Raw genomic sequence first — 72,089 nt, forward strand, 5'->3', positions numbered from 1 at the left:
CAGATTATATTTCCCATTACAATTAGCGATCTGCTTACTAAAAATATGTGATAATCAAAGTTGGAGTAGAATTTTACGAATTCTACTCCAATTGTCCTTTAGTAAATTTATGTGAAATAAAAATAATGTAAAAAGGGTGTGAAAACACCCGTTCACTTTATTTCAGGCTTGGCGACAATCTGGCTGTCTTTTCCGGGAGGAGGCAGCCAGCTCGGCACTGCAAGGGGATGTGATCTGGTTTTGTATTCCCGCTATACAATGTCTAGATTATAGGCACTGTGTAGCCGTGGGCGGGGCCACAATGGCGCAATTCAGTGCGAATTTCGTCATCGGTTACCCCCCGGAACGGCCAACTATGCAAGGTGAGAGCGGACACCGGCGGGGGTGCGGGTGGGTGGTGCTGGCCAGTACACTTGCCCACTCTTCCGGGGGGCCAGGAGCGACACCCGATTTTCGGGAGCCTCCCAACCACTTCGGGAGATTAGGCAAGTTATGCTTTACTTTAGTAAAAATAATGTTAATAATGTTAATAAATAGAGCCCATAGGATGCCAATACATCTAGTTACGGCTCTGGACACTAATTAAAGTTTAAACATGAGGACGAAAGAGCAAGAGAAGATTTATTTACCTAGTCCTAGAACATTTGGATTTATGGACTACAGGAAAATGGCCGCCCTGCACTGGGGACAGGTCTTTATATAAAATGTATTCCTCCAGTGTCTAGTGGCAGCTAATGGCATGCCATACAGCAGATGGGAGCACTACCGTCAGTGTGAGGGGGCGTGGTCTTGGCTGAGCGTACAGCGGCGCCTGGGAGTCAGATGGAACGCACTAGTCGCCCGGAAGTGACGTATACAGAGAGGGGGGCCATTGCTGTTGCTGGCAGCAGCAGGTAATGCTATTTTATATTGAGCTCTCTTATTACACACCTCCTGCTGGGCGGACCTCTACAGTAGCCGGGTGTTGCCCAGTAGAGGGCGGGGCTTATTCCTTGCTTGTTACCAGGGTCACCCAGAATAGCCCCCCACTCCCTGTACAGTCAGTTTCCCCTGTGCCAGGCTGTGTGATGCCCCGGTCTCTGCTGCTGCCCAGGGCACCCCTCCTGTATATGAGTATATATGTTAATGCACAGGGGCACTGTATAGCCGGTATGTAGTCATTATTAGGGTTCGGTTGCAGTTAGGGTTTAGCCTAAAACACCATTGACTACAGACAGACTGCCAGCATAATATACCCAGGCTGCAATGGGAGAGGGAGTACGGAGCACCCCCATATATACTCTGTATTATATAGCAGTATTTCTCCTCCCATCTCGTTTGTGGGGGGTGGTCGGGCGAACGCAGGCGTGCCAGTGCGTCTCAGTGGCGTGCATAACTTATCCACCGCGATACCAATACGCAACCTGAGGCCTCATAGCGTGCTCTTAACTGTGCGTATGGGTCCGATGGTACTCGATTGTACCGATGTTTTCACAGTCTTGCTAACCATTACAGATGTGCGTGCAAGGTAAAGCGGGCGTCCTTATGTAGTGCTGCTGCGATCGCAATAGATTCGCTTACAATCGCACTGAACTGCGTGCGTACGCTATATTGCGTACCGTAATGAATCAGTCCCTGTGATTGCACATTACATGGCCCTTCACAGGTTTCGTTCAAGTGACCGGATTTGTTACACCTCACAACGTACATTGCATTTAGATTTATTTTTAAGGTTTCACGTACCTATAATATTTTAAGTGACACCGACACCGTTAGGCCACACTTACCTACCCTTCCGATTCGGCCGGGAGCCGCCCTAAAATTGGGTGGCGCTCCCGGCCCCCTGGAAAGGCAGGCAAGCCTCCCGACGGCCGCCGACCCCTCTGGCATCCCCCGCGGTACCCAGAGAATCCCCCGCAGCGGGGGGGGCCAGCGACGCGATTCATGCTAAATTGCGTCATTTTGGACCCACCCCCTGCTTCATAATGCCGGGAGGTGCCAAAATGACGTGATCGCGTGACCATGCCCCTGCTCCGCCCACAAATGCCTGTAAGCTGTCTGTCCCCACCCCCTTGTGCCACCACACTCCCTGCTTTGCCGATCTGATAATGATGGCAGGTATGAAGTGCTGATTGGTGCTTTTTATAGAAGTACATCGGGAACTAATGTCTGATTTTCCTTACTGAATACGTTTTCTATGTCTCCTATTTCTCTCTCTCCAAGTTCCTTTGTTAGAACATTCTCCTGCACATACAGGTAACTTTCACTTTAGATCGCTATCAGGCCAGTAATATATATTTACAGTGTTGTATATTATACAGTAATTATACATTTTTAAGTATACACTGTTATATTGTTTATTTTTAATTTTATAGCAGTACTGCTAATCCCTCAGGGCTGTCTCTTTCTAGTTATTCTTTTTAGTTTTTTTATTTTAGGAGGAGCCACTAGTATTAATATCTTTCTATTCCTCTGCTGATTTCCCATGGCCATTAGTGCTTATCTAAAATAAGTGGAATTAGTCTTTAGGTAGTAACTTCTTACTGTTATTACAAGAGTCAGTTCTTTATCTGTCCTAGAGCATCATCCTAGGTTAACGAGATTCAAAAAGTTGCAGTTGATTAGGTATAACATCATTACTAGTCAATCACAACCATTGTACACACAAATCTCAAGTTATAACAATTTGATCTCAAGTAGTTTATCTCACGAGTAACATTGCTCATATATTTTATACTTCTATTTGCATAGGTCACCTCGCCCTTAATTAGTCCCCCCAACACCAAACGTCTGCAAATCTTCATGATGGTCGAGGACAGGAGACACATGACAGAGAGGGTGTTACAGATCACCCTAGAGATCATCTACCTGCTTACTGGGGAGGTGAGGGAGTCTGGGAGTGTCACAGTGACATCACTATTATCTCTATTACTAACACAGGGACATGACTGGGGAGGTGAGGGAGTCTGGGAGTGTCACATTGACATCACTATTATCTCTATTACTAACACAGGGACATGACTGGGGAGGTGAGGGAGTCTGGGAGTGTTACAGTGACATCACTATTATCTCTATTACTAACACAGGGACATGACTGGGGAGGTGAGGGAGTCTGGGAGTGTTACAGTGACATCACTATTATCTCTATTACTAACACAGGGACATGACTGGGGAGGTGAGGGAGTCTGGGAGTGTTACAGTGACATCACTATTATCTCTATTACTAACACAGGGACATGACTGGGGAGGTGAGGGAGTCTGGGAGTGTTACAGTGACATCACTATTATCTCTATTACTAACAGGGACATGACTGGGGAGGTGAGGGAGTCTGGGAGTGTCATGGTGACATCACTATTATCTCTATTACTAACACAGGGTCCTGAATTAGGGAGGTGAGGGGAGTCTAGGAGTGTCACAGTGACATCACTCTTATCTCTATTACTAACACAGGAACCTGATTGGGGAGGTGAGGGAGTCTGGGAGTGTCACAGTGACATCACTATTATCTCTATTACTAACACAGGGACATGACTGGGGAGGTGAGGGAGTCTGGGAGTGTCACAGTGACATCACTATTATCTCTATTACTAACACAGGGACCTGACTAGGGAGGTGAGGGAGTCTGGGAGTGTCACAGTGACATCACTATTATCTCTATTATTAACACAGGGACCTGACTGGCGAGGTGATGGAGTCTGGTAGTGTTACAGTGACACCACTATTATCTCTATTACTAACACAGGGACCTGACTGGGGAGCTGAGGTGGTCTGGTAGTGTTACAGTGATATCACTATTATCTCTATTACTAACACAGGGACATGACTGGGGAGGTGAGGGAGTCTGGGAGTGTCACGGTGACATCACTATTATCTCTATTACTAACACAGGGACCTGACTTGGGAGGTGAGGGAGTCTGGGAGTGTCGCAGTGACATCACTATTATCTCTATTACTAACACAGGGACCTGACTTGGGAGGTGAGGGAGTCTGGGAGTGTCACAGTGACATCACTATTATCTCTATTACTAACACAGGGTCCTGAATTAGGGAGGTGAGGGAGTCTAGGAGTGTCACAGTGACATCACTCTTATCTCTATTACTAACACAGGAACCTGACTGGGGAGGTGAGGGAGTCTGGGAGTGTCACAGTGACATCACTATTATCTCTATTACTAACACAGGAACCTGACTGGGGAGGTGAGGGAGTCTGGGAGTGTCACAGTGACATCACTATTATCTCTATTACTAACACAGGGACATGACTGGGGAGGTGAGGGAGTCTGGGAGTGTCACAGTGACATCACTATTATCTCTATTACTAACACAGGGACCTGACTAGGGAGGTGAGGGAGTCTGGGAGTGTCACAGTGACATCACTATTATCTCTATTATTAACACAGGGACCTGACTGGGGAGGTGATGGAGTCTGGTAGTGTTACAGTGACACCACTATTATCTCTATTACTAACACAGGGACCTGACTGGGGAGCTGAGGTGGTCTGGTAGTGTTACAGTGATATCACTATTATCTCTATTACTAACACAGGGACCTGACTGGGGAGGTGAGGGAGTCTGTGAGTGTTACAGTGATATCACTATTATCTCTATTACTAACACAGGGACATGACTGGGGAGGTGAGGGAGTCTGGGAGTGTCACAGTGACATCACTATTATCTCTATTACTAACACAGGGACATGACTGGGGAGGTGAGGGAGTCTGGGAGTGTCACAGTGACATCACTATTATCTCTATTACTAACACAGGGACATGACTGGGGAGGTGAGGGAGTCTGGGAGTGTCACAGTGACATCACTATTATCTCTATTACTAACACAGGGACATGACTGGGGAGGTGAGGGAGTCTGGGAGTGTTACAGTGACATCACTATTATCTCTATTACTAGCACAGGGACATGACTGGGGAAGTGAGGGAGTCTGGGAGTGTCGCAGTGACATCACTATTATCTCTATTACTAACACAGGGACATGACTGGGGAGGTGAGGGAGTCTGGGAGTGTCATGGTGACATCACTATTATCTCTATTACTAACACAGGGACCTGACTTGGGAGGTGAGGGAGTCTGGGAGTGTCGCAGTGACATCACTATTATCTCTATTACTAGCACAGGGACCTGACTGGGGAGGTGAGGGAGTCTGGTAGTGTTACAGTGATATCACTATTATCTCTATTACTAACACAGGGACATGACTGGGGAGGTGAGGGAGTCTGGGAGTGTCACGGTGACATCACTATTATCTCTATTACTAACACAGGGACCTGACTTGGGAGGTGAGGGAGTCTGGGAGTGTCGCAGTGACATCAATATTATCTCTATTACTAACACAGGGTCCTGAATTAGGGAGGTGAGGGAGTCTAGGAGTGTCACAGTGACATCACTCTTATCTCTATTACTAACACAGGGAACTGACTGGGGGGGTGATGGAGTCTGGGAGTGTCACAGTGACATCACTATTATCTCTATTACTAACACAGGGACATGACTGGGGAGGTGAGGGAGTCTGGGAGTGTCACAGTGACATCACTATTATCTCTATTACTAACACAGGGACCTGACTAGGGAGGTGAGGGAGTCTGGGAGTGTCACAGTGACATCACTATTATCTCTATTATTAACACAGGGACCTGACTGGGGAGCTGAGGGAGTCTGGTAGTGTTACAGTGATATCACTATTATCTCTATTACTAACACAGGGACATGACTGGGGAGGTGAGGGAGTCTGGGAGTGTCACGGTGACATCACTATTATCTCTATTACTAACACAGGGACCTGACTTGGGAGGTGAGGGAGTCTGGGAGTGTCGCAGTGACATCACTATTATCTCTATTACTAACACAGGGACCTGACTTGGGAGGTGAGGGAGTCTGGGAGTGTCACAGTGACATCACTATTATCTCTATTACTAACACAGGGTCCTGAATTAGGGAGGTGAGGGAGTCTAGGAGTGTCACAGTGACATCACTCTTATCTCTATTACTAACACAGGAACCTGACTGGGGAGGTGAGGGAGTCTGGGAGTGTCACAGTGACATCACTATTATCTCTATTACTAACACAGGGACATGACTGGGGAGGTGAGGGAGTCTGGGAGTGTCACAGTGACATCACTATTATCTCTATTACTAACACAGGGACCTGACTAGGGAGGTGAGGGAGTCTGGGAGTGTCACAGTGACATCACTATTATTAACACAGGGACCTGACTGGGGAGGTGATGGAGTCTGGTAGTGTTACAGTGACACCACTATTATCTCTATTACTAACAGAGGGACCTGACTGGGGAGCTGAGGTGGTCTGGTAGTGTTACAGTGATATCACTATTATCTCTATTACTAACACAGGGACCTGACTGGGGAGGTGAGGGAGTCTGTGAGTGTTACAGTGATATCACTATTATCTCTATTACTAACACAGGGACATGACTGGGGAGGTGAGGGAGTCTGGGAGTGTCACAGTGACATCACTATTATCTCTATTACTAACACAGGGACATGACTGGGGAGGTGAGGGAGTCTGGGAGTGTCACAGTGACATCACTATTATCTCTATTACTAACACAGGGACATGACTGGGGAGGTGAGGGAGTCAGGGAGTGTCACAGTGACATCACTATTATCTCTATTACTAACACAGGGACATGACTGGGGAGGTGAGGGAGTCTGGGAGTGTTACAGTGACATCACTATTATCTCTATTACTAGCACAGGGACATGACTGCGGAGGTGAGGGAGTCTGGGTGTGTCATGGTGACATCACTATTATCTCTATTACTAACACAGGGACCTGACTTGGGAGGTGAGGGAGTCTGGGAGTGTCGCAGTGACATCACTATTATCTCTATTACTAGCACAGGGACCTGACTGGGGAGGTGAGGGAGTCTGGTAGTGTTACAGTGATATCACTATTATCTCTATTACTAACACAGGGACATGACTGGGGAGGTGAGGGAGTCTGGGAGTGTCACGGTGACATCACTATTATCTCTATTACTAACACAGGGACCTGACTTGGGAGGTGAGGGAGTCTGGGAGTGTCGCAGTGACATCACTATTATCTCTATTACTAACACAGGGACCTGACTGGGGAGGTGAGGGAGTCTGGGAGTGTCACAGTGACATCACTATTATCTCTATTACTAACACAGGGTCCTGAATTAGGGAGGTGAGGGAGTCTAGGAGTGTCACAGTGACATCACTCTTATCTCTATTACTAACACAGGAACCTTACTGGGGAGGTGAGGGAGTCTGGGAGTGTCACAGTGACATCACTATTATCTCTATTACTAACACAGGGACCTGACTAGGGAGGTGAGGGAGTCTGGGAGTGTCACAGTGACATCACTATTATCTCTATTATTAACACAGGGACCTGACTGGGGAGGTGATGGAGTCTGGTAGTGTTACAGTGACACCACTATTATCTCTATTACTAACACAGGGACCTGACTGGGGAGCTGAGGTGGTCTGGTAGTGTTACAGTGATATCACTATTATCTATATTACTAACACAGGGACCTGACTGGGGAGGTGAGGGAGTCTGGGAGTGTTACAGTGATATCACTATTATCTCTATTACTAACACAGGGACATGACTGGGGAGGTGAGGGAGTCTGGGAGTGTCACAGTGACATCACTATTATCTCTATTACTAACACAGGGACATGACTGGGGAGGTGAGGGAGTCTGGGAGTGTCACAGTGACATCACTATTATCTCTATTACTAACACAGGGACCTGACTGGGGTGGTGAGGGAGTCTGGTAGTGTTACAGTGATATCACTATTATCTCTATTACTAACACAGGGTCCTGAATTAGGGAGGTGAGGGAGTCTAGGAGTGTCACAGTGACATCACTCTTATCTCTATTACTAACACAGGAACTGACTGGGGGGGTGATGGAGTCTGGGAGTGTCACAGTGACATCACTATTATCTCTATTACTAACACAGGGACATGACTGGGGAGGTGAGGGAGTCTGGGAGTGTCACAGTGACATCACTATTATCTCTATTACTAACACAGGGACCTGACTAGGGAGGTGAGAGAGTCTGGGAGTGTCACAGTGACATCACTATTATCTCTATTATTAACACAGGGACCTGACTGGGGAGGTGATGGAGTCTGGTAGTGTTACAGTGACACCACTATTATCTCTATTACTAACACAGGGACCTGACTGGGGAGGTGAGGGAGTCTGGGAGTGTCACGGTGATATCACTATTATCTCTATTACTAACACAGGGACATGACTGGGGAGGTGAGGGAGTCTGGGAGTGTCGCAGTGACATCACTATTATCTCTATTACTAACACAGGGACCTGACTTGGGAGGTGAGGGAGTCTGGGAGTGTCACAGTGACATCACTATTATCTCTATTACTAACACAGGAACCTGACTGGGGAGGTGAGGGAGTCTGGGAGTGTCACAGTGACATCACTATTATCTCTATTACTAACACAGGGACATGACTGGGGAGGTGAGGGAGTCTGGGAGTGTCACAGTGACATCACTATTATCTCTATTACTAACACAGGGACCTGACTAGGGAGGTGAGGGAGTCTGGGAGTGTCACAGTGACATCACTATTATTAACACAGGGACCTGACTGGGGAGGTGATGGAGTCTGGTAGTGACACCACTATTATCTCTATTACTAACAGAGGGACCTGACTGGGGAGCTGAGGTGGTCTGGTAGTGTTACAGTGATATCACTATTATCTCTATTACTAACACAGGGACCTGACTGGGGAGGTGAGGGAGTCTGTGAGTGTTACAGTGATATCACTATTATCTCTATTACTAACACAGGGACATGACTGGGGAGGTGAGGGAGTCTGGGAGTGTCACAGTGACATCACTATTATCTCTATTACTAACACAGGGACATGACTGGGGAGGTGAGGGAGTCTGGGAGTGTCACAGTGACATCACTATTATCTCTATTACTAACACAGGGACATGACTGGGGAGGTGAGGGAGTCAGGGAGTGTCACAGTGACATCACTATTATCTCTATTACTAACACAGGGACATGACTGGGGAGGTGAGGGAGTCTGGGAGTGTTACAGTGACATCACTATTATCTCTATTACTAGCACAGGGACATGACTGGGGAGGTGAGGGAGTCTGGGTGTGTCATGGTGACATCACTATTATCTCTATTACTAACACAGGGACCTGACTTGGGAGGTGAGGGAGTCTGGGAGTGTCGCAGTGACATCACTATTATCTCTATTACTAGCACAGGGACCTGACTGGGGAGGTGAGGGAGTCTGGTAGTGTTACAATGATATCACTATTATCTCTATTACTAACAGGGACATGACTGGGGAGGTGAGGGAGTCTGGGAGTGTCACGGTGACATCACTATTATCTCTATTACTAACACAGGGACCTGACTTGGGAGGTGAGGGAGTCTGGGAGTGTCGCAGTGACATCACTATTATCTCTATTACTAACACAGGGACCTGACTGGGGAGGTGAGGGAGTCTGGGAGTGTCACAGTGACATCACTATTATCTCTATTACTAACACAGGGTCCTGAATTAGGGAGGTGAGGGAGTCTAGGAGTGTCACAGTGACATCACTCTTATCTCTATTACTAACACAGGAACCTTACTGGGGAGGTGAGGGAGTCTGGGAGTGTCACAGTGACATCACTATTATCTCTATTACTAACACAGGGACCTGACTTGGGAGGTGAGGGAGTCTGGGAGTGTCGCAGTGACATCACTATTATCTCTATTACTAACACAGGGACCTGACTGGGGAGGTGAGGGAGTCTGGGAGTGTCACAGTGACATCACTATTATCTCTATTACTAACACAGGGTCCTGAATTAGGGAGGTGAGGGAGTCTAGGAGTGTCACAGTGACATCACTCTTATCTCTATTACTAACACAGGAACCTTACTGGGGAGGTGAGGGAGTCTGGGAGTGTCACAGTGACATCACTATTATCTCTATTACTAACACAGGGACCTGACTAGGGAGGTGAGGGAGTCTGGGAGTGTCACAGTGACATCACTATTATCTCTATTATTAACACAGGGACCTGACTGGGGAGGTGATGGAGTCTGGTAGTGTTACAGTGACACCACTATTATCTCTATTACTAACACAGGGACCTGACTGGGGAGCTGAGGTGGTCTGGTAGTGTTACAGTGATATCACTATTATCTATATTACTAACACAGGGACCTGACTGGGGAGGTGAGGGAGTCTGGGAGTGTTACAGTGATATCACTATTATCTCTATTACTAACACAGGGACATGACTGGGGAGGTGAGGGAGTCTGGGAGTGTCACAGTGACATCACTATTATCTCTATTACTAACACAGGGACATGACTGGGGAGGTGAGGGAGTCTGGGAGTGTCACAGTGACATCACTATTATCTCTATTACTAACACAGGGACCTGACTGGGGAGGTGAGGGAGTCTGGTAGTGTTACAGTGATATCACTATTATCTCTATTACTAACACAGGGTCCTGAATTAGGGAGGTGAGGGAGTCTAGGAGTGTCACAGTGACATCACTCTTATCTCTATTACTAACACAGGGAACTGACTGGGGGGGTGATGGAGTCTGGGAGTGTCACAGTGACATCACTATTATCTCTATTACTAACACAGGGACATGACTGGGGAGGTGAGGGAGTCTGGGAGTGTCACAGTGACATCACTATTATCTCTATTACTAACACAGGGACCTGACTAGGGAGGTGAGGGAGTCTGGGAGTGTCACAGTGACATCACTATTATCTCTATTATTAACACAGGGACCTGACTGGGGAGGTGATGGAGTCTGGTAGTGTTACAGTGACACCACTATTATCTCTATTACTAACACAGGGACCTGACTGGGGAGGTGAGGGAGTCTGGGAGTGTCACGGTGATATCACTATTATCTCTATTACTAACACAGGGACATGACTGGGGAGGTGAGGGAGTCTGGGAGTGTCGCAGTGACATCACTATTATCTCTATTACTAACACAGGGACCTGACTTGGGAGGTGAGGGAGTCTGGGAGTGTCACAGTGACATCACTATTATCTCTATTACTAACACAGGAACCTGACTGGGGAGGTGAGGGAGTCTGGGAGTGTCACAGTGACATCACTATTATCTCTATTACTAACACAGGGACATGACTGGGGAGGTGAGGGAGTCTGGGAGTGTCACAGTGACATCACTATTATCTCTATTACTAACACAGGGACCTGACTAGGGAGGTGAGGGAGTCTGGGAGTGTCACAGTGACATCACTATTATTAACACAGGGACCTGACTGGGGAGGTGATGGAGTCTGGTAGTGACACCACTATTATCTCTATTACTAACAGAGGGACCTGACTGGGGAGCTGAGGTGGTCTGCTAGTGTTACAGTGATATCACTATTATCTCTATTACTAACACAGGGACATGACTGGGGAGGTGAGGGAGTCTGGGAGTGTCACAGTGACATCACTATTATCTCTATTACTAACACAGGGACATGACTGGGGAGGTGAGGGAGTCTGGGAGTGTCACAGTGACATCACTATTATCTCTATTACTAACACAGGGACATGACTGGGGAGGTGAGGGAGTCAGGGAGTGTCACAGTGACATCACTATTATCTCTATTACTAACACAGGGACATGACTGGGGAGGTGAGGGAGTCTGGGAGTGTTACAGTGACATCACTATTATCTCTATTACTAGCACAGGGACATGACTGGGGAGGTGAGGGAGTCTGGGTGTGTCATGGTGACATCACTATTATCTCTATTACTAACACAGGGACCTGACTTGGGAGGTGAGGGAGTCTGGGAGTGTCGCAGTGACATCACTATTATCTCTATTACTAGCACAGGGACCTGACTGGGGAGGTGAGGGAGTCTGGTAGTGTTACAGTGATATCACTATTATCTCTATTACTAACACAGGGACATGACTGGGGAGGTGAGGGAGTCTGGGAGTGTCACGGTGACATCACTATTATCTCTATTACTAACACAGGGACCTGACTTGGGAGGTGAGGGAGTCTGGGAGTGTCGCAGTGACATCACTATTATCTCTATTACTAACACAGGGACCTGACTGGGGAGGTGAGGGAGTCTGGGAGTGTCACAGTGACATCACTATTATCTCTATTACTAACACAGGGTCCTGAATTAGGGAGGTGAGGGAGTCTAGGAGTGTCACAGTGACATCACTCTTATCTCTATTACTAACACAGGAACCTTACTGGGGAGGTGAGGGAGTCTGGGAGTGTCACAGTGACATCACTATTATCTCTATTACTAACACAGGGACCTGACTAGGGAGGTGAGGGAGTCTGGGAGTGTCACAGTGACATCACTATTATCTCTATTATTAACACAGGGACCTGACTGGGGAGGTGATGGAGTCTGGTAGTGTTACAGTGACACCACTATTATCTCTATTACTAACACAGGGACCTGACTGGGGAGGTGAGGGAGTCTGGTAGTGTTACAGTGATATCACTATTATCTCTATTACTAACACAGGGACATGACTGGGGAGGTGAGGGAGTCTGGGTGTGTCATGGTGACATCACTATTATCTCTATTACTAACACAGGGACCTGACTTGGGAGGTGTGGGAGTCTGGGAGTGTCGCAGTGACATCACTATTATCTCTATTACTAGCACAGGGACCTGACTGGGGAGGTGAGGGAGTCTGGTAGTGTTACAGTGATATCACTATTATCTCTATTACTAACACAGGGACATGACTGGGGAGGTGAGGGAGTCTGGGAGTGTCGCAGTGACATCACTATTATCTCTATTACTAACACAGGGACCTGACTGGGGAGGTGAGGGAGTCTGGGAGTGTCACAGTGACATCACTATTATCTCTATTACTAACACAGGGTCCTGAATTAGGGAGGTGAGGGAGTCTAGGAGTGTCACAGTGACATCACTCTTATCTCTATTACTAACACAGGAACCTTACTGGGGAGGTGAGGGAGTCTGGGAGTGTCACAGTGACATCACTATTATCTCTATTACTAACACAGGGACCTGACTAGGGAGGTGAGGGAGTCTGGGAGTGTCACAGTGACATCACTATTATCTCTATTATTAACACAGGGACCTGACTGGGGAGGTGATGGAGTCTGGTAGTGTTACAGTGACACCACTATTATCTCTATTACTAACACAGGGACCTGACTGGGGAGCTGAGGTGGTCTGGTAGTGTTACAGTGATATCACTATTATCTATATTACTAACACAGGGACCTGACTGGGGAGGTGAGGGAGTCTGGGAGTGTTACAGTGATATCACTATTATCTCTATTACTAACACAGGGACATGACTGGGGAGGTGAGGGAGTCTGGGAGTGTCACAGTGACATCACTATTATCTCTATTACTAACACAGGGACATGACTGGGGAGGTGAGGGAGTCTGGGAGTGTCACAGTGACATCACTATTATCTCTATTACTAACACAGGGACCTGACTGGGGAGGTGAGGGAGTCTGGTAGTGTTACAGTGATATCACTATTATCTCTATTACTAACACAGGGACCTGACTTGGGAGGTGAGGGAGTCTGGGAGTGTCGCAGTGACATCACTATTATCTCTATTACTAGCACAGGGACCTGACTGGGGAGGTGAGGGAGTCTGGTAGTGTTACAGTGATATCACTATTATCTCTATTACTAACACAGGGACATGACTGGGGAGGTGAGGGAGTCTGGGAGTGTCACGGTGACATCACTATTATCTCTATTACTAACACAGGGACCTGACTTGGGAGGTGAGGGAGTCTGGGAGTGTCGCAGTGACATCACTATTATCTCTATTACTAACACAGGGTCCTGAATTAGGGAGGTGAGGGAGTCTAGGAGTGTCACAGTGACATCACTCTTATCTCTATTACTAACACAGGGAACTGACTTGGGGGGTGATGGAGTCTGGGAGTGTCACAGTGACATCACTATTATCTCTATTACTAACACAGGGACATGACTGGGGAGGTGAGGGAGTCTGGGAGTGTCACAGTGACATCACTATTATCTCTATTACTAACACAGGGACCTGACTAGGGAGGTGAGGGAGTCTGGGAGTGTCACAGTGACATCACTATTATCTCTATTATTAACACAGGGACCTGACTGGGGAGGTGATGGAGTCTGGTAGTGTTACAGTGACACCACTATTATCTCTATTACTAACACAGGGACCTGACTGGGGAGCTGAGGGAGTCTGGTAGTGTTACAGTGATATCACTATTATCTCTATTACTAACACAGGGACATGACTGGGGAGGTGAGGGAGTCTGGGAGTGTCACGGTGACATCACTATTATCTCTATTACTAACACAGGGACCTGACTTGGGAGGTGAGGGAGTCTGGGAGTGTCGCAGTGACATCACTATTATCTCTATTACTAACACAGGAACCTGACTGGGGAGGTGAGGGAGTCTGGGAGTGTCACAGTGACATCACTATTATCTCTATTACTAACACAGGGACATGACTGGGGAGGTGAGGGAGTCTGGGAGTGTCACAGTGACATCACTATTATCTCTATTACTAACACAGGGACCTGACTAGGGAGGTGAGGGAGTCTGGGAGTGTCACAGTGACATCACTATTATTAACACAGGGACCTGACTGGGGAGGTGATGGAGTCTGGTAGTGTTACAGTGACACCACTATTATCTCTATTACTAACAGAGGGACCTGACTGGGGAGCTGAGGTGGTCTGGTAGTGTTACAGTGACATCACTATTATCTCTATTACTAGCACAGGGACATGACTGGGGAGGTGAGGGAGTCTGGGTGTGTCATGGTGACATCACTATTATCTCTATTACTAACACAGGGACCTGACTTGGGAGGTGAGGGAGTCTGGGAGTGTCGCAGTGACATCACTATTATCTCTATTACTAGCACAGGGACCTGACTGGGGAGGTGAGGGAGTCTGGTAGTGTTACAGTGATATCACTATTATCTCTATTACTAACACAGGGACATGACTGGGGAGGTGAGGGAGTCTGGGAGTGTCACGGTGACATCACTATTATCTCTATTACTAACACAGGGACCTGACTTGGGAGGTGAGGGAGTCTGGGAGTGTCGCAGTGACATCACTATTATCTCTATTACTAACACAGGGACCTGACTGGGGAGGTGAGGGAGTCTGGGAGTGTCACAGTGACATCACTATTATCTCTATTACTAACACAGGGTCCTGAATTAGGGAGGTGAGGGAGTCTAGGAGTGTCACAGTGACATCACTCTTATCTCTATTACTAACACAGGAACCTTACTGGGGAGGTGAGGGAGTCTGGGAGTGTCACAGTGACATCACTATTATCTCTATTACTAACACAGGGACCTGACTAGGGAGGTGAGGGAGTCTGGGAGTGTCACAGTGACATCACTATTATCTCTATTATTAACACAGGGACCTGACTGGGGAGGTGATGGAGTCTGGTAGTGTTACAGTGACACCACTATTATCTCTATTACTAACACAGGGACCTGACTGGGGAGCTGAGGTGGTCTGGTAGTGTTACAGTGATATCACTATTATCTCTATTACTAACACAGGGACCTGACTGGGGAGGTGAGGGAGTCTGGGAGTGTTACAGTGATATCACTATTATCTCTATTACTAACACAGGGACATGACTGGGGAGGTGAGGGAGTCTGGGAGTGTCACAGTGACATCACTATTATCTCTATTACTAACACAGGGACATGACTGGGGAGGTGAGGGAGTCTGGGAGTGTTACAGTGACATCACTATTATCCCTATTACTAGCACAGGGACATGACTGGGGAGGTGAGGGAGTCTGGGAGTGTCATGGTGACATCACTATTATCTCTATTACTAACACAGGGACCTGACTTGGGAGGTGAGGGAGTCTGGGAGTGTTACAGTGACATCACTATTATCCCTATTACTAGCACAGGGACATGACTGGGGAGGTGAGGGAGTCTGGGAGTGTCGCAGTGACATCACTATTATCTCTATTACTAACACAGGGACATGACTGGGGAGGTGAGGGAGTGTCACAGTGACATCACTATTATCTCTATTACTAACACAGGGACCTGACTAGGGAGGTGAGGGAGTCTGGGAGTGTCACAGTGACATCACTATTATCTCTATTATTAACACAGGGACCTGACTGGGGAGGTGATGGATTCTGGTAGTGTTACAGTGATATCACTATTATCTCTATTACTAACACAGGACCTGACTGGGGAGGTGAGGGAGTCTGGGAGTGTCACAGTGACATCACTATAATCTCTATTACTAGTGTTGCAGGACATCATTTATGTCCGTTCATTATTACTATAAATATGACTGGAGAGGTGAGGGGTTCTGGGAATGTCATATGATCACTATGTTTTAATACACAGGATTACACAGTATTGAAGAAGACATCTGGGGAGTGTGAGACACCCAGCAGCCATCCCTGTGTGTCAGGAGGACTGAGCACGACCCAGAGCCTCATCACAGTGCCTCCCCCTCACTCACTGATACACGAGAGACACAATGACCAGAAGATCCTGGAACTCACCAACAAGATCATTCAGCTGCTGATTGGAGAGGTGACTGCTTGCAATGGGACATTATGCAGTAACACCAGGGGATGTGTCTGGCTGATGACTGGAGAGGTGACTGCTGGGAATGGGACATTATACAGTAACACCAGGGGATGTGTCTGGGTGATGACTGGAGAGGTGACTGCTGGGAAGGGGACATTATACAGTAACACCAGGGGATGTGTCTGAGTGATGACTGGAGAGGTGACTGCTGGGAATGTGACATTATACAGTAACACCAGGGGATGTGTCTGGGTGATGACTGGAGAGGTGACTGCTGGGAAGGGGACATTATACAGTAACACCAGGGGATGTGTCTGGGTGATGACTGGAGAGGTGACTGCTGGGAATGTGACATTATACAGTAACACCAGGGGATGTGTCTGGGTGATGACTGGAGAGGTGACTGCCGGGAATGGGACATTATACAGTAACACCAGGGGATGTGTCTGGGTGATGACTGGAGAGGTGACTGCTGGGAATGGGACATTGTACAGTAACACCAGGGGATGTGTCTGAGTGATGACTGGAGAGGTGACTGCTGGGAATGGGACATTATACAGTAACACCAGGGGATGTGTCTGAGTGATGACTGGAGAGGTGACTGCTGGGAATGGGACATTATACAGTAACACCAGGGGATGTGTCTGGGTGATGACTGGAGAGGTGACTGCTGGGAATGGGACATTATACAGTAACACCAGGGGGTGTGTCTGGGTGATGACTGGAGAGGTGACTGCTGGGAATGGGACATTATACAGTAACACCAGGGGATGTGACTGGGTGATGACTGTATCATTGTGTGTGTCAGGTTCCTATAAGGTGTGAGGACGTCACTGTCTATTTCTCCATGGAGGAGTGGGAGTATATAGAAGGACACAGGGGTCTGTACAAGGACGTGATGATGGAGAATCACCGGCCCCTCACATCACTGGGTAAGAGGAGACTGTCATGTATTGTAATGGGGAGAGCAGCTATGGGGCCACCTATATACACATCATCTGATAATCACATATATACAATGTAATCAGTCACTGTGTGTCTCCTACAGATGGAGCCAGTAACAGGAATACCCCAGAGAGATGTCCCTGTCCTCTTTATTCCCAGGATGATACAGAGGAGAATCACAGTGTCCCACAGGAGGATCAGGTAGGTGGAACTGGGGATCTCACCAACTACTGGAATTATCTAGTTATTATACATAGTGAACATGTTTAATTAGCAAGTGGTTGTACTAAAGTGGATGTTCCTTGAACCTCAGGCCTCAGATGTGAATATTATATTATTGTTTGTGGGGCATTTAGGGAGAAGATCTGATTGTTATTAAAATAGAAGATCTAAAGGCGGAAGAGATGTACGAGAGAGGTGATCTGCTGTATAAGGAGGAGGAAATCGTTACAGATACTATAATAGGTGAGTGGTAACCATTAAACTAGTTAGGTACATATATATTTAAACTGACTCAGTGTTCCTAATTTGAGCTCTGTACGCCACCACAGTGGATTTGAAATTAAACAATAGAGATGCAATTGAAGTGCAGACCTTCAGCTTTAATTCAAGGGGTTGACCTAAAATATTGTATGAAACAGGAACTGCAGCCATTTTTATACACCGCCCCCTAGTGTTCATTCTAGCACCCTGCAAGTAATCATATTTTAATTTTGAAGGGTAACATTTTATACGTGGCGTATCGCTGCAGCTACAGTAGTAGTCTAAAATGTTGCCCTTCAAAATTAAAATATGCCCTCCTCACTGATTACATGCATGGTGCTAGAATGAACACTAGTCCCCTGTTAACAGGGGCTCAAGTTTAATTGGTCAAATTGAGATAATCATAAATAAAATGTTCATTTTTGATACTTTGTGGAGAATCCTTTGCAGGCAATTACTGTCTGGAGTATGGGACCCACGGACATCACCGAATGCTGGATTTCCGCCTTTGTTATGCTTTGCCAGGCCATTTAATGCAGCTGTCTTCGGTGGTTTTTTGTTTTTTTGGATCTTTCTGCCTTTAGTTTTGCCTCCAGCAAGTGAAATGCATGCTTGATCGGGTTGAGATCAGGTGACTGTCTCGGCCACTGCAGAATATTCCACTTCTTTACCTTAAAAGCCTCCCGGGTTGCTTTTGCAGTGTGTTTGGGTCATTGTCCATCTGTACTGTGAACCACTGTCCAATCAACATGGCTGAGTCTGAGCAGACAGTATATCCCTATCCTATACAATTCAGAATTCATCCGGATTCTTCTATCACATCATCAATAAACACTAGTAACCCAGTGCCATTGGAAGCCGTGCATGTCCATGCCATCATACTGGCTCCACCGTGTGTTATAAATGAGGTGGTATTCTTCGAATCATGAGCCATTCCAAGCCTTCTCCATGCTTTTTTCTTTCCATCATTCTGGTACAGGTTGATCTTAGTTTAATTTGTCCATAGAATATGGTTCCAGACCTGGGCTGGCTTTTTTAGATGTTTTTGGCAAAGTCTTATCTGGTCTTTCTATTTTTGATGCTTATGAATGGTTTGCACCTTGTGGGGAACCCTCTGTACTTGTTCTCTCTCTGGTAGACTTGGATAATGATATACCTACCTCCTGGAGAGTGTTCTTCACTTGGCTGGATGTTGTGAAGGGGTCTTTTTTTACCATGGATCCTGTAATCATCCACCACTGTTGTAGACGTCCATCACATCCACCACTGTTATAGACGTCCATCACATCAAACCACTGTTGTAGACTACCATCACATCCACCACTGTTGCAGACGTCCATCACATCAAACCACTGTTATAGACGTTCATCACATCCACCACTATTGTATACGATCACATCAAACCACTGTTGTAGACGTCCATCACTGTTGTAGACGTCCATCACATCAAACCACTATTGTAGACGTCCATCACATCTACTACTGTTGTAGACGTCCATCACATCAAACCACTGTTGTTGGCGTCCATCACGTCAAACCACTGTTGTAGGCGTCTATCACGTCAAACCACTGTTGTAGACGTGCATCACGTCAAACGACGTCCATCACGTCAAACCACTGTTGTAGACGTCCATCACGTCAAACCACTGTTGTAGACGTGCATCACGTCAAACCACTGTTGTAGACGTCCACCACATCCACCACTGATGTAGACATCCAGGCCTATTTGTGCTGCCGAGCTCGCCAGTACGCTCTTTTTTTCTCGGAATGTACCAAACTGTTGCTTGCATTGAGAGCTACTTTGACCGCATGTTGTGGGTTCACAGCAACAGCTTCCAAATGCAAATGCCACCCTTGGAATCAGCTCCAGGCCTTTCGTCTGCTTAGTGATAAACAAATAACGAAGGTATAGCCCTACCTGTCCTTGAGGAAGCTTCTGAGTCAATTGTCCAATTACTTTTGGTCTCTTGAAAAAGAGTGTACTTCATATTAAACAGTTGTAGTTCCCAAACCCTTCTTCCAAGTTGAAAGTGACTATCATCAAATTTAAAACTGACAGACTGCACTTTAAAACCATACTTACTATTTAATATATGTAACTTCAATATGTTTAGGTAATCAGCTAAAATAGCAAATATTATGTCAGTGTCCAAATATATATATGGACCTAACTGTATATATAATATTCACATTTTATCCTTGTGCAGTCATCACAAAAATTACTTATTGTAAACCGTCCTATGTCATCCACTTGATATATAATTTATCACCTACTTGTGTAATATAATGTATAATCACCCACTTATGTAATATAAGTTATATCACCCAATTGTGTAATACATCAAGTTGTGCTGAGAGGACGTCCCCACTCAGAACTGACTTATATACACTATCAGGTGTTAACAGTGTTTTTTTTATCCCTTATAAGTTTAGATTTTTCCCCCTTAACTGTAGAGAAATACTTCTTGCAAAGAAACAGCAGCAAGGGGTGGGTAGTCTTCATTCTAGCACCCTGCCATGGTCACAACCCTTGCAGTCCCTCTTTCCTGCCTGGGGAATCACTCTATGCTCTAATGCTTCCTGCACTCTTTGGTTTGTATCTCAGCAGTTTGTCACATCAGCTGAGTGTGCCAGAAACACCAGAACAGAGAGTGACACCCCAGGCAGGAAAGAGGAACTGCAAGGTTTGTGATAGCTGTTGGGTGCTAGAATGAAGATTAGGGTGTGTTCCTCTGGATCACCTGTCATTGCTGCGATGCTGCCTGGGAGAGGGACCAGAGACTGGGGGGAGGCACGGCTGCAGCAGGGAGCTCAGTCTGTGGGCGATCCTGTTAGGTTGGCTGTCTGGTGCTGTGGAAAGCAGCCTGCAGCGGCCCTAAACTCCAAGCTTGGTCTGTAGTAAGACTGTCTTTCTGCAGCTGAGGGTGTTTGAGTCTGTTAGGATCGCGCTTCACTGTGGCTGGGGTGGGAGGAAGGGACTGTTGGAGATGTATTGTGGGAAGTGAGTGAAGATGGGGGCCTGTGTAAGTGGGCAGAGTGAGAGAAGAGGGGGCTGTGAATTAGGCTATATTGAATGAAGAGGGGGGCTTTGTATTGGGGACAGTGAGAGAAGAGGGGGCTGTGTATTGTGGAGAGTGAAGGAAGAGCGGGGACTGTGTATAGGGAAAGTGAGGGCTGTGTATTGGGGAGAGTAAAGGAAGAGGGGGCTGTTTATTGGGGAGAGTGAGTGAAGAGGGGGCTGTGTATTGGGGAGAGTGAGTGAAGAGGGGGCTGTGTATTGGGGAGAGTGAGTGAAGAGGGGGCTGTGTATTGGGGAGAGTGAGAGAAGAGGGGACAGTGTATTGGGGAGAGTGAGAGAAGAGGGGACTGTGTATTGGGGAGAGTGAGAGAAGAGGGGAGCTGTGTATTGGGGAGAGTGATGGAAGAGAGGGGGCTGTGTATTGGGGAGAGTAAAGGAAGAGGGGGCTGTGTATTGGGGAGAGTGAGTGAAGAGGGGGCTGTGTATTGGGGAGAGTAAAGGAAGAGGGGGCTGTGTATTGGGGAGAGTGATGGAAGAGAGGGGGCTGTGTATTGGGGAGAGTGATGGAAGAGGGGGCTGTGTATTGGGGAGAGTAAAGGAAGAGGGGGCTGTGTATTGGGGAGAGTAAAGGAAGAGGGGGCTGTGTATTGGGGAGAGTGATGGAAGAGAGGGGGCTGTGTATTGGGGAGAGTGAGTGAAGAGGGGCGTGGGGCTGTGTATTGGGGAGAATAAAGGAAGAGGGGGCTGTGTATTGGGGAGAGTGATGGAAGATAGGGGGCTGTTTATTGGGGAGAGTGAGGTAAGAGAGGGGGCTGTGTATTGGGGAGAGTGAGGTAAGAGAGGGGGCTGTGTATTGAGGAGAGTGAAGGAAGAGAGGCGGCTGTCTATTGGGGAGAGTGATGAAAGAGAGGGGGCTGTGTATTGGGGAGAGTGAAGGAAGTGAGGCAGCTGTTTATTGGGGAGAGTGAAGGAAGAGAGGGGGCTGTGTATTGGGGAGAGTAAAGGAAGAGGGGGCTCTGTATTGGGGAGAATGATGGAAGAGAGGGGGCTGTGTATTGGGGAGAGTAAAGGAAGAGGGGGCTCTGTATTGGGGAGAATGATGGAAGAGAGGGGGCTGTGTATTGGGGAGAGTGATGGAAGAGAGAGGGGGCTGTGTATTGGGGAGAGTGATGGAAGAGAGAGGGGGCTGTGTATTGGGGAGAGTGATGGAAGAGAGAGGGGGCTGTGTATTGGGGAGAGTGATGGAAGAGAGGGGGCTGTGTATTGGGGAGAGTGATGGAAGAGAGAGGGGGCTGTGTATTGGGGAGAGTGATGGAAGATAGGGAGGGGGCTGTGTATTGGGGAGAGTGATGGAAGAGAGAGGGGGCTGTGTATTGGGGAGAGTGATGGAAGAGAGGGGGCTGTGTATTGGGGAGAGTGATAGAAGAGGCGGCTGTATATTGGAGAGTGTGAGCGAAGAGAGGGGGCTGTGTATTGGGGAGAGTGATGTAAGAGAGGGGGCTGTGTATTGGGGAGAGTGATGGAAGAGAGGGGGCTGTGTATTGGGGAGAGTAAAGGAAGAGGGGGCTCTGTATTGGGGAGAGTGATGGAAGAGAGGGGGCTGTGTATTGGGGAGAGTGATGGAAGAGAGGGGGCTGTGTATTGGGAAGAGTGATGGAAGAGAGGGGGCTGTGTATTGGGGAGAGTGAAGGAAGAGAGGGGGCTCTGTATTGGGGAGAGTGATGGAAGAGAGGGGGCTGTGTATAGGGGAGAGTGATGGAAGATAGGGAGGGGGCTGTGTATTGGGGAGAGTGATGGAAGAGAGAGGGGGCTGTGTATTGGGGAGAGTGATGGAAGAGAGGGGGCTCTGTATTGGGGAGAGTGATGGAAGAGAGGGGGCTGTGTATAGGGGAGAGTGATGGAAGATAGGGAGGAGGCTGTGTATTGGGGAGAGTGATGGAAGAGAGAGGGGGCTGTGTATTGGGGAGAGTGATGGAAGAGAGGGGGCTGTGTATTGGGGAGAGTGATAGAAGAGGCGACTGTATATTGGAGAGTGTGAGCGAAGAGAGGGGGCTGTGTATTGGGGAGAGTGATGGAAGAGAGGGGGCTCTGTATTGGGGAGAGTGATGGAAGAGAGGGGGCTGTGTATAGGGGAGAGTGATGGAAGATAGGGAGGGGGCTGTGTATTGGGGAGAGTGATGGAAGAGAGAGGGGGCTGTATATTGGGGAGAGTGATGGAAGAGAGGGGGCTGTGTATTGGGGAGAGTGAGAGAAGAGGCGACTGTATATTGGAGAGTGTGAGCGAAGAGAGGGGGCTGTGTATTGGGGAGAGTGATGGAAGACAGGGGGCTGTGTATTGGGGAGAGTGATGGAAGAGAGGGGGCTGTGTATTGGGGAGAGTGAAGGAAGAGGGGGCTGTGTATAGGGAAGAGTGAGTGAATAGGAGGACTATATATTGGCGAGAGTGGAAAGGGGGCTATGTATTGGCGGGAGTGAGTGAAGATAGGGGATGTGTATTGGGGACAGAAAGAGAAGATGGGACTGTGTATTGCGGACAGTGAGGGAAGAGGGGACTGTGTATTGGGGAGAGTGAGAAGAGGGGACTGTGTATTGGGGGGAGTGAGTGAAGAGGGGACTGTGTACTGGGGGGAGTGAGTGAAGATAGGAGATGTGTATTGGTGACAGAAAGAGAAGATGGGGCTGTGTATTGCGGACAGTGAGAGAAGAGGAGGACTGTGTATTGGGGAGAGTGATCGAAGAGGGGACTGTGTATTGGGGGAGAGTGAGTGAAGAGGAGGACTGTGTATTGGGGAGAGTGAGTGAAGAGGGAACTGTGTATTGGGGAGAGTGATAGAAGAGGGGACTGTGTATTGGGGAGAGTGAGTGCAGAGGACTGTGTATTGGGGAGAGTGAGTGAAGACGGAACTGTGTATTGGGGAGAGTGAGAGAAGAAGGGACTGTGGGCCTGATTCAGAGCCGGACGCTATTTGCGGACGCTCGTTCAGAAAAAGGGGCTGGCTATTTAAATTGAGCGCTCGCTCTTTGTGGTCTGTTGACGCCTCTATGTCTGAGTGAGCGAACGAAACATGCGCTCGCTATTTTGTAAAGACGCCCCCTGGCCGCTCGCATCATACGTCATCTCCGCTATTTATTAGATAATTCGAGTACATCGAAAGGCGTATGAACTGCTCGCTCTTCTTGTGGTAGCATTTTCCTACCGCAATCATGCGAGCAGTTCAGGCTAAAAGACAACCAAGTGACGTGGTCGATGACGCTGCTTTGTTAATTATGCACACCCTTAAAACGCCCGTTTTGACCGTTTGGCACGCCTGCGTTCGGATCTCCACTCCCCGTTTTCAAGCACCTTCCCCTGTTACCACCCACAAACAACTCATTCTGTCACTCCAATTAGCAGGCATTCGCTATTTTGCGAGCACACGATTTCCGACCGCACTGACTGGTTGGTGCATGCGCATTACGACCCATACGCATGCGCAGATGTGCGAACATCGCTCGGAGAGAACGAGCGGCCGCTTACGAGCGGCTCTGAATCAGGCCCTGTGTATTTGGGAGAGTGAGTGAAGAGGAGGACTGTGTATTGAGGAGAGTGACTGAAGAGGGGACTGTGTATTGGGGAGAGTGAGAGAAGAGAGGACTGTGTATTGGGAAGAGTGAGTGAAGAGGAGGATTATATATTGGGGAAAGTGGAAAGAGTAAATAGTAAGTGAAAGAGTGGAAAAGGGGGTGTATTGGGCCGAGTGAGTGAAACTAGGGACTGTGTATTGGGGAGAGTAAAGGAAGAGGGGGCTGTGTATTGGGGAGAATTAGGGAAGAGGGGATGTGTATTGGGGCAAGTGATGGAAGAGGGGACTGTGTATTGGGGAGAGTGAGAGAAGAGGGGACTGTGTATTGGGGAGAGTGATAGAAGAGGGGACTGTGTATTGGGGAGAGTGATAGAAGAGGAAGACTGTGTATTGGGGAGAGTGAGTGAAGAGGGGGGTGTGTACTGGGGAGAATGAGTGAAGAGGAGTACTGTGAATAGGAGGACTATATATTGGCGAGAGTGGAAAGGGGACTGTGTATTGGGGAGAGTGAATGAAGAGGAGGACTGTGTATTGAGGAGAGTGACTGAAGAGGGGGCTGTATATTGGGGAGAGTGAGAGAAGAGGGGACTGTGTATTGGGGAGAGTGAGAGAAGAGGGGAAGAATGAGTGAAGAGGAGGATTATGTATTTGGGAGAGTGGAAAGGGGCTATGTATTGGGCAGAGTGAGTGAAGATGGGGATGTGTACTGGGAAGAGTGAGTGAAGAGTAGGACTCTGTATTGGGAAGAGTAAGTGAAAGAGTGGAAAAGGGGGTGTATTTGGGCCGAATGAGTGAAGCTAGGGACTGTGTATTGGGGAGAGTAAAGGAAGAGGGAGCTGTGTATTGAGCAGAATGAGGGAAGAGGGGGATGTGTATTGGGGCGAGTGATGGAAGAGGGGACTGTGTATTGGGGAGAGTGAGAGAAGAGGGGACTGTGTATTGGGGAGAGTGATAGAAGAGGGGACTGTGTATTGGGGAGAGTGAGTGAAGAGGAGGACTGTGTATTGGGGAGAGTGAGTGAAGAGGGGGCTGTGTACTGGGGAGAATGAGTGAAGAGGAGGACTGTGTATTGGAGAGAGTCAGTGAATAGGAGGACTATATATTGGCGAGAGTGGAAAGGGGGCTATGAATTGGGCAGAGTAAGTGAAGATAGGGGGTGTGTATTGGGGACAGAAAGAGAACAAGGGACTGTGTATTCGGCAGAGTGATAGAAGAGGGGACTGTGTATTGTGGAGAGTGAGCAAAGACGAGAACTGTGTATTGGGGAGAGTGAGAGAAGAGGGTTCTATGATTTGGGGAGAGTGAGTGAAGAGGGGGCTGTGTATTGGGGAGAGGGAGAAGAGGGGGCTTTGTATTGGGAAGAGTGAGTGAAGAGGAGGATTATATATTGGGGAGAGTGGAAAGGGGCTATGTATTGGGCAGATTGAGTGCAGATGGGGATGTGTACTGGGAAGAGTGAGTGAAGAGTAGGGCTTTGTATTGGGAAGAATAAATGAAAGAGTGGAAAAGGGGGTGTATTGGGCCGAGTGAGTGAAGTTAGGAACTGTGTATTGGGGAGAGTAAAGGAAGAGGGGGCTGCGTATTGGGGAGAATGAGGGAAGAGGAGGCTGTGTATTGGGGAGAGTAAAGGAAGAGGAGGCTGTGTATTGGGGAGAGTGATGGAAGAGAGGGGGCTGTGTATGGGGAGAGTGAGGGAAGAGGGGAGCTGTGTATTGCGGAGAGTGAGGGAAGAGGGGGCTGTGTATTGGGGAGAGTGAAGGAAGAGGGGAGCTGTGTATTGGGGAGAGTGAAGGAAGAGGGGAGCTGTGTATTGGGGAGAGAAGGAAGAAGGGGCTGTGTATTGGGGAGAGTGAGGGAAGAGGGGAGTTGTGTATTGGGGAGAGTGAAGGAAGAGGGGAGCTGTGTATTGGGGAGAGTGAAGGAAAGAAGGGGCTGTATATTGGGGAGACTGAGGGAAGAGGGGAGCTGTGTATTGGGGAGAGTGAGGGAAGAGGAGGCTGTTTATTGGGGAGAGTGAAGGAAGAAGTGAGCTGTGTATTGGGGAGAGTGAAGGAAGAGGGGAGCTGTGTATTGGGGAGAGTGAAGGAAGAAGGGGCTGTGTATTGGGGAGCAGAGAGGGAAGAGGGGAGCTGTGTATTGGGGAGAGTGAGGGAAGAGGGGGCTGTGTATTGGGGAGAGTGAGGGAAGAGAGGGCTGTGTATTGGGGAGAGTGAAGGAAGAGGGGAGCTGTGTATTGGGGAGAGTGAAGGAAGAGGGGAGCTGTGTATTGGGGAGAGAGGGAAGAGGGGAGCTGTGTGTTGGGGAGAGTGAGGGAAGAGGGAGATGTGTATTGGGGAGAGTGAGGGAAGAGGGGGCTGTGTATTGGGAAGAGTGAGTGAAGGGGAGGATTATATATTGGGGAGAGTGGAAAGGGGCTATGTATTGGGCAGATTGAGTGCAGATGGGGATGTGTACTGGGAAGAGTGAGTGAAGAGTAAGGCTTTGTATTGGGAAGAATAAATGAAAGAGTGGAAAAGGGGGGCCGAGTGTGTGAAGTTAGGGACTGTGTATTGGGGAGAGTAAAGGAAGAGGGGGCTGCGTATTGGGGAGAATGAGGGAAGAGGGGAGCTGTGTATTGGGGAGCAGAGAGGGAAGAGGGGAGCTGTGCATTGGGGAGAGTGAGGGAAGAGGGGGCTGTGTATTGGGGAGAGAGTGAAGAGGGGAAACTGTACTTTGGGAAGAGTGGGTGAGTGAAGAGGGTGGACAGTGAAGGAAGAGGGGGCTGTGTATTGGGGGAGAGTGAAGGAAGAGGGGGTGTTTATGGGAGTGTGAGGAAAGGGGGCTGTGTATTTGGGAGAGTCAGTAGAGAAGGACTGTACTTTGAGAAGAGTGAGTGAAGAAGGGTTTGTGTATTGGGAAATGATCGAAGAGGGGGCTGTGTATTGGGGAGAGTGAAGGAAGAGTGGACTGTGTATAAGAAGGGGCTGTGTATTTGGGAGAGTGAAAGAAAAGGGGGCTGTGTATTGGAGAGAGTAAAGGAAGAGGAGGACTGTGTATAAGGAGAGTGAGGAAACAGGGGGCTGTGTATTGGGGAGAGTGAAGGAAAAGGGGGCTTTGTATTGGGAGAGTGAAGGAAGAGGGCACTGTGTGGGGGATCTCTGCCTTTCAGGTGAGGGGATGTAAAATACTAAATTAAATCCACTAATTTAATAATTAAAATAAATAAATAATTAGTGGAAGCTTATTACTGCTAATGTATGGGTCAGCAGTTTACCAGTTTCATAATATCTAAGCTTGTAGTTGGTTAACAGTAACATCAATACTCATCTATTTGTAACACTTCATATAATTTACATAACAATGTCATGTTCACTATATTATGGCACAACTATCATTGCTCATATATTCTATATATCTGCAGAGGTCACCTCGCCCTTGGCAATTTCCAGTAAGGCTAATACTCTTCCAGTTTTCATGATGGGCAAAGACCGAGGTCACATGACTGAGAGAATATTACATATCACCCTGGAGATCATCTACCTGTTGACTGGGGAGGTGAGGGAGTCTGGGAGTGTCACAGTGACATCACTATTATCTCTATTACTAACACAGGGACCTGACTGGGGAGGTGAGGGAGTCTGGGAGTGTCACAGTGACATCACTATTATCTCTATTACTAGCACAGGGACCTGACTGGGGAGGTGAGGGAGTCTGGGAGTGTCACAGTGACATCACTATTATCTCTATTACTAACACAGGGACCTGACTGGGGAGGTGAGGGAGTCTGGGACTGTCACAGTGACATCACTATTATCTCTATTACTAACACAGGGACCTGACTGGGGAGGTGAGGGAGTCTGGGAGTGTCACAGTGACATCACTATTATCTCTATTACTAACACAGGGACCTGACTGGGGAGGTGAGGGAGTCTGGGACTGTCACAGTGACATCACTATTATCTCTATTACTAACACAGGGACCTGACTGGGGAGGTGAGGGAGTCTGGGAGTGTCACAGTGACATCACTATTATCTCTATTACTAACACAGGGACCTGACTGGGGAGGTGAGGGAGTCTGGGACTGTCACAGTGACATCACTATTATCTCTATTACTAACACAGGGACCTGACTGGGGAGGTGAGGGAGTCTGGGAGTGTCACAGTGACATCACTATTATCTCTATTACTAACACAGGGACCTGACTGGGGAGGTGAGGGAGTCTGGGACTGTCACAGTGACATCACTATTATCTCTATTACTAACACAGGGACCTGACTGGGGAGGTGAGGGAGTCTGGGAGTGTCACAGTGACATCACTATTATCTCTATTACTAACACAGGGACCTGACTGGGGAGGTGAGGGAGTCTGGGAGTGTCACAGTGACATCACTATTATCTCTATTACTAGCACAGGGACCTGACTGGGGAGGTGAGGGAGTCTGGGAGTGTCACAGTGACATCACTATTATCTCTATTACTAACACAGGGACCTGACTGGGGAGGTGAGGGAGTCTGGGACTGTCACAGTGACATCACTATTATCTCTATTACTAACACAGGGACCTGACTGGGGAGGTGAGGGAGTCTGGGAGTGTCACAGTGACATCACTATTATCTCTATTACTAACACAGGGACCTGACTGGGGAGGTGAGGGAGTCTGGGACTGTCACAGTGACATCACTATTATCTCTATTACTAACACAGGGACCTGACTGGGGAGGTGAGGGAGTCTGGGAGTGTCACAGTGACATCACTATTATCTCTATTACTAACACAGGGACCTGACTGGGGAGGTGAGGGAGTCTGGGAGTGTCACAGTGACATCACTCTTATCTCTGTTACTAACACAGGGACCTGACTGGGGAGGTGAAGGAGTCTGGGAGTGTCACAGTGACATCACTATTATCTCTATTACTAACACAGGGACCTGACTGGGGAGGTGAGGGAGTCTGGGAGTGTCCCAGTGACATCACTATTCTCTCTATTACTAACACAGGGACCTGACTGGGGATGTTGTGGGGTTCTGGGAGTGTCGTGTTATGGGATTTGACGTGACATGGTTTAGTAGTATAAATAAAATATATGATCACTATGTTTAATTACACAGGATTACACAGTATTGAAGAAGACATCTGTAGAGTGTGTGACACCCTGCAGCCGCCCCCATGTGTCAGGAGGACTGAGCAGGACCCAGAGCCCCATCACGGTGCCTCCACCTGACTCACTGATACATGAGAGACACAATGACCAGAAGATCCTGGAACTCACCAACAAGATCATTCAGCTGCTCACTGGAGAGGTAACTGCTGGGAATGGGACATTATACAGTAACACCAGGGGATGTGTCTGGGTGATGACTGGAGAGGTGACTGCTGGGAAGGGGACATTATACAGTAACACCAGGGGATGTGTCTGGGTGATGACTGGAGAGGTGACTGCTGGGAATGGGACATTATACAGTAACACCAGGGGATGTGTCTGGGTGATGACTGGAGAGGTGACTGCTGGGAATGGGACATTATACAGTAACACCAGGGGATGTGTCTGGGTGATGACTGGAGAGGTGACTGCTGGGAATGGGACATTATACAGTAACACCAGGGGATGTGTTTGAGTGATGACTGGAGAGGGGACTGCTGGGAATGGGACATTATACAGTAACACCAGGGGATGTGTCTGGGTGATGACTGGAGAGGTGACTGCTGGGAATGGGACATTATACAGTAACACCAGGGGATGTGTCTGGGTGATGACTGGAGAGGTGACTGCTGGGAATGGGACATTATACAGTAACACCAGGGGATGTGTCTGGGTGATGACTGGAGAGGTGACTGCTGGGAATGGGACATTATACAGTAACACCAGGGGATGTGTTTGAGTGATGACTGGAGAGGGGACTGCTGGGAATGGGACATTATACAGTAACACCAGGGGATGTGTCTGGGTGATGACTGGAGAGGTGACTGCTGGGAATGGGACATTATACAGTAACACCAGGGGATGTGTCTGGGTGATGACTGGAGAGGTGACTGCTGGGAATGGGACATTATACAGTAACACCAGGGGATGTGTCTGGGTGATGACTGTATCATTGTGTGTGTCAGGTTCCTATAAGGTGTGAGGACGTCACTATCTATTTCTCCATGGAGGAGTGGGAGTATATAGAAGGACACAGGGGTCTGTACAAGGACGTGATGATGGAGAATCACCGGCCCCTCACATCACTGGGTAAGAGGAGACTGTCACTTATTGTAACAGGGAGAGCAGCTATGGGGCCACCTATATACACATCATCTGATAATCAGATATATACAGTGTAATCTGTCACTGTGTGTCTCCTACAGATGGGGCCAGTAACAGGAATACCCCAGAGAGATGCCCCCATCCTCTTTATTCCCAGGATCATACAGAGGAGAACCACAGTGTCCCACAGGAGGATCAGGTACATGGAATTGAGGTTTTTACCAAATACTGAAATACTAATGTGACAGTACACTCTGGGATCTGTAGAGAAGTAGTGTGAGATCAATATGGTTCATCTCACATCATTAGAGGGTATATCCATTCATGAATAATCTCCTTCTTATTGTATTGTCCCGCCACATATAGTACTGTACAGGAGATGATTCAATGAAGAAGGGGTTGTCAAACATGGGCGAACCTTTTAAGTTGAACATTATTATTATAATATTATTTTTTTTCTATGGATTATATAGCATGAAGACCTGACTGATCTGAAAGTAGAAGATATAAAGGAGGAAGAGGAGATGTATGTGATGGGTGATCAGCTGTGTAAGGAGGAGGAAATCCCTACAGCTATCAGCACAGGTGAGTAATAATCACTAAGTACAGAACAGTCACATATTCTCCTTGTTCTGTCACTACAGCAAACTGTTTAAGTATAGATATGTTCTTGGACGGAGACTCCGGCACCCCTCACTTCAGATTGGAGTCCCGGGGAGCCGTACTGAGAGATTGGGGGCACCCTGTCATTCAGTCCTTTAGGGGAGGAGTTAACCGTGTCCACACCCCCTCTCTGGTGAGCTTCTGCCTGGATAATGCCCACCAGATGTTTCCACCCCCAGACACAGCTTCTCAGGCTTGGCGTTCTCCTCCAGGGCAGAAGCCATCTTCTAAGGACACTGGAACAGGCTAGTTAATCCTCCTCCTCCTCACCCTCTAAATTCTGCAAGTGCTCTGTGGGAATTTGTTTATTATTTTATATGTACCAGGTTTTCTGTAGACGCTGCAGTTATTGTTCTTCTGCTATAACGTATAGGTCACTGCTAGGAGTTTTTAGTCTGGGGGTTGTGCAGGGGCAGTTTCTCCTCTACCCTTTATAGGATTGCTGTGATTAAAATACTAATTTCATAATTATTCTGTCTACCCTGTACTGCAAGCTTTTCTTCCCTTTCTGCATAATGGCCCTCATTCAGAGCCACTCGCTAGCGGCAGTACGCTCGTTCCGAGCGATGTTCGCACATCTGCGCATGCGTACGGTTTTTAGTACGCATGCGCGAACCAGTCAGTGCGGCCGAAAATCGTTGGTACGCAATATAGCGAGGGCCTGCTATTTTGAGTGACAGAATGAGGCGTATGTGGGTGGTAACAGGGGAAGGTGCTTGAAAACGGGGAGTGGAGATCTGAACGCAGGCGTGCTTAAAGGTCAAAACGGGCGTTTTAAGGGAGTGCATAATTAATACAGCAGCGTCATTGACCACGTCACTTGTTTTTTTTTAACTCAGAACTGCTCGCAAAATAGCGGTTGAAAAAACCAACCACAAGAATAGCGAGCAGTTCATACGCTGTACGATGTACTCGATTAATCTAATAAATAGCGGACATGACGTATGGTGCGTGCGGCCAGGGGGCGTTTTTATAAAAAAAACGAGCGTATGTTTTGCTCGCTCGTTCAGACTTAGAGGTGTGAACAGACTGCAATTTGCGAACGGATCATTTGAATAGCCACCCCTTGTTTTTGAACGAACGACCACAAATAGCGAACGGCTCTGAATCAGGCCCAATGTCTGGGAAGGGTAATACTGCGGGGACTCTATCTGACAAGAATAGAGCAGTGTCAAAGGTTTTTGCTTGTTCAAAATTTTCTCTGGCGTGGTCTGACCCGGGCAGCTGTTTGTGCAGCCTTCAAGATGGAGGCCCAGGGTGGTGCTTTGGCTGTGAGTGCTCCACCACCTACGGAGAGGCTGCCTTGGAGATGACTACCTTAACTGAGGCAATGTCGGAGCTATCAAAGCAGCTGCTTTCTACCAGGCAACAAGAATGTTAGTGCTTCCCCGTCTCAAGCTTTGGCGGGGCCATTGAGAGGTCCTTTACTGTGGATGTTTTAGAGGAACAGAGACCTATGCTTCCTAATCTCCCTCCATCTAGTGAGCCTCCTTGAGCTCAAGGCTTTGCTTGCACGTTCTATCCAAGTTTTGGTTCAGGTCTGGTGTTTCATAGGGAAGTTTCTGGACCCATAAACGAGGCTTTCCAGTAATGCTCCTAGATCATAAAACAGGAGCCTGCCAGGAAACCTCCACTAATGGCAATGGTTGAACTCAGAGGCCTCATCTCAGTCTGAAGATGATCTTCTTGATGACTCCAACCAGGATCTTTCTTCTCTGGTGGAGGATGACCCTGGAGAGTTTCATATTGTCAAGTGTTTATTTAAGTCCATCAAACAGGTATTGCATATCTCGGACTCAAATGTGCCGGAGACTCAGGATGTGTCTCTTTTTGAACTGTAAGCAAGCTATTAACTTTCCTTCCTCACCACAGCTGGAGGACCTTCTGGCGACAGTTTGGTTTCATCCTGATTGAAAATTCATGGCTTATCAGAGGTTGATTTTTACCCTCTTCTGCAAGCGGATAGAGCAAAATGGGAATCACCGCCGTTGGTAGATACCTCTATCACTCGTCTGTCTAAGAAGACAACCATTCCGGTCCCTGGATCAATATCTCTAGATAGTTCCAACTGTAAACTGGTCTCTACCTTGAAGAGTATCTATGTTGCTGCAGGAGCATTGGTTTCTGCCTTGGTCAATAAGGCAGTGGAGAGATGAGAAGACCAATTAGGCAATTGTCTGTGATTAGGAAGTCCTAGATCTAAATTACTTCCCTTAGTTTTTTTTTTTTTTTTAATTCAATGAATTTTTATTGAGATTTTTAGTTACAAACAAAAAACATAAAAGAAAATAAAACAAACATGGCAGACAATATAGAAAAAATGCGATATATAAAAGGACTTACACCAGTATAGTGAACAAAATGTAAAGAAGGCTTATGAGACCAGACAGGATATATTGAAAACCCCTGACGTAGAAAAAGGAGTATACTAAAACCTGCAGGCGCCGTGCGGGTTGATGAATCTCACCAACAAAAATTTGAGGATGCAAAACAAGATATTTAAGTACACCACCAATGAAGTCCTAAATTTATTAGCCGGATATCACACAAAAAAAAAATAATAATAAAAAAAATAAAATATATATATATATATATATATCTACCAAAATATTGAAACAAAACACATATACCCAAAACAAACCTCCCCATAACCCCTCACCCTGTATAACCTAACACAACCTGGTTATACCTGGATCCCCTAACATCCACCCCCCAAAGCCTACACTAACCTATCTATAAATCCCCAAACCCCCCAAATAGCGGATAATAAACTTACATAAAGAATAAGGGCAATATACTGAACAGTGTTCTCCCCGGGCTGTTTTCTGCGGGCGCATCGCCCGGCAGAGACAGCCTACCGCCCGGCACTGTCCCCCGCTGAACCCTGTTGTGGAACGCTGGCCTCTGAAGTCACCAGAGACTAAAGAAGCCTCCGATCGCTTCATAGGCAAGCGTTCCCAGTGATGTCACCCGCGACTTGAGGAACCTGCCCCGCGCGCCTGTTGGATCTAGTTAGATCCAGTCAGAGCGAGGCAGCAGGAGTGGGAGGGCGAGCAAGTTAAGGTAAGTTCTGGGCTGGGCTGGGACCAGTCTGGGGGCACTGCCTAAGGGGGACTATTTAAGCCTGGGGGCACTGCATAAGGGACCAGCCTGGGGGCACTGCATAAGGGACACTATATAAGCCTGGGGGCACTGCATAAGGGGCTAGCCTGGAGGCACTGAATAAGGGACACTAATTAAGCCTGGGGGCACTGCATAAGGGGCCAGTCTGGGGGCACTGCATAAGGGCAAAGCAAAACTACAGGGGGCAATGCATAAAGGGGAAAACTACAGGGGGCACTGTATAAAGGGGAAAACTACAGGGGGCACTGCATATGGGGATAACTACAGGGGGCACTGCATAATGGGCACTTTTGACTGAGAGCCAGTGGGAGAGCAGCCTGAGACCTGTCGGGTTGGATTGGTCTCAGGCTGCTCTCCCGGCGCGCGCATAATTGCGAAGGCCCCCACCCGGCTACTTCTTGATGCCACCCAGCTGGAAAAAAATTCTGGGAAGAACACTGCAGAATGACCTAAGCTAGGCTAGACCCAGCTCTACCGCAGTATATAAAACTGGAGCTCCTCCCATAAAGAAGTATTGTAAAATTTACAAATATACATATAACACATAGGATATGAAATAAAAGAAAAAAAAGGGGGGAAACAGGATATCTAGAACACAAACTAAAAGTAACAATTAGTATGAGCTGCAAATTAATAGACATGAGTCCGGCCAGGCCTCGGCCTCTTGAAAGGATGAAATTAAAGGAACAGTCCCATCCCAGTTTATACAAGGAGATACAGGAAAACACACAATATATTAAAACAGTAAATCCCGTAATCTCAATGCACCATTTAGGATCATTGAAGGAATCTTTCGAAGGCCCACAGCTACGTCGAACGAATCCAGGATACAGGCGGTCATGCCAACTGTGAGGACTGGAAATTCAGAAATCAGGTAGGTATTCGGCTTAACCCTTTCATACAACTTCTGAGGGAAACCGCAGGGAGAAATTATATCCACTGAAGTCTCTGTGTAGAGGCGTTGACTGCCTGAAGGATTTGATGCAGATAACTATACATGGTTGCTATAGACAGCCACAAACCATTACAGAGTCTCTGTAAACAGATCCAATAGGAGTAATTGTCTCAGTACAGGAACTTCAGCACAGCAGCCACAAGGAAGCCCCTGTGGCAAGATGGCGATGGCCTGCACACCGCCAGAGCTCACCAACAGAAACCCCAGAGGAGACAAATGAACGAAAGTCATCAGGCTGCAGATGTGCTGGGGAATCACCAGGAGAGAGATCCAAATGGCTTCCGGATCATGAGATATTGAAGCAGTACAGACACAGCACCAGCATAGTTACATAAACAGAGACCCTCACGAAATAGGCCCAGACCGGAGCAGACCCAAAATGGTGGCAGCCGACACCAAACCCGCCTCGCATCACAAGGCGGACCAGAGGAGCAGAGGACACAAGCAATGTAGCGTGAACGACGGATATCACCTCCAGGGACTAAGAAATAGCAGTCAGCCAGATATATCACCGGAACCAGGATCACCACAGCACGGGAACCGGCCGGAGAGATCACCAGGCAACAGGTAAGCTCACAGAGGATAGGGAACTCACCGGAGTATCTCTGGAAGGACAGGAAGGAATACCCCACAGGTACACCAAAACTGGGGAGAATGCTTCCACATATACAGGATATATAAACATGATCTAGCGGGAGAGCTGGCAAAAAGCGTCCTACGCTATGCTACTCCAGGCCACGCCCCCAAATTAATTCCCTTAGTTGATCATATCCAGGAGTCGGCCCCTTACCTGGGTGAGGCCATCATTGATGTTGGTCTCGTATGGTCTCGGTGTCAGCTGTTGCGTCTCGCAGAACTCTCTTGTTGCAATCCTGGCAAGGGGATGCAGAGTCAGAGAAATCCCTGGAGGCCCTCCCATTTTGTAGAGAAATCCTCTTCATGCCTGAGCTAGACAAGATTATCGCCCTAGACACAGGGTGGACAAGCTCTTTTCTTACCTCGTCTGCACCGTAGTTAAAGGAATCCTGAGGACCTTCCTTTTGTTACTTTTGTCCATTCCGAAAATCACATTCCCATACTTCTAGAGGTCAGTCTTCCTCATCCAAGGGTGGCAGGTCTTGAAGGCATCAGCGTTGGATGGCCTGCTGTCCTGACAGACTGACAAACCTTCCACATGACAAGTTACAAATCATTAATCCATTCTTCAGTTTGCAATATGAGATGACCATTTTCAGTTTAGGGCCTTGGCGTTTGGCCTTTCCACTGCTCTCCGTCTTTACAAAGCTTATGATCAGGGTCAGCTGGTTCCTCCTCTGCTTATGGCTCATTCTATTAGGTCGGTGGACACATCTTGTGCTTGGCATCATGGGATCCTCCGTTGACCAGCTGTGCCGGGTGTCCACCTGGTCTTTTGGGCTCACCCTTGCCTTGTTGTATAGGTTTGTTGCGTCCAATTATGCAAGCTTTGGTCGCAGTGTGCTTTGCACTGCTACATCGCGCTCCCTCCCTTGAGGACTGCTTCGGGGTGTCCCTACTGTTCCAGTGTCCCCCAGCTTAAGAAGGATAAATCGTGATTTTGTGCTTTTGTAATCCATTTCTTGTGAGGCAGTTGGGCTTTGTGGTTTTGGTCTTCTCTCTCCTTTTTCTTGGGCTTGGTAAAACTTAACTGAGGTAAGGTGGGGTATAATTGGGGAGGAGCTCCACACACCACCAGTGTTCCAGTGTCCCACATGGAATCAGAGAAATGGATTTTATGGTAAGTACAAAAATCCCTCATACATCCTCAGCACAGGGTGATTGTTAGATTTTTATTCACAGATCTGACACACCACATTTATTTTTCATACCCGTCATCGTCTTCTGATTTTTGATTTTATTTGTTTTTGTCACTGTTTTCTCTTCTCATCCCGACAATTAGACTTCCCCGGTCATCTATATTGGCAGGGCCATTTTAAGAAAAAGTTTAAAAAAAAAATGTATTTACAGCTCAATCCTTGTCTTAAACACTTGTCATTTAATAGTAATGAGTCCCTTTCTCTGCAATATTTTTTTCTTATGTCTTGGGTATCCTCTGTGCTAATTGATGCAAAGAATTTTTTTTTTTTTTTTTTACAGGAAATGGGCACAATAACAAGTGTCCCTCAGAGAGACATCTTTTATCTCCAGTTTGTGAAATAGATGATAAAAACATCTTCCAAGATTTAACAGAAGAAAATCCCATTAGCCCACATATACATCCAACAACTCTCAGTGCAGATAGATCATCTGATCCCTCTAATCATGAGGAATGTTCTTCCGATAACTCAGATATTACTACACATTGTGCACATAGAGATAGTAAAATACTTATGCCTTCTCAGTCTAGTAAATGTTTCAAAACAGATGTTGATGACCATCAGAGCATTCACGCAAGTGAGAAACCAATTCCATGTTCCGAGTGTGGGAAATGTTTCTCGCACGCATCCCATTTTAACCGGCATCGGAGAAGTCACACGGGTGAGAAGCCGTTTCCGTGCATTGAGTGCGGGAAATGTTTCACGCAGAAAGCCCATCTTCAAAAACACCAGAGGGTGCACACCGGCGAGAAGCCGTTTCCATGCTCTGAGTGCGGGAAATGTTTTGCCCAGAAAATAGATCTGGCTACCCATCAGAGAATACACACAGGGGAGAAGCCATTTCCGTGTCTTGACTGTGGGAGGCGTTTCAGGCAAAAATCTGATTTTATTAAGCACCAGATGACTCACACCGGCCAGAAGCCGTTTCCGTGTTCCGAGTGCGGGAAATGCTTTGTACAGATGAGAGCTCTAATTAACCATCAGAGAATCCACACGGGCGAGAAGCCGTTTCCGTGTTCCGAATGTGGGAAGTGTTTTACCCAGGAGTCCGCCTTTGTTAGGCATTTAAAGATTCACACAGATCAGAAGCCATTCCTGTGTTCCGAGTGTGGGAAATGGTTTAGAGAGAAATCTGATTTTTTTAAGCATCAGATGGTTCACACCGGTGAGAAGCCATTTCCGTGTTCCGAGTGTGGGAAATGCTTTGTACAGAAGAGAAATCTAATTAACCACCAGAGAACTCACACCGGGGAGAAGCCGTTTCCGTGTCCTGAGTGCGGGAAATGTTTTGCGCAGGAAATCGATTTTGTTAGACATCAGGAAAATCACACTGGCGAGAAGCCCTTTCCGTGTTCAGAGTGCGGGGAACGGTTCATAGAGAAGAGAGATCTTGTTAGCCATCAGAGGACTCACACGGGCGAGAAGCCGTTTCCATGTCCTGAGTGTGGCAAAGGCTTTACGCAGGAATCCGATTGCGTTAGACACCGAAAGTTTCACACAAATCAGAGACCGTTTCTATGCTCCGATTGCGGGAAATGTTTCGCACATGTATCACATTTTAATCGACACCAGAGAAGTCACACAGGTGAGAAACCGTTTGCCTGTGCTAAGTGCCGGAAATGTTTTGCACAGAAAATACATCTTCAAAAACATCAGAGAGTTCACACAGGTTAAAAGCAATTTTCCACGTTGTGATTGTAATCATTTAAGTTGGTGAGAAGCTGTTGGTATGTCGTAAAGTATTTTAATCTAATGAACAAACCTCATTAAAAATAATGTAATTGTCCTCTGATACTAGCACTGCATTCATTTATTTTTCTTTAATCAGATATTGGCACCCTATTTGTTATCGATAAAATATGGTATAATTGCTTTTTCCCTTTTGTTATTATATAACTGTTTTGCTTTATTGTCTGATGTGATAATAATTGCCAATAGTGTTGATAAATTATGTCATTAAGTGTGTAAGAACTATCATATGCCGTTGGTTCTCAACAACTGCCACCAGCACCGTCAAGATTATTTTAAATTTTTTATGTATTTTTTTTATTGCTCAGGGTTGACACACAGCAACTCTATACATAATTTACCTACGGCAGAGCACACAACAGATCTGTGTCATATCCAAGGGCACAAAAGATCTGTGCCATGGTCGAGGGCACAACAGATCTGTCATATCCAAACAGGGTAACAAGAGTGGGGCATCGGAAATGGAGCACATTCTGTATGAGAATGCAACACATTTGTACTTATGTCCACATTATGCCGGGGGGGGGGGCACCTGTACCGTGCCAAGAAAGGCCAAGCCCGCATTGGAACACATTTGCCTGACTAAATTAATTCCTTATGTTGTATTTAATCTAAGTAGTTCCAAAGTGTGTTCCTCCCACTGCTTTCCAATGTGTGTCAACCGGTTCACCCGTCCCCTTCATAGGATTTATAAGTTCCCCTCCAATGGCTTTTCACGGGGCACAAAATCCACCAGGTGGCCACATTATGGTGTTATTAGCTGTTTAATTGTCGCCATGTCTCCATCCTAACAATATCGGAGCCATATCTGTGGGGGGTGATCCTTTCCACCATGCTCCAGGCCAATACCCATGCTAATTAACCAAGCAGGTCCACCACCCTGGGCGCGATTAAAATGCCATGTCTGGGGGAGGGAGGGAGGTGGCGGAGTGAGGTTTCCATCTGGCTAATTTGGATGACATTGGCAAATCGAATTCCCTTGAGGGCACTGGAAGCTAGTAATGTTACTTAGTAGTAGTTACCCTTACAAGCTACTGTGCTGCTTTACTATGTAGTGGAATTGTTGTGTTGGTTGATGTGAGCCTCCTGGAGGTTACAAGATACCTGCTTAAGTTTTAATCTTATCTCGCACCAAGATTGACGCCCATCACTCATTCGTACCCAGGCCCTCTGTTCCCTGCTCCCAAGTCGTCCAGTTAGACCAAATTACCCCTAAAGGGAGTCCATACAAAAGTAGGCCGTTCCCCTGGGTGTCATTACAGAGCCTGTAGCTTCATTCGGGCCATGGCAAACTATCAAGGTAAGAACCTTGGGATTGGATGCAGTGTTGGAAGGAAGTCAGATGGACTATGCTCCAAAGATGAGGAATAACGGCGTATGCTCACCCGCATCATTTCCTACGGGCAAATGCCCCATGTGAACCCATTTAGACCTCTTCAGGTAGTGTTTATTCTAGATGCACGCGGCCAAGACAAAAGGGGTGTGTATTTAAGACACATCCCATTTTCATCACTCTTGGGGGTGTGCCCGGCAAGTACGGACATGCCGGGCTGCCCCCAAGCGCTCCTGTCTTAGTGAATAGATGCTGGGTGTGTTCTGCCTTTTCGAAATTAGGCAGGGCACGGCGCCCCGCTAAAACAGCCTAGTGGAAACGCTACTTCAGCCATAAGTGTACATGCGATTAAAATGCATGCCCCCTAAATAAAATTCAGCACAGGATTACAAGGACTGGAAAGAGAGGAACCTCACTGGGCTACAATGGAACAGCGGACAAGAATAATTGGGATAGCGTGGTCAGGGATAGCCAGGAACGATACACAAGAAGCAGCATATACTTTAGCAGGACACCAGAGGCGCACAAAGTAATAACCAAGCACAGATTGTTGGGACAGCCCTTTAAAATAGGTCAAGATCTGAAAGCAATAAATACACAGTACATACAGTACTCTGCAAAAAATGCTGCAAAGTAAGAATGCTTTCAAAAATGAATTAACAAAATGCAAAGTGAATTAAATCAAATCAATATTTGGTGTGACCACCCTTCAAAATGAAAACAAAATAAAATAATATCCTTATAATCTTCCCAATCCTGAACACAAATGTTAAAAAAATCTACCCTTTTCCTCTTTTTTTCCAGTGTTGCTGTAGGAGACGCATTATTTAATCCGAATAAATAAAATGTTAAATTAATAATAAATATATATTACAAGTGGAAAAAAAATATAAATAAAATAATACTTGAAACCAAGTGACTTCTTATTGAAAGAAACCAATTAAATAAAACAATTTTTTTATTCAAGTTTAATATCTATTCAGCCAAGGGTTTAGAAATATTTTTATAGAATATATGCATTTATTTGTTGCAATTGAAGTGTTCCTGAATTTATACGTTGTTTAGAGTAATATGCATGTGAGATTTGTGTCTTCTTATAGAGAGTAAGCACACTGAAGGTTATATACTATCTGTGGAATATAACAATTGAGAACATATGGACTTCAATTACTCAATAATTAAATTAAGACCTTTCTATAAAATTGAGTCAAGTTGTATGTGAGCATTAAGCTTGAAAGAGGCCACGGATGTGGATGAAACGCGTTGCTAACCACTAAACCAACTACTTTCAGTCTCCAGTCATCCGCTACAACAGATGCCGATTATCAGCTTGCCGAGTGTTTTACAGACATATTTACCCGCCTTACTTACATAGAGACCATTATTGTTGCTGCTGGCGAGTTTCACTGTGGAAGCAGGCTGCTTCCCGACCTCGGATCTGAGTGGCTTACTTTCTGACACCCCCGGCAGCGATGGAGTAGTATAGACACACCACTCCAGACCACAGAGCCGGCGGGTCGTACGGCGGAGGCTAGCCGCACACAGACCATGAGCCCGAGCGGCCAAACAGCTGACAGCTACGAGAAGTGAGACATAGGGGTAAATTTACTAAGATGGGAGTTCTACCAATCAGATTCTACTTCTCATTTATCTAGCACCTTCTAGAAGATAATACCTGGAATCTGATTGGTTGCTATGGGCAACATCACTTCTTAATAGAACTCCCATTTTAGTAAATTTGCCCCCTATAGTCCAAAGATTATACCACCACTCCTGGTTTCAGCGCCAATTGGATTATATCTAACAGGTAAAATAACATCAATATGTAGCGGTTTTGTTGACGGACACCTGGTACATTTTTATTTAAAGACTCAATTTTATGAGACTACTGGATTTATCTGATACTATTTCTGCTGTTACATCTGATATAAGTACTGTGCATTTTTTTGGATACAGGACACTGATTTACCGAGAAATATATATTGTTTACAGATTTTGACATCAAGATACATTTATTATTATTATAATGTGTGTGTTTTAATAATTATAATTTTGCTTTTATATGGGATATCCAATAAGCTATTAACAAATAGAATAATAAATATATTTATCTACATATTGGCTGTATTTGTAATATACCAGCGCAGTTCGCTTTTTTTTTTGTAATGTTTTGTGGGGATGTAGTCAGCATCCTGGTGTGCGAAATGCCGACGGTTGATATACTGGCGTCAGAATCACGACCGCTGGCATCCCAAAGGTAAGTATTGGGGGTGATACACTAGGGTGAGGGTTAGGCACTAAGGGGGGGAGTTAGGTGTATGGTGTGGGGAGGGGGGAGGTTAGGTTTAGGCACTAGCGGGGAGGATACGGTTAGGCCCCAAAAAGGGTGGGTTAGGGTAGGGGGAGGGTTAGCATACCGACCAACAAGTGTCGGTATGTTAACCCTGTTGGGATTGCGACTGCCGGCAACCCATTCCCAGCCCGTTTTGTGAGGGGTAATACATACACTAAGAATTGTGAATCAGAACTATACATTGGCATTAGAGACGTAGGACTGCTTAAAACGATCAAACAACCGATTAGGAAACCTCATTAGACTCTGTAGATTACAACTATGGGCCGAATTCAATTAGCCGCGAAAGTGTCGTCTGGCGAAAAGCGGATTGAATTTGCCTCATCCGCCTGTTTTGCGGCAATGTTTTCGCCATGCGTGTCCCCGCTTTCCGCCCTATTCAATTGTAAAACACACAAAAGCGCGGATAGGCGAATGATCGCTAAAGCGAAACTAGCGACAGGGACCTCTTTTTTTGTGGAAAGCAGTCTGTAGCCTATAAATAGCTTCAGTGATCCTGGAAATCAACATAGAATAGTAGTAGGAGCCCTAATAAAGGTATTTAGTGAACTTATTTTGTTGCAAAGGGCTTTTATATGTATATGTGTGTATGTGTGGAAAAATTATCAAAAGCAATGTTTTTTTCTGAAAAATAAGTACCGAGGTTAAATTTGGGATACTGAAAATGGGTACTAGTATATTTTGATGTCTCTAAAATGAAGATTTAATAAATCCCAATAATTCACCTGCTGCAGCCTCCGGCAATCTCAAAAACACCTGTCCCAACCATATAGCCCCCCCAAAGTACCAGGCCCCCCACTTTTTTCATTTTCACCCCTTAATTGACGTCTTTTTTGAGGTGAATTAATTTTTTTTTTTTTTTAGCCCTATTAGTCATTAGGGGGGTTGTCCAAAGGGTTCTGAATCAAGTCCCCACGTTTGTACCCCAAAATATGGATATTGAACTTCTTTTCTCTTGCCTTTTGCAGGAGAAACTTTTTTGCCTATGGAGTTTTCGCGTAGGCGAAAACTCAGGGGAATTGAATACGTAGAACAGGAGAAAAGTGCAAATCGGAAAAATAATTTCTCCAAACGGCACTTTTTTTGCGGCTAATTTAATACGCCCCTATGATACAATAAAAAGATTCTATTATGGTATCATGTGGGAATCCAGTGTAATATACTGTATATATGAATACAGAATACAATATAGACTTGTAAGATGCAGGAGTCAAAGCATAGGTCTGCCTACACTCGGTGCACGCAGCTTATAATGGCTGACTATGCATTCAAAGGCACACAAAGTAAGACAAAATCAGAAAGTACAGATTGTTGGGATAAACCCCTTTATATAGGATGTGAACCAGTAACGTTTTGTGATGACATTGTGATTAAAACTTTAAAAAGCTCCATAATACCACTGAGGAGCAAGCCTGGCGCGGCCAGAGCTTCCGGGTACAGCGACGGGCTACGGTTGTGAACGGTCTTGGCTGATAGAAATGGACAAGCTATCGTAAGATGCTGGGTAAGTGCAGCATAGCTGTACAGGTAACAATATCGCAATTTGTGCCACAAGCCTAAAGTGTCACAAGACTCTACAGTCAAGGTAATAGGATTTAACATGCTCGAAGTCCCAAAATTCAAGATAGATGCACAAAAAAAGAATTTCTCCGGGCTGGCGAACAATGGAATAATTACATGTCTCTACCTCATTGAGTAGAAGGAGGCTTCTCAACTAAAAACATTCAGCCCTCTCTAAAGGTGCGTACACACTGTACAATATTTATGAACGATAAATCGTTCATTTTTATGCAGCGAATGGCCAACGATGCGCGTTTCCGCATAGACCATAACGATATCTATGGTTGTCCGTACATGCAGGCCAACTTGGACGATTTCATCACGATTTGCATGTTAAGAGATGTGGCAGGATGACTTCACTGAAAGATATCTGTCATAGATCTCTTTCAGTGTGTACACCCAATATCGTTTGTCCTGCACTACAGAAAGTTCAAGGGAAATCGTTCAGCGATGTCGTTGGTTGTGCAGGTTGTACCGTGTGTACCCAGCTTAAGATTGTAGCTTATTTTCAAAAGAGTTATGATCTGGAGACCATTGGATTTAAATACCCCACGGTTTGAGCACCATTCCACATTAGGGCCATCAGCAAGGCCCACCGTAGGTTCTGTATTCAATGACGTGGTTTCTAGTCCAGTTACTAATGTACTGTTGGACCTTGTCTGATCACTACTGTTCTTTATTTTCTCAAGTCAGTCTCTATGCATTTGAGTCTCTGCAATCTACTGTGTGCACTGAATGTTCCTTTGTCTCTGGATAACTTTTCCCCCTCCCCCCATTGTTCCTCTCCTTTATTAATTTTCTTACTGATTTTTTTGTTATTGATTGTTTTTGCTGTTGGCTGTATTTTCAAAAATTCTAATAAATTTTACAAGTTAAAAAAAAAAGAAAAAATTACTCAACCATAATAAAAATAGGGGTCTATTCAGCAAGAGTGACGATGTTGCCTAGAATATTATCGGGCAACATCGTCACGAGTTTTGAGCAATTATGATCATTTAGGGCTGCTATTCAGCAATATTTTGTGCAGGGACACGCTGCCCCTGCGATGTCACAGAAGGGATTGTTTTCAGGATTCCGAAAACAATCCCTCCTGTTTGTTCTTCTGCACATGCTCAGTCATGCGATCGGGAATAGTCTTCGTCGCTGCTCACGGTGACCACTGACGGGGTAAGTACATCTCCAGCCTGTCCAAATTCATTGATATGTGTATACAGGCTTTATACTAGCCTGTATACATGTATATTTATGTGCTTTTATATTTAACATCTATATATAAATGTTAAATATAATCACACATAAATATAAATGTATACAGGCTAGTATAAAGCTTGTATACACATGTCAATCAATTTAGGCAGGTTAAACATGCTCAAGAGTGACTTACCGGTCGGCGGTCACCGGAAAGCAGGCACAGAGACTGGGCGGAGTTACAAGATGTTGCAGGGACTTATGGGAAAATTTCCCTCTGTCCCTGTAGTTTTCGGGATATTTAAGTATTTTTTTCATATAACGCCAATCTGAGATGGCGTTATGTAAAGTAAATATTTTTCGAGTGATTTAACACTTTTTGCTTTGCGGAATAGCAAAAAGCTTTAAAGCACTGTAGAGATCAATGGCTGATCCCTACAGTGCGGTATTCATCCGGATGGGAATTAATGGAGAAGATAATTGTGTTATCTTCTCCATTATCTCATTGCTGAATAGGGGATTTACATAAAAAAATACGGAAATCATAGTTTCTTTTTATGTAAAAAAAAAAATCATTGCCGAGTAGACCCCATAGAGAGAGATTCTATAGTAATAATTTGTGTACTATGATCACAAAAACCCAGAGGCTCTCAATCAGTAGTATAGAGAAATCCATTAACAACTGCCAGACTGCATCAGCTGAGAGGGGGGGGAGTATAATCAGCTAACCATCCTGACGAAACGCACACCTGCGTTTTGACGACCCCCCCCCCACCGTCGCTCCCCCAAACGGTACTTCCTGTCAATCAAACTGCGATGTGTCTGCGAAGTCACTGCAATCGCAGTCCCGATCGCAGTGGCTGTTTCGTGCATTGCAATGCATATGCATTCGCAAAATGCAACAATTGACCGGGCGCGTGCGTTTTTGCACTTGCGATTCTTGCTGAATCAGGCCCACAGTCCCACTTTGACCATTCATATCATTAGAAAGTTTGATATTAGGGGACAAAGGGCCTGATTCAGACCCACTCGCGAGCGGCTGTCCGCTCACAAGTGGGTCGATGTTATGGACTGAGCATGCGCACGACAGAGGGAGCTCCGTCGTGCGCATGCGCCAGACGCGACGAGCGAAGGAAAGTCCTTCGCTCGTTGTGTACGATCAAAGGGGGCATGCTGTCAATGTTGATTGACAGCACGCCCCCTTTGGTGGGCGTGCCGGGGGCGTGCCTCCCTGACGGGGGCGTTCCCACGGGAACGCCTCCCGTCAGAAGCCGGCCCACTGACATCACTAGTGATGTCAGTGGGAGTGATTTTGGCTCTGATAGAGCCAAAATCACTCCGGAGCTTGCGGTTGAAAACCTCAACCGCAGGCTCCGGCTCGCAATGTCGATGGTCTCGACCATCGCGGCCATCACAAAGCACGCTCGTATAGCCTGTGGGTGGTGACCCACAGCTATACGAGCGTCCAGGAGGACGCTCCATGAAAATGGAGCCCGGCCCTCAGAGCGTGCGCTCTGCTCAGAGCGTACGGCTCTGAATGAGGGCCAATGCCCTCCAGAGTGTATTGGCTGCCAGGAGAAAGAAGACTTGCCTTGGTGGTCCATAGGCTGAGCGGCTTCGGCTGTCGTGGCCTGTGCTGCAGTGCGCCCAGCAATTCAGTCCCTCTGCATACAACACTCGTAATAGAGTTCCCAGTGAGATGTTGTGGCTCCCGTTCTGTAGCAAATATTGGCAAAATGGTGTTAGATGTGTGACAGGATGCTTAGTCAACATTTTTCATTCTTGTACCCAAACTTGGGCCAAGATAGGGCAGATCTGTGGTGGGACACTTTGCAACACCACTCAGGGATATACAAAGCAGAGATTGGCATCCTGATGCAAGCGGCCCTTATGTCAAATGCCCACAACAAGATGTTGGCCAACCAACTCAATCACTAGGTGACATAATCCCAGATTTTCCTCCGGAAGCAATGGTGGCACCGTTTTCGTTGGGAATCCTATAATTGCTGCTCTCTTGTGTTTAGGTGGCAAACTCAAAGGCCGCAGGATTTCCTGCCCAGGTTTGCCAGTTCGAGGTCAAAGCAGCATCATTCCCCACAGATTGGATCAGAGTGGGACATGCCGCCTCCCTGCTGACCGCCCATCACAAGAAGAATCCTTTTCATGGGTAACGGCAAAGATATTTTGGTCAATTCAAACAGCGCAATTGTCGGGCAATGCCTGTTTCCCTGCTCATGCTGGCTGTCTCAGGGCGGCCTGACTTGGTGGTCTATTTAATGTTAGTCCAAAAGAGAAACATCAGATGACTGTAACAAACCTGAGAACTGACGTTATATCTCCATAATCCCCAGTGATATAAACTGAAGATGGCGATAATATAGGACCATCCTTCCCAACATTTATAATTGATGTACGATATACCACACTTGCCCACTCTCCAGGAATTTCCAGGAGAGACGAGAATTTGTGGCAGCTCTCCTGTAGAAGTGAACGGTCCTTGGCGCCTAATAGCGTGATTCCCGGTGTATCACGTTATCAGGGCCCCGCGCCCCAGTGGCACAACCGTGGCAGCTGGTGCAGGGCCATTATGACGCAGGATGTAGCGCCTTCCACTTTGGACCTGTAACGCCTCTGAGCTCTCTGACGGTGAAAATTAAGTGTTGACACACACACACATATATATATATATATATATATATATATATATATATATATATACACAAATCAGTGCTGAGAGTGCGCAAGAGAAGGGGATGTGGCCATGCACCTCAAATTGGGAGCATGCCATGTTTCCCAAAGACCTGTCCAACAATTTGGAGAGGAGTATGGGCGTCCTTTAGTACCCTTCCTCTCCCCAAAATACCCCCCCCCCCTTCCATGCTGCAGGCATCAGAGCAAGGAGATGCAGGGAATTATAGTAATTTACATAGACTACTAGGACATCTTTGGGAGTTAATATCATGTCCACGACAAAATGGCCGCCGTCCTGCTGTTAATGAGTCCCGACGGGTGTGACAAATTATTAACAGCTCTGCTCCAATTGCTTTAATTCTGTCCAGTCACGTGTTGCTCCAAGGGTCAAGTAATAGTGACGTCACCCCTTCCATACACGATTATTATAACCCCGATGGCTGCAGCGCATGATCCCAGAGCGTGTCCTGTAATGACGTGAGTTGAAACGCACAACCAGGAAGTGAGGTGGAACGTACAACCAGAAAGTGAGGTGGAACGCACAACCACAAAGTGAGGTGGAACGCACAACCACAAAGTGAGGTGGAACGCACAACCACAAAGTGAGGTGGAACGCACAACGAATCTTTTCCGTGTCAGAGGTGAGTGGGAGGAAGCAGAAAGGAGACATTGATGGTGCTGGCAGCAGGTAAATACATGTATTATCAGCTCTTATTCCATGTCATTGTCCTCATGTTACTAATATGGTTTCCTATACGTATATAAGGTGAATTATAAAGATACAAATAGGGACCAATAGTTACAATGATCACTGAATCATTGTAAATGACTATATTAGTTTCATTGTATTATTGTTGTCTTCCATAGAGTCTCAATGTACAGTAACTATTGCAGATCACAGTTATATCTGTACATAGTCCCTCCCTCCCTCTCTTTCTGCCACCCTCTAATCTAATATATATATATTTTCCCCGTTGGTACGGTTCCACACAAACCAGGTACTGAACGCTCTCCCCAGCCATTGGGCAGGTAGTGATCATTACAGAGACTCCAGTCAGTGCTTCTGGCCCCAGATGTAACTCGATGAACTTAACTCTGTGTATCTACGCTCACTTACCCCCCGTGTGTCTATGCTCACTTACCCCCCGTGTATCTACGCTCACTTACCCCCCGTGTGTCTACACTCACTTACCCCCCGTGTGTCTACACTCACTTACCCCCCGTGTGTCTACACTCACTTACCCCCCGTGTGTCTACACTCACCTCTGTGTGTCTACACTTAATTAACTCTCTGTGTCTACACTCACCTCTGTGTGTCTACACTCACTTACCTCTGTGTATCTACGCTCACTTACCCCCCGTGTGTCTATGCTCACTTACCCCCCGTGTATCTACGCTCACTTACCCCCCGTGTGTCTACACTCACTTACCCCCCGTGTGTCTACACTCACTTACCCCCCGTGTGTCTACACTCACCTCTGTGTGTCTACACTTAATTAACTCTCTGTGTCTACACTCACCTCTGTGTGTCTACACTCACTTACCTCTGTGTGTCTACACTCACTTACCTCTGTGTGTGTCTACACTCACTTACCTCTGTGTGTGTCTACACTCACTTACCTCTGTGTGTGTCTACACTCACTTACCTCTGTGTGTGTCTACACTCACTTACCTCTGTATGTCTACACTCACTTACCACTGTGTGTCTACACTCACTTACCCCCATGTGTCTCCGTACACTTATATTGCTGCAAGGGGAATGGTCCGCTCCTTGCTTACGACCTCGCAACCTCCTGAAGCCACACACAGGTTTTCCATTCCAGTTTGTCCTGGCTAAAGCTGGGTACACACCTATACAATCATTGGGCTGTTCATCCAATATTGAGAGAACGGCCATTGGATTGTACAGGTGTGTACGCTGTCCCGATACAGGAGCGTTAGCCGATAAACGGCTTTTAACGCCCCTGAAACGGTCGGGATCGGGAGGTCGCATCTTATGTACGGTTTAATATTTATCAGTGTTTACCTCCCGATCCCATAGAAGCCCGTACACACTGTGCTATGTCTGCACAGTGTGTACATGGCTGACAGGGGGTCACATTGGGGACAGACTGCACGGCTGATCGGGACATTTTTACTCGATCAGCCTGCAATCGTAAAAGTGTGTACCCAGCTTTAGGAGGAGATTTACAACAGCTTCTAAAAATGAAAAGTATTGGTGTTACCCATAGCAACCAATCAGATACTAGCTATCATGTCTCTATTGCACTCTAGTAAATGGTACATGGAATCTGATTGGTTGATATGGGAAACACCTCCCCTTGTCTGTTTTAAAACCTTTAGTAAATCTACCCCTTTTTGTCTGAGACCGGTTGGATCCATCTCTCCCCGGGAGAGTGGAGGGAGCCAGTTGGGAGTGACTGCCTAATTGGATTACCATTGGATAAAAGTTCAATTACTATTATATTAAGTTTTGGTTTTCGAGCCATTGTCACAAGTGCTATGTACACGTGTTGCTTTAGGCTGTATTCAGTCTGTAAGATCTACATTGGCTGCTGTCAAGTTCAAAACAAGCCTCGTAGCAAGTTTCCTATTCATTATATAGATCAGGGTTTCACAACCAAGGTCCTCAAGGCACACTAACAGTCCAGGTTTTAAGGATAGCCATACTTGAGCACATGTGACTTAATTAGTACCTCAGTTATTTTGATTTAACCATCTGTGCACAATCATGGATATCACTAAAACCAGGACTGTTAGTGTGCCTTGAGGACCGAGGTTGGGAATCACTGATATAGATCTTCAATTCTCTCAGTACAGGGGTGTGGCCGGAGGCTGGCCACACATGGTTTAGTGCGGCCGTGGCACTGAATAGGTTAACCCCCGTGCTGCGGCGCCATATTTAAAGAGAACAATAGACGCTAGGCGCCCTGTTTTAAAATGTATTACCGGCGCTAGGCACCGAGTGATTTTAAATGTTGTAAAATGTTTGTGCCGCGGCCCTGGACCCCTTCCGGCGGCCGCATTGAGTGTTCACCCTCGGTGCGCGGCACCGGGGGACTGTGTCTATTCGCCACTGCCGCCGGAGATGGGCTCCGGCGGCCGTGGCAATGGGGGAGGTTGGTGGAGGGTACCACAGCAGCCGAGACGTAGTCCCGGACCGCCAACCAATCTCCCGCACTCCCGGACTGAGTGGCCACACACTGGGGGACCGGACTAGCCGACTCACTGTGCTGTCGTCTGTAAAAGCCTGTTGCAGGGCACAGGCTCTCAGTGTATATATTTGTACAATGTAAAGTGGTTTAATGGTGTAATTTAGAGTAAAGTGCACTTACCTTTGATTTCACTGAAAGACCAGGGGATCCAAAGTCCTCAGTGGCTGCTTGATCCTCCAGCCCCTTCCAGCCTCATGCCTGATAGTGGTCTGAGGAGGTGCATTAGGGAGCTGGCCAAGGCAGCCAGCTAATTCTTTTCAGGGAGCTCTAAAAAGCTTGTATGCCCACCTCTGGAGCTCAGATTCAAGCAGAGGTGGCATGCTTGGTCCCTTAGCAGATTCCTGGAAGTAGGTTTTGTAGGGAAACTTCCCCCAGTTCTTGATGAGCCGACTCCTGGGTGGCAACTAAAACACCAGGTGGGCTCAGCCACTCCCCACTGTACATAGGGGACAATATTAAACGTGCATGTGGACAGCACTTGCACTTAAGTGGATTGGTTGAAAACCACATGGCGGACTTACCCCCTGTGGTACTGTCTATTGGAGTGGGATAAAAGAAGGCCTGCGAGGCTGATTGCGTATGTGTGTGTGTGTATTTTTAAACATCAACTACTGCTGTAACGTCTTTTGAGCTCAGCGTCTCCGTGCAGAGCCTGGTCCATTGCGAGGGATCAGTGGGTATCGGCCAACACCAATCAGGAGGTGTGCCTGCAGCTCGTCGACGCAGCAGAAGCGGTTCCAGGTGCTGGTGGTAGGAGCCTGGATATACGTAAGAAGCGGTTCCAAACACCAATGGTAGGAGTTTAGGGGTGGCAGCTACATACCCGCCCACTGCGTAGTGGGTGGAGTCAGTGACAAGGCGGTCACTGATGGTAAGAGGGAATCCCAGATACCCCAAGATCCAGTGGGGATCAAACCCAGTCTGTGATCGAGTGGCAAGTGTGATCATCCAGTCACAAGGGGTTATAACAGTCATCCAACTAAAGAACATGGACGTGGCGATGTCTTTACTAACAGTATCAAACCTTTTAATTGATTATCAGTAACATTACTAGTACTCATTATACTACTTTTAATGAATGATCCAAGACTGTAAGATATAGTCTTGAACTGAATATACACTATTTATAATACATATATTCTGTATCTCTGTCTGCAGGTGTCACCTCACGATTACTAATTTCCACCATGATGGAGAAGGAGAGAAGTCTGATCACTGAGAGGATAGTAAACCTCACCCTGGAGATCATCTACCTGCTGACTGGGGAGGTGAGAAATGCTGGTGGTGTCACAGTGATATCACTATTATCTCTATTACTAACACAGGGACCTGACTGGGGAGGTGAGGGAGTCTGGGAGTGTCACAGTGACATCACTATTATCTCTATTACTAACACAGGGACCTGACTGGGGAGGCGAGGGAGTCTGGGAGTGTCACAGTGACATCACTATTATCTCTATTACTAACACAGGGACCTGACTGGGGAGGCGAGGGAGTCTGGGAGTGTCACAGTGACATCACTATTATCTCTATTACTAACACAGGGACCTGACTGGGGAGGTGAGAGAGTCTGGGAGTGTCAAAGACATCACTATTATCTCTATTACTAACACAGGGACCTGACTGGGGAGGTGAGGGAGTCTGGGAGTGTCACAGTGACATCACTCTTATCTCTATTACTAACACAGGGACCTGACTGGGGAGGTGAGGGAGTCTGGGAGTGTCACAGTGACATCACTATTATCTCTATTACTAACACAGGGACCTGACTGGGGAGGTGAGGGAGTCTGGGAGTGTCACAGTGACATCATTTTTATCTCTATTACTAACACAGGGACCTGACTGGGGAGGTGAGGGAGTCTGGGAGTGTCACAGTGACATCACTATTATCTCTATTACTAACACAGGGACCTGACTGGGGAGGCGAGGGAGTCTGGGAGTGTCACAGTGACATCACTATTATCTCTATTACTAACACAGGGACCTGACTGGGGAGGTGAGAGAGTCTGGGAGTGTCAAAGACATCACTATTATCTCTATTACTAACACAGGGACCTGACTGGGGAGGTGAGGGAGTCTGGGAGTGTCACAGTGACATCACTCTTATCTCTATTACTAACACAGGGACCTGACTGGGGAGGTGAGGGAGTCTGGGAGTGTCACAGTGACATCATTTTTATCTCTATTACTAACACAGGGACCTGACTGGGGAGGTGAGGGAGTCTGGGAGTGTCACAGTGACATCACTATTATCTCTATTACTAACACAGGGACCTGACTGGGGAGGTGAGAGAGTCTGGGAGTGTCACAGTGACATCACTATTATCTCTATTACTAACACAGGGACCTGACTGGGGAGGTGAGGGAGTCTGGGAGTGTCACAGTGACATCACTATTATCTCTATTACTAACACAGGGACCTGACTGGGGAGGTGAGGGAGTCTGGGAGTGTCACAGTGACATCACTATTATCTCTATTACTAACACAGGGACCTGACTGGGGAGGCGAGGGAGTCTGGGAGTGTCACAGTGACATCACTCTTATCTCTATTACTAACACAGGGACCTGACTGGGGAGGCGAGGGAGTCTGGGAGTGTCACAGTGACATCACTCTTATCTCTATTACTAACACAGGGACCTGACTGGGGAGGTGAGGGAGTCTGGGAGTGTCACAGTGACATCATTTTTATCTCTATTACTAACACAGGGACCTGACTGGGGAGGTGAGGGAGTCTGGGAGTGTCACAGTGACATCACTATTATCTCTATTACTAACACAGGGACCTAACTGGGGAGGTGAGAGAGTCTGGGAGTGTCACAGTGACATCACTATTATCTCTATTACTAACACAGGGACCTGACTGGGGAGGTGAGGGAGTCTGGGAGTGTCACAGTGACATCACTATTATCTCTATTACTAACACAGGGACCTGACTGGGGAGGTGAGGGAGTCTGGGAGTGTCACAGTGACATCACTATTATCTCTATTACTAACACAGGGACCTGACTGGGGAGGTGAGGGAGTCTGGGAGTGTCACAGTGACATCACTATTATCTCTATTACTAACACAGGGACCTGACTGGGGAGGTGAGGGAGTCTGGGAGTGTCACAGTGACATCACTATTATCTCTATTACTAACACAGGGACCTGACTGGGGAGGTGAGGGAGTCTGGGAGTGTCACAGTGACATCACTATTATCTCTATTACTAACACAGGGACCTGACTGGGGAGGCGAGGGAGTCTGGGAGTGTCACAGTGACATCACTATTATCTCTATTACTAACACAGGGACCTGACTGGGGAGGCGAGGGAGTCTGGGAGTGTCACAGTGACATCACTATTATCTCTATTACTAACACAGGGACCTGACTGGGGAGGCGAGGGAGTCTGGGAGTGTCACAGTGACATCACTCTTATCTCTATTACTAACACAGGGACCTGACTGGGGAGGTGAGGGAGTCTGGGAGTGTCACAGTGACATCACTCTTATCTCTATTACTAACACAGGGACCTGACTGGGGAGGTGAGGGAGTCTGGGAGTGTCACAGTGACATCACTATTATCTCTATTACTAACACAGGGACCTGACTGGGGAGGTGAGGGAGTCTGGGAGTGTCACAGTGACATCACTATTATCTCTATTACTAACACAGGGACCTGACTGGGGAGGCGAGGGAGTCTGGGAGTGTCACAGTGACATCACTATTATCTCTATTACTAACACAGGGACCTGACTGGGGAGGCGAGGGAGTCTGGGAGTGTCACAGTGACATCACTATTATCTCTATTACTAACACAGGGACCTGACTGGGGAGGTGAGGGAGTCTGGGAGTGTCACAGTGACATCACTAATCTCTATTACTAACACAGGGACCTGACTGGGGAGGCGAGGGAGTCTGGGAGTGTCACAGTGACATCACTCTTATCTCTATTACTAACACAGGGACCTGACTGGGGAGGTGAGGGAGTCTGGGAGTGTCACAGTGACATCACTCTTATCTCTATTACTAACACAGGGACCTGACTGGGGAGGGGAGGGAGTCTGGGAGTGTTACAGTGACATCACTATTATCTCTATTACTAACAGAGGGACCTGACTGGGGAGGTGAGGGAGTCTGGGAGTGTCACAGTGACATCACTATTATCTCTATTACTAACACAGGGACCTGACTGGGGAGGTGAGGGAGTCTGGGAGTGTCACAGTGACATCACTATTATCTCTCTATTACTAACACAGGGACCTGACTAGTGAGGTGAGGGAGTCTGGGAGTGTCACAGTGACATCATTTTTATCTCTATTACTAACACAGGGACCTGACTGGGGAGGTGAGGGAGTCTGGGAGTGTCACCGTGACATCATTTTTATCTCTATTACTAACACAGGGACCTGACTAGTGAGGTGAGGGAGTCTGGGAGTGTCACAGTGACATCATTTTTATCTCTATTACTAACACAGGGACCTGACTGGGGAGGGGAGGGAGTCTGGGAGTGTCACAGTGACATCACTATTATCTCTATTACTAACACAGGGACCTGACTGGGGAGGTAAGGGAGTCTGGGAGTGTTACAGTGACATCACTATTATCTCTATTACTAACAGAGGGACCTGACTGGGGAGGTGAGGGAGTCTGGGAGTGTCACAGTGACATCATTTTTATCTCTATTACTAACACAGGGACCTGACTGGGGAGGTGAGGGAGTCTGGGAGTGTCACAGTGACATCATTTTTATCTCTATTACTAACACAGGGACCTGACTAGTGAGGTGAGGGAGTCTGGGAGTGTCACAGTGACATCACTCTGGAACTTGTTTTTATAATTACATCTTAATACACAGGATTACACAATGGTGAGGAATACATCTGGTGTATCAAGAGGAATGAGCAAGACCCAGAGCCCCATCACGGTGCCTCCACCTCACTCACTGATACATGAGAGACACAATGACAAGAAGATCCTGGAACTCACCAACAAGATCATTCAACTGCTGACTGGAGAGGTGACTGCTGGGAATGGGACATTATACAGTAACACCAGGGGATGTGTCTGGGTGATGACTGGAGAGGTGACTGCTGGGAATGGGACATTATACAGTAACACCAGGGGATGTGTCTGGGTGATGACTGGAGAGGTGACTGCTGGGAATGGGACATTATACAGTAACACCAGGGGATGTGTCTGGGTGATGACTGGAGAGGTGACTGCTGGGAATGGGACATTATACAGTAACACCGGGGGATGTGTCTGGGTGATGACTGGAGAGGTGACTGCTGGGAATGGGACATTATACAGTAACACCGGGGGATGTGTCTGGGTGATGACTGGAGAGGTGACTGCTGGGAATGGGACATTATACAGTAACACCGGGGGATGTGTCTGGGTGATGACTGGAGAGGTGACTGCTGGGAATGGGACATTATACAGTAACACCGGGGGATGTGTCTGGGTGATGACTGGAGAGGTGACTGCTGGGAATGGGACATTATACAGTAACACCGGGGGATGTGTCTGGGCGATGACTGGAGAGGTGACTGCTGGGAATGGGACATTATACAGTAACACCGGGGGATGTGTCTGGGCGATGACTGGAGAGGTGACTGCTGGGAATGGGACATTATACAGTAACACCGGGGGATGTGTCTGGGCGATGACTGGAGAGGTGACTGCTGGGAATGGGACATTATACAGTAACACCGGGGGATGTGTCTGGGCGATGACTGGAGAGGTGACTGCTGGGAATGGGGCATTATACAGTAACACCGGGGGATGTGTCTGGGTGATGACTGGAGAGGTGACTGCTGGGAATGGGACATTATACAGTAACACCAGAGGATGTGTCTGGGTGATGACTGGAGAGGTGACTGCTGGGAATGGGACATTATACAGTAACACCAGAGGATGTGTCTGGGTGATGACTGGAGAGGTGACTGCTGGGAATGGGACATTATACAGTAACACCAGGGGATGTGTCTGGGTGATGACTGGAGAGGTGACTGCTGGGAATGGGACATTATACAGTAACACCAGGGGATGTGTCTGGGTGATGACTGGAGAGGTGACTGCTGGGAATGGGACACTATACAGTAACACCAGGGGATGTGTCTGGGTGATGACTGGAGAGGTGACTGCTGGGAATGGGACATTATACAGTAACTCCAGGGGATGTGTGTGGATGATGACTGGAGAGGTGACTGCTGGGAATAGGACATTATACAGTAACACCAGGGGATGTGTCTGGGTGATGACTGTATCATTGTGTGTGTCAGGTTCCTATAAGGTGTGAGGACGTCGCTGTCTATTTCTCCATGGAGGAGTGGGAGTATATAGAGGAACACAGGGGTCTGTACAAGGACGTGATGATGGAGAATCACCGGCCCCTCACATCACTGGGTAAGAGGAGACTGTCATTTATTGTAATGGGGAGAGCAGCTATGGGGCCACCTATATACACATCATCCGATAATCACATATATACAATGTAATCAGTCACTGTGTGTCTCCTACAGATGGAGCCAGTAACAGGAATACCCCAGAGAGATGTCCCCATCCTCTTTATTCCCAGGATGATACAGAGGAGAATCACAGTGTCCCACAGGAGGATCAGGTAGGTGGGATTCAGGATTTCTCCAAATTTGAAAATTATGCTACACTATATGATCAATTCAGTAGCTGGTTGGGTCTTGTAAAGATACATTTTTCAGTTATTTCAAACTTTATCATCAAGTCAGATATGAATTTTTTTTTTTGTATTATCTTGTGTATTTAGGTTGAAGATCTCTTTGATATTCAAGTTGTAGAGGATGAAGAAGAGACGTATGTGATGGGTGATCAGCAGTGTAAGGAGGAGGAAATCCCTACAGCTATCAGCACAGGTGAGTAATAATCACTAAGTACAGAACAGTCACATATTCTCCTTGTTCTGTCACTACAGCACTCTCTTATCCTACACCCTCCTCTGTCACTACAGCAATCTCTTATCCTACACCCTCCTCTGTCACTACAGCCATCTCTTATCCTACACCCTCCTCTGTCACTACAGCACTCTCTTATCCTACACCCACCTCTGTCACTACAGCAATCTCTTATCCTACACCCTCCTCTGTCACTACAGCACTCTCTTATCCTACACCCTCCTCTGTCACTACAGCACTCTCTTATCCTACACCCTCCTCTGTCACTACAGACTAATGAGGACAAAGAGTCAGGAGCCATCAGCCCCTATTATACTCCTGCTCTCCCTCACATCATGTCACTGTATGTTACCAGCCCAGAGATCTGACCAGTCTCCTCCCCACACTCTCTGGTGTATTTCATACATCAGGAGCCATCTGCCCCTATTATACTCCTGGTCCAACTTTGCAAGACTATATGAACAATACCAATATCGTTTATCTTTCACTTTTTTGCACCGAACGACCAGCGATGCGCGTGACCGTACGTGCAGGCTAACTTGCTCGTTATCTATGAATTTTTCATCATTTAAATACTGTCAGATATCGTTCGTCGTTCATGAAATCATGTCACTGTGTGTTACAAGCCCAGAGATCTAACCAGTCTCCTCCCCACACTCTCTGGTGTATCTCTTACATCAGGAGCCATCAGCCCCTATTATACTCCTGCTCTCCCCCTCACATCATGTCACTGTGTGTTACCAGCCCAGAGATCTGACCAGTCTCCTCCCCACACTCTCTGGTGTATCTCATACATCAGGAGCCATCAGCCCCTATTATACTCCTGCTCTCCTCCTCACATCATGTCACTGTGTGTTACCAGCCCAGAGATCTGACCAGTCTCCTCCCCACACTCTCTGGTGTATCTCATACATCCGGAGCCATCAGCCCCTATTATACTCCTGCTCTCCTCCTCACATCATGTCACTGTGTGTTACCAGCCCAGAGATCTGACCAGTCTCCTCCCCACACTCTCTGATGTATCTCATACATCAGGAGCCATCAGGATTTCCTTTATTACAAAGTTGCCAGTGGAACAGTTTCCTTCTCTCTCCCCTGGCCCCGCCACTTTGGAACATCTCTGATTATAGGGAGGCGTAGTGATGGGAAGAGTATTTCTAAACAGGAAGACACCAATATGCTTGAATAGTCCCGGATGGGTTACAGTAGATGGCCCACATCGTCCAGCCTGCGCTGCTCCCGGCATTTCCTCCTCACGGCTGTCCATGTATACCTCAGCAGTCCAGTTACAATGAAATGGACCCTTTTTAAATTGACAAAACTGGCGACCAGAAATTTATCATTCTCATATGAACCAAAAGGATTCAAACATTCATGGGCCTATCTATAATGGGGGCATGGTGTGCTGTGCTCACCCCGTACCCATAGACTATACTTATCTTTCTGCCAACTCTGTAGAAGTCACTGGGAAAATGGTGCCGTCTCCATTTTCCCGTAGACCTGTGCAGTAGAGAAATCTTTGGGAAGATGGGGCCTCCTCTGGAGACTACTCCGCGCATGCAAGTACACTGCTCACAGACCAGCTTCTCTTTTATAATAAAAACTCATTTCTACATCGGTCCTCCTCTCTGCCCCCTCATCTAGTCACCTATTCTTTTTTTGGTCACCCACCCTCTTATTGGCTGGGCTCTTCCTCCTCTTGTCTTTGCATTTCCCCTTTTCCTGTTCACCACTACACACCTACACCGCGTTATATCTGTACAGTGCCTACGTGTACAGGCTTGTCTCACGCTGGTCTGTTCCTAGCTTGTCCCCTGTTACCATTCCCTCCCCATCGACACTACAGATCCTTGTGACTTTCTGTGGCCAAATGACTGTTCAAGGGCTGAGACGCCCCCTCTGAGCATCTTGTGATGATGTAATACCGCCTGGTTCATCTTTAGATACAGTCATCGGTCGCACCATCGAAACTTGCACCTCTATCGTAGGTGCAGATTCTTGGTCTGAATACGGCCTCCAATGTGAGTCTGTGTATGCAACCACTTTGGAGACACACCCGGGACTTTCCCCTAACACGGCCATAAGACGCCTCTGCATGTACACACTGTGTAACGCATGCACCCTAGGAGGAGTTAGGGATTTTCGCGCAGTATCAAAGAATCGATGAGCTCCGTGAATATCGGCGTTCAGCGCGAGTCAGGATTGGGCCCTATCTGTCCAGACACTCCAGGATCTTGTCAAGGCTTTCAGGACCTTTTTGATCTTGGAGGTTTTCTAGCAACCAGGGAAAAGAGAGTCAGTGATTGGGGGCCCTAATGGCTTTGTACCCCTTCCACGCACTTGAACCCTTAAGCTGTTAGCACTACAATGTTTTCTTCTTTATTGAAAGCCATAAAAACATGAAGCATGTGTCCAGCTACTGGGGATAGAAACGTCGGCTCGCCTTATGCAATATTATAGTTGGGCTCAGCAAGATACACAACACCGGGCAAAGCATTACAGCAAACCCGAGGTCATAGTTCAGGATAAATATCACCTGTTTTCTATTGTGTGTGTGTGTGTGTATATATAGATAAAAAGTTTAACCTTTGAAGAATATGTACATATTTCAGTTACTACAAATCTAATTTTTTTTTTTATAATCCTACGTTAGCACTGACCCTTTAAATACCAAGTGCCCCCCTCAAAAATGTATATCCAGAGCCTTTTGTCTTTCAAGCTGGCATACTGTACTCGGCGGCCATACTGTGTGAGACCGATGGGACCTCAGTTCCCAGTCCTGGTTATATGGCACTACACATACAGATCTATGTGTAGTCCATCCTAATGGGGCCTCAGGAACCAGCCAGCTACAACAGGGACTTCCAATACAATCCAGCAGTACAAGACCATTGCCTTTTGTCGCCTATAACTGCTATAACTTTTCCTTGACCAGACCCTTAGAAAAGTTTCCATTGATGATTCAAACCATCAAATGGTTCCCAAATGATGGATGCATATCATCGTTGGGAATGAAACAATGGCGGAAATCCTTTCTGCTTTCAAAGTTTGCACTCGGAGGCAGCAGTGGATGGCAGAAGCCGGGAGTGGACGTATTGCAAAAACGCAGTGGCGGCGAAATTAGCGTACATCTCATAATCAGGCCCTCAGATGCTTAATCGCTCAGGCTGGAGGCCATGCTCTGCGACTGCAGCCCTTCAAAGTGGGCTTCCCAGCCCTTGCACAATCAGACACACCCTAGAGGAAGGGCTGACGCGTTTCGCAGCAGCGCTCAACTGAGAACTAGGCCCTATATGCGCGTCTAGAATTATAATAAAAAGATTATTTTAATTGTAACATGAAGTCACTCATAGGATGGCAAAGTTTGGACATTGTTCCTTTTTGAATTTTTTTTCTTTTTCTGGTGGACATGCTCATATTTCCAAATGTTTATTCCCAACAGGAGGACGCGACAGCAGGAACAACTTGGAGGAACGTTTCATTTTCTATCCAGACTGCAGAATGGAAGAACAACGGATCACTTTAGATTCTCCATGGGACAGCCACGCTAACTTAAATATGTATCCAGTGCTTCACAATGCCGATATCTTATCGTATACCTTTAATCATGAGCAATGCTTTTCTGTTCTATCGAATCCGGTTACACACAGCACGGCTCATAGAGGCGACAAAGCATTTCCCTGCTCTGAATGTGATAAATCCTTCAACCAAAGTTCCAATCTCAGTAGGCACCAGAAAACCCACTCGGGCAAGAAGCCGTTTCCATGTTCTGAGTGCGGGAAGTGTTTCACCGAGAAGGCCGCCCTGGCCAAACACAACAGGACTCACACGGGCGAGAGGCCTTTCCCCTGTCCAGCCTGCGGGAAGCGCTTCACACAGAAATCCTATCTGGTCAGGCACCAGAGGATTCACACCGGCGAGAGGCCGTTTCCCTGTGCCGTTTGCGGGAAATGTTTTTCAGGCAAATCGGATCTCATTAAACACCAGAGGGTCCACACCGGCGAGAAGCCCTTCCTGTGCTCGGAGTGCGGGAAATGTTTCTCCGAGAAATCGAACCTGATTAAACACCAGAGAATCCACTCGGGGGAGAAGCCCTTTCTGTGCCCTGACTGTGGCAAATGTTTCACCGAGAAATCGGACCTCATGAAGCACCAGAGAGTCCACACACTAGAAAGACCGTTTTCCTGTTCTGAGTGCGGGAAATATTTTGCACTTAAATCCGTGCTGTACCGGCATCAGAAAATTCATTTATCTGTGAAGCGTTTATAAACCAGAGGACAAGACGAGGATTGGATATATAACTACGAGAGCAAATCACTGGGTTGTCGATGAAAAGCAACATCGGTAATAACTGGAAATTTGGAAATGGATGCTGACTGGAATCAGCCAATTGCCACATCAATCCAAAGATAGTCTGGATTGCCTCCGTGGGGTAGTTTTCAAGCAACTAGTTAGAAAACCAGCAAAACCAGGAAGCAATCCTGGATTTGGTCCTTACAAATAAGAGAAAGCATCAAACGTATCGGTAGAAGAGAACTTGGAGGTCTAGAGATGGATATGGATTCATCTGCGGACACCAGTAAAGCAGGGGGGCAGCACCATGACCGAGGTCTAACAGAGACAGACTTTAGTCACATGAGAAATTGTTCATGTGACTCTCTGACTGGGGCTGGAAATGAAAGGCGGAGTGCGGGATTGGTGGACTAAACAAAAATATTACACGCACCAGAAATTTGTGCCGGATGTAAAACAAAAAGAGGAAAGGGCTAATATTATTCTCTGAAAAAAAAGTGGTAATCATCAGACGTGCAAAGACAACGGCATATAAGAAGTATAGCAAGAACTAATTAGATGTAGGATAAAACAAAAATAAGCATATAAATCTAGTCTATAGGAAACTAAACAATTGTGCTCAAACAGAAGAAATACACTTACAGTAATAAGGTTACAAAAGCTAGATGTATTAGCGATAGGCAAAAAACCCCAAAAGGGAACAATAGTGGGGCTAAACCAGGCCGTAACGAGGGCTTGTGCCAGTGGTGCCGTCACCCTGGACATGTGGCCAAAGGGGAGGCACGGTCTCCGCCCCTAACGCTACCCTTTTGCAGCTTGAGCACCCCGCACCGGGACCCACCAACACACTGCTCCCCTGGTACTGTTCATGTCATGACGTGTGCCATGGGTGACGGCCTAGTGTGCCCTAAGGCTAGAAAATGGATTTGTTGAAGGAGACCACTAATTTGTGTGGTACTTACTGTTGATGTTAAAAAGTGGTCACCAACACGTGAGGAAAAATATACAGCCTGCTGTACTCTAGATAGATATATATTTACTATTAACCAAACTCTCTAACCATACAGTTTATATTCCAGGTGATTGGAGAATGTAATGTCGAACATACCTAGTGAGTATTTGTTTCTCGGTAACTTAAGGCATCGGCCAGCCTATCAGATCTTAGCAAGGCATACGTGTTAATTTTATCGTGGGATATTGTACCAATGAGTATGGATGAAGGTGTGGCTGAAGGTCAGGAGTGCCGTAGTCATTGGTATATTCTCCACTAAGGGCTGGTGGCCAGTGAAGCCCCCGGAGGGATCAGTCTTGTGGCTGTGCCTAGTGATAGTAATTTGGTTGCTATGGGCGACAACACCACTTTTGTAAAACCGCACTTTAGTGTCCGATGACAGCCGGTAGAATATACTTTTTAGTAGCAGGAACTGGGGGTTATATTACCACATTACAGGTCATCGGTAAGACCTCGCCCCAAGGGTAAGCCATCGGAACGTCAACGACATTTCATCAGTATTGACATGAATGCCGACATAAACGTGTCAACATGATCAATGCCAGCATTACAACCAATGTCTACATTGTGAACGTCAACAAAATATACCACACCCACCTCAAGTACTCTGTTCAGTTCTGGAGGCTCTGTCTCCAAAATATATATATTAATGAAATATTATATACACTATATATGGACAAAATTATTTGGACGCCTGACCATTACACCAACAGGGACTGTAATGATATTGTATTGAAATACATATACTTTAATATGGATTAAAGCTATAACAGCTTCCACTCTTCTTGGAAGGCTTTCCACAAGATTTTGGAGGGTTTCTGTTGGAATTTGTGCCCATTCATTCTGTAGAGCATCTATGAGGTCAGGCACTGATGTTGGACGAGAAGGCCTGGCTAGCAATCTCCATTCCAGGTCACCCCAAAGGTGCTTGATTGGGTTAAGGTCAGGGCTCTGTGCGGACCAGTCAAGTTCTTCCACACCGAACTCATTAAACCATGTCTTTGTAGTCCTTGCTTTGTGCATTGGGGCACAGTCATGTTGGAATAGAAAAGGGCCTTCCCCAAACTGTTGCCACAAAGTTGGAAGCATCGTATTGTCCAAAATGTCTTGGTATGCTGAAGCATTAAGATTGTTCTTCACTGGAGATAAGGGGCCTAGCCCAAACCCAGAAAAACAGCCCCATACCATTATCCCTCCTCCACCAAACTTCACAGTTGGCACAATGCAGTCAGGCAGGTAACGTTCTCCCGGCATCCGCCAAACCCAGACTCGCCAAACAGAGAAGGGTGATTCGTCACTCCATAGAACACGTTTCCACTGCTCCACAGTCCAGTGTTGGTGTGCTTTACACCACTCCATCTGACACTTGGCATTGGACTTGGTGATGTGAGGCTTCCATGCAGCTGTTCGGCCATGGAAACCCATGCCATTAAGCTCCCAACGCATAGTTTTTGTGCTTACATTAATGCCAGTGGAAGTTTGGAACTCTTCAGCTATGGAATCAGCAGAGCGTTTTTACGCACCATGGGGCAGATGTATGAAGCTCTGGGCAGTGATAAAGTGGAGAGTGATAAATGACCAACCAATCAGCTCCCAATTATGTTACAGGCTGTGTTTGAAAAATGACAGTTGGGAGCTGATTGGTTGGTCGTTTATCACTCTCCACTTTATCACTTCTCAGAGCTTCATACATCTGCCCCATGCGCCTTAGCAGTCGTTGATCCCGCCCTGTGATTTTACGTGGTCTTACGCTTCGTGGCTGAGTTGCTGCTGTTCCTAAACGCTTCCACTTTCTAATATCACTTACAGTTGACCGTGGAATACCCAGCAGGAATGAAATTTCACGAACTGTCTTATTGCAAAGATGGTATCCTATCACAGTACCAAAATATGCATCCTATCACAGCACCACGCATCCTATCACAGTACCAAAATATGCATCCTATCACAGTACCACGCATCCTATCACAGTACCAAAATATGCATCCTATCACAGTACCATGCATCCTATCACAGTACCAAAATATGCATCCTATCACAGTACCACGCATCCTATCACAGTACCAAAATATGCATCCTATCACAGTACCACGCATCCTATCACAGTACCACACATCCTATCACAGTACCAAAATATGCATCCTATCACAGTACCACACATCCTATCACAGTACCACGCATCCTATCACAGTACCAAAATATGCATCCTATCACAGTACCACGCATCCTATCACAGTACCACGCATCCTATCACAGTACCAAAATATGCATCCTATCACAGTACCATGCATCCTATCACAGTACCAAAATATGCATCCTATCACAGTACCAAAATATGCATCCTATCACAGTACCACGCATCCTATCACAGTACCACACATCCTATCACAGTACCAAAATATGCATCCTATCACAGTACCACACATCCTATCACAGTACCACGCATCCTATCACAGTACCACAATATGCATCCTATCACAGTACCACGCATCCTATCACAGTACCAAAATATGCATCCTATCACAGTACCAAAATATGCATCCTATCACAGTACCACGCATCCTATCACAGTACCAAAATATGCATCCTATCACAGTACCATGCATCCTATCACAGTACCAAAATATGCATCCTATCACAGTACCACACATCCTATCACAGTACCACGCATCCTATCACAGTACCACAATATGCATCCTATCACAGTACCACGCATCCTATCACAGTACCAAAATATGCATCCTATCACAGTACCAAAATATGCATCCTATCACAGTACCACGCATCCTATCACAGTACCAAAATATGCATCCTATCACAGTACCACGCATCCTATCACAGTACCAAAATATGCATCCTATCACAGTACCACGCATCCTATCACAGTACCACGCATCGTATCACAGTACCACGCATCCTATCACAGTACCACACTTGAAGTCACTGAACGACCCATTTTGTATCACAAATGTTTGTAAATGGAGACTGTATGGCTAGGTGCTTGATTTTAAACACCTGTGACAACAGGTCTGAATAAAACACCTGAATTCAAAAATTAACAGGTGTGGCCAAATACTTTTGTCCATATATACATATATATAATTCTGGTTAACAACATTTTTATAATTTTATGTCCCATAAAGTAAAATAGGTGTAATTTACAGTATTTTGGATGCTGAATTCAAATCTGGTTTTAGAATTTTTCTATCAGGCATAGTTTTTGAGAAACAGATGAATTAAATTATACAATCAGTGTACACTTTTTTTTCGCCAATATGGCTATTAACACATGTAGAATAAGTACCTTTTTAAGAAGAAGAAGCGTACGATTTTCGGCTATATATAGCTGCAGGGACATCTCTTTTCAGTGTCCAGCAATAGTCTGCCAACATAGCCAGGCTCCACTTTCCTCGGTACCATTTATCCATGTCAAAGATATCCCGATGAAATTGCTCGCCGTGTTCATCACTGATTGCCCCAAGATTTTCTGGGAAAAAGTCTAAGTGGGAGTCCAAAAAGTTAATTTTTTTTTTAGACTCTTATTGCATCCATGAGCTCTAAACGAGTTCAGTTGGTCGTTTAGAAGTCACGGTCGTTTTCTGATTTGTGATTGCCCAAAAATTTCTTGCAAATTCTCTTCAATCAACCATGCAGATTTTTCATGTTCATTAAGCTCTGCGCCAAATGTTTAATTTCAAAGCAGTTCCCCCGATTTCAGGTCCTACAAAAATATCCTCTTTTTTTTGGCCTCACTGATTTTTGGGGAATTTAACCCTCACATATTTAGGAAGCAGGTCCGCGCTAATTAGGACTAATGTACCAAACAATATTAACACACATAGTTGAATATACCATAAGGATGTATGTACAAAGACTAGTGTTTTTGTAATAGATTCTATTTTTTAATTAAAGTAGTCAATCCGCGGAGACACAGTGCTCCGATTCAATAATTTAAGATTTGAATTATATTATCAGTGTTATTCCTACTCTAAATGGGATTTCTATTAAGTGTAAATGTCCCTATGGGATCGGTATGAATGACCGCCAGACGTGAGCCCGGCGGTTGAAATCCCGATGCCGGCAGCCCGAACAGCGCAGATCCCGACAGGGCAGATAAGTATGTTATCCATACCCCTCTCCCCCCCTAACCCTCCCTTAGGGGTGCCTAACCCTAACCTCCACCCAGGGGTGCCTAAAACTAACCCCCCTCCCCGCATCCTAACCCTTCCAGGGGGTGCCTAACCCTAACCTCCCCTTGGGGGTGCATGACCCTAACCACCCCTTCCCCTAGCCTAACACTCCCGGGGGGGTGCCTAACCCTAAGTCCCCACGGGAGCCCCTAAACCTAACCCCCCTGTGGCTGTCCACTCGTGAAGCCCGGCTTACCTTCGTTCGGTATGCCGGGCGTCGGGATTTCGGCGGGTGGATAATGATAGGTGTCGGGATTTCGATGCCTATCATTAGTCCCATGCCGGGATTAGAGAGTTGGGAAGCCGGCGGTAGGCATGTTGACCGTCGGCTTCTTGACTACATACCGTCCCTAGTACCCTAACCGGGTATGTTATGTTAAACAGTTCTCTTGAAATTCTGTGGTCAGTATTCATTCCAACAAAGTGGTGGCAATGTCCGGGTGCTGTGGCTGGTGGAGCGGCGTCCCTTGTCCCCCAGGTGCACAACTTGCCCAATGTCGCGCTCACCTCCTGGTGAACGGTCCGGCTGTCCTCTGCGTCCTCCGTTCGATGCGCCTCTGTATGTTAGCCTGTGAGATCACAGGCTAACTCGCAGCAGTGTGTACACCGATCCGTCACGAGACTCTGGGAGACCGAGTTATCGCAAGACTATGCGGCCCCCAGTGCCTCAGCTCAGAACCGGTCGCTCATCTCGATTAATGCGAGGAGACTTAGTTTATTGGTGGTGGTGTAAATCCGGGTCTGATTGTTATAGCTTCCAACGCGTATCAGCCTTAGGCCTTCCTCAGGGAATTCTGTATGCGCCATCATTGTAGTGGTGCCTTCTTATAGGGAGCTGGGTGCAGCGCCATCTTGGTTGTGGTATAGACGTAATTATGTCCTATTGGTGGGAATTCTGGGTATTTTCTATTTTTTAATAAATAGAATCTTTTACAAAAATACTAGAGTCTTTGTACATACATCCTTATGGTATATTCAACTAGATGTGTTGATATTGTTTGGTACATCAGTCCTAATTAGTGCGGACCTGCTTCCTAAATTGAGATCACTAACGATTAGGGATGGGTTACCCTATGTAGGTCTAGCAGCTGAGTATATACAAATCCCATTACCCAGTGAGCGCAGGCCCAACCCTGCAAATTATTCCTCACGTAGATGAATCCATGACCAGTTTTATCCAGAGCTTTGACGAAATTCTTCATCAGCTCAAGCTTAATGTACAACGGAGACGGATACATGGTCTCCGGAACAACAATTCTAGCATAAATATTATATAAATAGTATAAAGAGCTATGTTTGCTACTATTTTAGTTCCAGATAATCTAAAGAGCTTATGCTGAAAAAAAAAAAACTATGGGTGATAGAAAAACTTTGATACCATATTTGAATTCAGCGTGAAAAAGTATATCAGATTTTCTTTTTTTTGCATGGGACAAAATCTTTGTTTAACCACTGTAATCATATAAAAGTTATTAACTAAACTTTCCAGGAAATACTTCAGGTGCTCGACATGTATAGATTAGAGGAACGAAGGAACATAGGGAATGTCGATCTTTACGCAGTTTGAGCGATTATCGGTAATTTGTGCAGTCGCACCACGCGTGCATCAAGTACCATTTCCAGTGTCGCTGACCGCAGTAGTATCCATTTCTAATTCAGACCCACAGGTAACATGATTAGTACATTTTAAACACGGGTGGGGAACCTTTTTTCTGCCGAGGGCCATTTTGATATATATAACATTATTTGCAGACCTGTGCGGGCCACGCCCCCTCCGTGTGATGTCACAAGGGGGCTTGGCCACAATCGTCGGTGATTACAGCAATGCCCGGAGCATCCTGAGGATGCTCTGGGGAGCTGTAAGGGCAGCGATGTGACTGTATGAGGCATCCTAAGGACACTCCTGGTGGCACTGCTGAATAGATTCTGGCTGCAGGGTGCCATTCTAGGCTCACTGCTATCCAGATGAGGCTAGCAGAAAAAATCTCCGAGGGCCAGCCTAAATGATTCCTGAGGCTCCCCATCCCTGTTTTAACATATGAAAAGCACTTAGACTTCAGGAAGGCAGAATTTTACCAATAACGGGGGCAAACTTTGAAATAGAAAGTTGGTTTTTTTTGCAGTCTATGGGACATATTCATTTGGGCGCGAGGTAAAACATCAATTTTGGAATACCGCGGGTATGTGCGCTCCCGATACCCGCGGAATCCAATAAACAAAAAGTGGTTGTGGGGTTTTCAGCTCTGAAAACCCTGCACTGCGTAAAAAGAATTTGGCACTTAACTGGGCCGGGGGTCTCCGCGGTTCCTGGTGGCCTCCCCTCTGTCTTCTCACTGGAGAGGGGGCTGCTGGGAGTCCCGGGAGGCTGCTGGAAGGCTCCAGGGGCTGGTAGGAGGGGCAAGGGCTGCTGGGAGATGTAGTTCTCCCAACGCCCATTCCGAGGGGGGCACACAAACTGGGGGTCAATAATAATCACTCACACACAGACATACTCACCGTGCTGCAGAAGCCCCTGCTTCTGATGCTGGATGAAGAAGACACCGCTTCGGAAGGTGAGTCATTAAGGACTAATTCAGCTAATTGGTAACTTCCAATTGCTTAATTAGTCCTCGGGGGGGGGGGGGGTACAAGTCCTGGTGATTTATTCTAAAAATACAGATTTTAGGAAAAATCATGCTTGCTCTGGAGGTCCGTGGAAAAAAACCTCCCCGCGCGTAAAAAAATAAAAAATTGCAGCTATTTGAATAGCAAAAAACCCCACACCTGATGGAAAAACCTCGCAGTTGCGGGTTTTTTGCTAATCTCGCACCCAATTGAATATGCCCCTATATGTCTGCATACTCTGCGACTAGTAAATTGCCTTTAGCCACTGAGGATGTGGGGTGGACACACGTCTGATTGAGTTTCTGGTGACCCTGATGCGTTTTGACCATCACCTGACGGCCTGACAACACAGTTTACACTTCTGTGTGCCATATCCAAATAAATCTTCTTTAGTACACTTTGAACGAACATTGAGTGTCTCGTTTCAAAGATAATTTTATATATATATATATATATATATATATATATTATTAGGGAAATGAGTGGCTGAGTGTCTGATTACTCTATTATTCAATTGGCCGCGCTGTTGAGTCTGAGTGGAACCACTTAAGTCGGAGAATGCCAGTTCCCGGGCATTAAGCTGGGTGTTTGGTCGTGGTAACCGGCATTGTCTGACTAAATAGCCAGCTGGGATGCTGTTAGCGCCACGCTAAGGTGGAAATCGGCATTGTGACCGGATCTTAAGCCGAATTTCTGCTCGCACCTCAGGAGGGTGCCCGCAGAATTCCTGTAGTCGGACTTAACAGCGCGGCCAATTGAACAGCTCCAGGAACTCCTTCCCGGGGCTATTCATCATCGCGCGGAATTTAATCACTTCCCTATGTTTTCTGAACTCAGCAGCAAAACTTAAGATCTATAGATCTGCGCTACGATTCTGTGTTGTTGCAAAGTGGTTTTCAAAAACTAATCCCTTACATAAAGCACAAGCAGGGGACTTATTCGGAGTAGCAAAGAAACGGAATCGCCAAAAGCCTCCGCAAGAAAATAACGCCGTCATCACTGTGACGTTTCCTGAGCTGGTTTGCATGTGACGGCCTGAGGAAGCATTGGATCCGTGAAACATGATACAAGGCTCCCGATAAGTGAGGCTCATTCTGGTTTTATTATTTTGTTTTATTTTTTTTCTTTCAGATGATTCTCATTTTTAAGTGTTTATTTATTTGCAGACTGGTTCATTTATTTTGTATTAAGTTAGTTCTGGTCTATTATAGGAACATATTTATATCTTCTATACTGTTTCAAATAAAAGAAGTTTCTTTCACATATAAACTATTACAGTGGACAATTCTTCTGTTGTAAGGTGAGGAAAGGAGGAGGTTTGTCATTGGACAGACAGTCCTGGTCATATTATTTACACACATTTCATTGGACAGACAGTCCTGGTCATATTATTTACACACATTTCATTGGACGGACAGTCCTGGTCATATTATTTACACACATTTCATTGGACGGACAGTCCTGGTCATATTATTTACACACATTTCATTGGACGGACAGTCCTGGTCATATTATTTACACACATTTCATTGGACGGACAGTCCTGGTCATATTATTTACACACATTTCATTGGACGGACAGTCCTGGTC

At 46.6% G+C, this 72,089-nt stretch overlaps 2 protein-coding genes across 6 annotated transcripts; both read left to right on the forward strand.

Moving 5' to 3' along the window:
* Positions 1-852: 852 nt before the first annotated feature.
* Positions 853-39,189, forward strand: LOC148506444 (uncharacterized). Of its 4 annotated transcripts, XM_088446751.1 has the most exons (13): positions 865-893; positions 2,203-2,235; positions 2,731-2,862; positions 16,398-16,589; positions 17,395-17,518; positions 17,635-17,732; positions 17,888-17,996; positions 27,997-28,130; positions 29,686-29,877; positions 30,683-30,806; positions 30,923-31,020; positions 31,295-31,406; positions 37,678-39,189. In XM_088446751.1, exons 3-13 carry the CDS (start codon positions 2,782-2,784, stop codon positions 39,069-39,071), a joined length of 2,658 nt encoding a protein of 885 aa, XP_088302877.1. In that variant the 5' UTR covers positions 865-893; positions 2,203-2,235; positions 2,731-2,781; the 3' UTR covers positions 39,072-39,189. The 4 variants fall into 4 exon arrangements, with proteins under 4 accessions (XP_088302875.1, XP_088302878.1, XP_088302877.1 ...); XM_088446749.1 differs by lacking the exon at positions 2,203-2,235 and having other exon boundaries at positions 853-893; XM_088446750.1 differs by lacking the exons at positions 865-893; positions 2,203-2,235 and adding an exon at positions 963-1,149.
* A 9,695-nt stretch (positions 39,190-48,884) lies between these two features.
* Positions 48,885-65,205, forward strand: LOC148506445 (uncharacterized). Of its 2 annotated transcripts, none has more exons than XM_088446772.1 (7): positions 48,885-48,959; positions 52,645-52,754; positions 56,327-56,488; positions 57,756-57,879; positions 57,996-58,093; positions 58,256-58,361; positions 61,843-65,205. In XM_088446772.1, the coding sequence occupies exons 1-7, from the start codon at positions 48,944-48,946 to the stop codon at positions 62,667-62,669; spliced, it is 1,443 nt and encodes a 480-aa protein (XP_088302898.1). In that variant the 5' UTR covers positions 48,885-48,943; the 3' UTR covers positions 62,670-65,205. The 2 variants fall into 2 exon arrangements, with proteins under 2 accessions (XP_088302898.1, XP_088302899.1); XM_088446773.1 differs by lacking the exon at positions 48,885-48,959 and adding an exon at positions 48,993-49,037.
* The last annotated feature ends 6,884 nt before the right edge of the window (positions 65,206-72,089 follow it).

The sequence above is a fragment of the Taudactylus pleione genome, unplaced genomic scaffold (assembly GCF_031769625.1).
Source record: "Taudactylus pleione unplaced genomic scaffold, aTauple2 ptg000404l, whole genome shotgun sequence".
NCBI lineage: Eukaryota > Metazoa > Chordata > Amphibia > Anura > Myobatrachidae > Taudactylus > Taudactylus pleione.

Excerpts from the sequence above, each read along its gene's own strand:
- LOC148506445 (XM_088446772.1), top strand. Across the intron at positions 56,489-57,755 it reads TTCAACTGCTGACTGGAGAG|GTTCCTATAAGGTGTGAGGA; the intron begins GTGACTGCTGGG and ends TGTGTGTGTCAG. Across the intron at positions 58,362-61,842 it reads CCCTACAGCTATCAGCACAG|GAGGACGCGACAGCAGGAAC; the intron begins GTGAGTAATAAT and ends TATTCCCAACAG.
- LOC148506444 (XM_088446749.1), top strand. The coding sequence starts at position 2,782 with ATGATGGTCGAGGACAGGAGACACATGACAGAGAGGGTGTTACAGATC. Across the intron at positions 17,519-17,634 it reads CCGGCCCCTCACATCACTGG|ATGGAGCCAGTAACAGGAAT; the intron begins GTAAGAGGAGAC and ends TGTCTCCTACAG. Across the intron at positions 31,407-37,677 it reads CCCTACAGCTATCAGCACAG|GAAATGGGCACAATAACAAG; the intron begins GTGAGTAATAAT and ends TTTTTTTTACAG.